The sequence below is a fragment of the Vanellus vanellus genome (genome assembly GCF_965231255.1).
Source record: "Vanellus vanellus genome assembly, chromosome: 8".
Classification (NCBI taxonomy): Eukaryota; Metazoa; Chordata; class Aves; order Charadriiformes; family Charadriidae; genus Vanellus; species Vanellus vanellus.
This window is the reverse complement of record NC_138913.1, coordinates 15,181,841-15,253,774: the sequence shown is the minus strand read 5'-3', so window position 1 is coordinate 15,253,774 and position 71,934 is coordinate 15,181,841. Positions and strand designations below refer to the sequence as shown.

General features: G+C 39.5%; 2 protein-coding genes across 2 annotated transcripts in view; both read left to right on the top strand.

The window, feature by feature from the left end:
• Positions 1 to 22,740: 22,740 nt before the first annotated feature.
• On the top strand, positions 22,741 to 62,121 carry ATP13A3 (ATPase 13A3; the record flags this gene model as incomplete). Its single annotated transcript, XM_082486825.1, has 33 exons — positions 22,741 to 22,787; positions 27,359 to 27,452; positions 29,404 to 29,577; positions 30,368 to 30,538; positions 30,864 to 30,934; positions 34,559 to 34,639; positions 36,470 to 36,539; positions 37,371 to 37,505; positions 38,292 to 38,364; positions 39,023 to 39,154; positions 40,170 to 40,349; positions 43,305 to 43,462; positions 44,116 to 44,304; positions 45,090 to 45,151; positions 45,736 to 45,886; positions 46,336 to 46,452; positions 47,469 to 47,486; positions 47,578 to 47,731; positions 47,818 to 47,938; positions 48,535 to 48,659; positions 49,596 to 49,774; positions 50,246 to 50,368; positions 50,452 to 50,531; positions 51,201 to 51,243; positions 51,340 to 51,449; positions 52,290 to 52,386; positions 53,275 to 53,347; positions 54,182 to 54,359; positions 55,034 to 55,230; positions 55,683 to 55,771; positions 55,970 to 56,050; positions 59,931 to 60,020; positions 61,514 to 62,121. The coding sequence occupies 33 exons, from the start codon at positions 22,741 to 22,743 to the stop codon at positions 61,709 to 61,711; spliced, it is 3,861 nt and encodes a 1,286-aa protein (XP_082342951.1). The 3' UTR covers positions 61,712 to 62,121.
• A 7,726-nt stretch (positions 62,122 to 69,847) lies between these two features.
• Positions 69,848 to 71,934, top strand: part of LOC309674960 (uncharacterized protein) — a 2,363-nt gene continuing 276 nt past the window's right edge. Inside the window, exon 1 of the mRNA XM_082487158.1 lies at positions 69,848 to 71,934. This exon is cut by the window's right edge and continues 276 nt beyond it. Coding sequence (XP_082343284.1) covers positions 69,863 to 71,788 — 1,926 coding nt within the window. The 5' untranslated portion in view covers positions 69,848 to 69,862 and the 3' untranslated portion in view covers positions 71,789 to 71,934.

Here is a 71,934-nt window from a genome sequence, read left to right as displayed (position 1 = left end):
TGGTCCCTGTCAGCCGGGTAATATACAACAGGTAACAAAGCCGGTCTATGCCCTGAAGGATTTACAGTTTATGATGAGAGATAACAGTGGATACAGTCAGTCTGGGAAAACACATAAAATATGATTAGTCAGCCCGAGACTCACTAAATGCCATACACCTAATGAGCATCGTTCAGCACATCTGTGCCTCCGCCTGGGAGAGTGCAGGGTTTGCTGGGGCAAAGCTGGACACGGAAAACGGTGTACACCCTCGACACTGGGGAAAAGGTGGTGGGAGCGAGCAATTGAGAAATGTCATGTGTAAACAATGTTCTAGTCACAGAAAGTTGTAAAGGAACCGGTACGTTTTTTTGTGGGACCTGTACCCAGTTCAGGTTCAGGAGGAATATATGTAACTATGAAATCGAAATAGTCATGGGGAGCCTGTTAAGAAAGGCTGCAGGGCCTAATTCTGTCCTCAAGCCCCAGGCTGTTACCTGCTCCCACGTTACTGAGCAAAGCCTGGAGGAATTACGCTGGCTGTGAATGGCCGTTGCGTTTCCAGAAGCGGTGGCAGTGCTGGATTGTGTGCTCTGGCTCATTTCCTCCCGCTCACCAGTCTCACTAAGGTGAACAGAGGAAAACTGTTCTGTCTCTTGTAATTTTTTTTTTTCCTTGTTTCTATCAATCAGGTTGAACACTTGATGCTTTAACAGGACTGAATGCCATTCCGTCTCGGTGTATACCTAGAAAGAACTCGTGATGCCCTGGGACCCGACCCTTCCCTAGAGAGGCCGCAGCCAGCCATGCTGTGGGAGAGCCGAGCTTGCCAGACCCCTCCAGCGGTACGAACCGGAGGGATGCCAAGAGCGCTGGAAAGCAGCTGAGAAACAGCTTAAGGAGATGGGTGGAGGGAACGTGCCAACCAGAAAATTAATCTCTGAATTAATAAAAGCCTGCATGGTTTGAGGTTTGTGAAGCAATAAACGAGTTCAAGTTTGCCAGTGACTGAAAAAGAAAAGCAATTAGGTGTTAAGAGAAACCTTCTAATAGGGATAAAGATAATACATTAGAATATGCGATGAGTTGAAAAACGTGACGACAAATTAATCTTTAATTGAAAATTACTAAAGGAATTTTGATGAAGAACATAGAAATGTATGTATCAAAGCAAATCGTTTTACTCTTATTACTAATAGGGAATGACAGAATAAGAGCTGCTGTTTAATAGCACTAATAACCTCATAACATTTCTGCTTTGAGTCATACGGTAGGCTCTTCTTACCAGTCAATGCATAGTTCGAAAAAAAAATCTCATCTTTGGCTTCTCCTCATCATAGTCGTGTTTCCGGGTCTGCATGGATGTTTGCTACTTCTGCGTTTTGCCTTTTTTTCTCTTTCTATCAGTATCCAGGCGGAACAGCACCCATTTCAATCTCCCTGCCTTCATATGACTCTATTGAGGACACTGCTGCCAAGTTTGCAAGGCTAAAAGCGGTTATGAGCAAAAGTGAGCCTGAGGAAATCCTTCAGCATGATCTGAATGGAAATCGGGAGAGTTCTTCATCAGTGTGTTATTAGGTGACTAAAATGTTCACAATTTCGATGCCACCAAAGGAAACTTTTCTGGTTTTAAAATGAAACAAAACATCCTGCTCAAAAGGGGATGTATAGGCAACAGTAAAGAATTATAGATAGTTGGAAATTTGGCAAGCTGATAGCAATGGGTAAATCAACAGTTTGGAAACGGCGGTAATGAATTGGGAAAATTCAGTGAAAATAGATGTGACGGATCCCCACCCTTTTCTTGAGGTACAGAGAAAACCCTAGCAGTGATTTAGGTTGGATATTAGACAAAGACAATAGCACTTCAGTGAAAAAAAAAAGCTGAAATTATTCAGTAAGTGTTTCTGTTCTTCATCTGGAAAATGGACAGAATGATGTCCTCGGATTTAACGGAGGTATTTTTTATCTTCCACATGTAACCAGAGTGAATGAAAACCCCTGGTTAATACCCATCTTTAATACTAGGGCCGGAAATCTTGCATGCAAAAATATCTTTAAAATTGCCTGAGAAGCTCATCAAACCCTTAGTACTTATTTCTCAGCAAATACTACATCACCAAATTCCCAGAGAAAATATAGGTTGAGTCACTATATAAAAAAAAAACAGTAACTGATGTGTCCCAGGTAAGCAGGAACCGAAGCTTGACTGGGCTGTCGCCAGCCTTTGGGAGAAGCAGTAAGGAAGTCGATGAAGGATGCAGTCAACACAGTATTAACCTGTAACAGTACTAGAGTTAACACATTAACTGAAAATAGATGGTTTACTTTTTTTTTTTTTTTTTTTTTTGAGTAGCAGAAGGCAACCGTTCTGATTTCAGTCAGAGCAGCTCAGTATTATGCTCGATCCATGGGCGGCTGCCCAAAGGGGCAGTTTTGTTTCTCCTTTTCTTTTCCTCTTGTTCCCTTAAATAGTGGTCACGTGCCTGCCCGGTGAATCAGGTCAACTCACTGGGTCAACAGAAAACTATGCCTTTTCTTTTCTTTTTATTACTGGCAGAGTTTCCTGCTGGTTCCCCGTGCCGGGCTGACTCACCCAGGTCACTGGAACGGGCGTGGGATGCCGAGAGCACTGCTGGGACGATGGGATGCTCTGCCAGACGAGTGTACCCCCTGTTCTGTCACCGCTGGGGTTGCGTGCAATGAGGTGCAACAGTCAATGGCTCCCTTAATCCGCAATGGAGGAGAACTATTGGAAAAAAATGGTACTAAGTGAAAATAAATATAGACCCTGTTGTGGTTTACAGACCCGCGAATGGTTTCAGAGGTTTCAAAATCTTTAACTGATGCATCTGAAAACTTAACCTGTCACCCACCTGAGGGTATGTTTTGTGCATTCATACAAGTGCTCTTTTTTGGCCTTACAATATTGATTATCTTTATATGTTACCTGGAAGAGATGATTTCTGACACAGTGATACAGTGAAAAGATTTCTGACACAGTGTCCGGAGAAATGCGCAAGTTGGTGGGACAGCAATTGGGTGGGCCACCGGGCATGCCATCCCAGCCGGCTTTCTCGGCTGGGCGCATCCGAGCAATGCAAATTTTAGGGAATGACATACCGGGTTGCGGGCACTGCGAGCGCAGCACACACCGATCCCAGCTGAGCAGGCGGTGGCGAGCGGTGACAGGGAGAGGGCCACCAGTGGGGCAAACAACAGGCAGCTGAGCACTGGGCACCTTCCTTGGGCACCACTACGCTTCCAGACGAGCGCGTCATCAGTGGGTGGCACAGGCAGTGGACAGAGGCAGAGATGGGCTGTTCGAAGCAGGTGAGCACCGGGCAGCGGTGGGGGTGTGCAAACACCCTTTGGCTCTCCTGCCGGGTGGAGGGCATGGGGGATGAGCGACCCACCGGCATTTTTAAATGGGAGGGACGGGGTTGTGTCTGTTGGGTCTGGGGGGAGCCCCTTGGTGGGTGGGGTTCTCCAGGGCGCGCAGGGAGACGCTCATCTCTCACTGGGGTATTCCATGAGCCCTTCTCCACCCTCTCCACCACTATGTATCATACGGAGTGGTCACATATAGCGATATCGCAGCCGGCTCCCCTGGGTGCCGCAGTTGACTGTCAAGCCCACCACGGTGTGAATGCCTGTGCTGGATGGAGTCAGTTCCTCCATCAGAGGCTTCAAGGGTCTGGGCGTGGTACCCCCTGCCGTGCTGCTCCCCATCCCACGGCAACTGAGGATGGGGGTGACTTGAGGAGCTGGCACCCAACCCCACAGGGACCCCTGCCCTGTGGCTTTTAGGGCAATGTCCAGCCCCCAGCGCCTGCAGGACACCGCACAGCCAGCACACGCGGCTGGGGGAACCCCCCCGAGCCTCTGCTCCCACCCTGGAGTGAGGCCCTGCACCCCAACGCCCACCAGACCCCCCACACCTGTGGCGCCCCAGGGAGCCCCAACGCTGCTCCCACTGGGTCCCGACCCCAGAGACCCCCTTTCCTGCCCCATAGAGCCTCCAGCAGCCATGTCCCCCCAAGCCATGTCCACCCATGGACATGTCCCCTTCAGCCATGTGCCCCCATAGCCATGTCCACTCCCGCTATATCCCCCCACCCCACCCGTAGCTCTCCCCTGCCCCACAGCTGCCCCCGCCCCCTGCCCAAACCCCGCCCCCTCCCCGGGCGAGGCCCCGCCCCTCCGCCGGCTCCACCCAACCCCGGGGCCGCGCGTCTTCCGGCGCATGACGAACGGGGCGGGTGGGAGGGAGAGGCGTGTGGCGACGACGTCACTTCCGCGCCCCTCCCTGCCCCCGCCCAGCGCGGCCGGCGCGTGGAGCCGGTTGGCGGCGGATCCGGTCGCGCCTCACGAGGCAGCCGCGGGCGCGCCGCCGGGCGGGCGGGGTGGGGCGGGGGAGAGCCGGTCCCGCTCCGGTCCCGCGCCCGCCCCGCCGGCATGGGGCTCAGCTGAGGGCGCCGCCGGTGAGTGGGGCAGCGGGCCCGGCCCGGCCCGGCCCGGCAGGTGAGGGAGGGGCCGTGGGCTGCGGGCCGCGCAGGGCCGGACCGGACCCGACCAGGCCGGGCCTCCAGCGGCGCCCGCAGCCCCCGCCGCCTCGGGCTAAGTGCGGCCGCCCGCAGCGCCCTTCAGCCGCGCCGGCCTCTCCTGTGCCCGTGGGCGGCCCGGCACGGGCGCGGAGGTCGTGGCGAGGCCGCTGCCGTGAGTAGCGGCCCCCCCTTCCCACTCCCCCCGCCGCCCTCCTCGGAGCGGGTCCGGCGGCCGGGGCAGCCCCCGCCGCCCAGGGAAGGGGCGGGCGTGCGGCCCTAAGGGTGTGCGCAGCCCGCGCGGCTCCCGGGGTCCGCCGGTCTCCGGACACGTGCGGCGCCGTCCCAGAGGCCCGGGGGTTCCCGCTGCCCGGCTGGGCGCCAGCAGCGCCCGTCCGCTGCCGCGGCTGCCCTGGGGTCTCGGTGGCACCTTCAGCGGCTCGGGCTGAAGTGCCGTTGCGCTTCTTCCGCCTTCTCCGCCCGGCTTTCGGTTCTGGTTACCGAACACTGGTGCATAAAGCGTTGGGCTGCTCGGGCACATGTCACTTCATTTTGTAGTGGCGGGGTCGGTGGGAAATGGTAGTGCTGGTGTGATGGAGAGAAACTTTCCCAGCAGAGTCCAAGAGCAGGACTCGATGCGTCTCATCCATTTTTCAGCAGATGAGTCAGTGTGTTATACTGCTGTTGACATAGATATAGAGTCCTCTTCTATCAGCTGAGCTGTGGAGATGGTGATCTCACGCTGCATGCACCTCTGACAACTGCTGCCTCATCCCAAAGAGGGGCCTTGTTGGCGCTTGTTCAGGGGTAAACAACTACTAGGTGAATTAAACACTGAGAATTGTTGCAGAATTGTTTTATTAATTGATTTATTAAAAACTGCATTGATACTTAAGATGAACAGGAAGAACTTGAGTACCTGCAGCATTGGCTCTAAAACCTTGCAGCTACCACTAGCGCTCCGGCTCGCCTGCCGGGATCTGTGTATCCCTGCAGGTGCTGTGGTTGGAGGAGGCTTTTGGAGCCCTGCAAGAAGCTATTGTCTCCCTCAGCTGAGATAGCATAGCCTCCAGCAATGGGAGATGGCTAACTCTAAACACGAGCACTGATGGTTGTCTGGCCATGCCAACTGACTCCTTCCTCTTCATCTGAGCTTGCTGAGAATTTTGTTCCAGTTTTAGAATTCATTAATGTGTTTTCTTTGCTGTATGCGCTCGCTAGAACTGTACGGTATTTTCTTAGCTAGGGCAATTAAGTTTCATTGAGCCTATTCATTCCTCTGACTGTAATTTTTGTTTTATTGTAGGTGACTCAGCCGTTGTACGTATGAGATTTGTCCACACACTGGCTCTTCAGACAGGTTAGCTATGTTTTTCTGCCATCAGTTCCATTATATCTGAAAGAGTTGCTTCTTTTACCTTTTATTAAGGTAAAACTGACTTTTGTACAACACAGTGTTATCTCCTGTAGAATGTTGTTTTTCTTGAACCTGTGGAGAAACAGCTTTTTTGGTATTATTTAAATATACTCTATGGTGTAAGTCAGGCCCTCATAAACTGTCCATGTAGCAGTGTCGCTGGTGACAGCAATAGATCTTGACTGCGTTTACACTGAGGAAATGTTTGTCTTGGTATGTAGTGTGACAGTAGGGCCACATACTGCTAGTTTTGGAAGCTGCTTTTTCATAATGACTAATTACAAATATAACTTCACAAAGTTTAAAGAACATGTTCTGTATAAAATTTGAACTGTGTAATTGACTTGGAAAATGACTTCTGACTTCTGAGAAGCGTATTGTTAAGATGGCTTGGGGAACTAAAAATGATGTGTGTTGTTGGTGTAGTCGCCTGTGAGGACGAACGCTGGCTTCTGGCAGTGTGGAGCGTTCCAGTGTGAGCGCCTAGGTCAGCCAGGAAAGACCAATATGCTCCAAAGTACTCAGCTTTTAAAGTGTTTCAAAAAATGGATAAGAGAAAGCTTCTTGTGAACTTTGGTTTTGGCCAAAGCTGATGTCCATGCCACAAGGAGGAGAAAGCGGTGAAAGGGATCTGAGTGATTCTGCAGACTCTGCCTCCAGTGGAGCCACTGGACAGCAGCTGCCGCATTCTTGAACACTTCCCAGGAGCAGTGGTGCTGTTCTAGGTGCTCCGCTTGGTCTCTTCCAGTAGTGCTGTCTAGACTTTAGGATCAGTATGCTCTCACTCCTTAATTTTTTTTGTTAGTTGTCTTCTAGAGTCAAGTGTTTGTTCCTGTATTTCTTTTTCATTCATCTCTTTTCTCCTCTAGGGAGGGCATGATGACTCAGGCAGGCACTAATTCATCCCTAACCTGAAGAGAGAGGGATGAAAGGTCCGAGCTGCCTGGTCAGGCAGTGTGCAATTCCTGGCAAGGGAGTGTGGGGGCTGCCCAGCAGTGAGGGAAGTTGCATCATGATGGCTGAGCATGATTGAGAAACTTTGTGATTCAGTCCTCTTCTGCTAGTGTGCCATGTGACAGCCATGGTGCATCAGACAAGTTGTTTTGCTGTGGTCCTCATAAATTATTTTAAAAAAGAAATAAAAAAAAAATCTATATTGACATGGAGCCCTCAGATTAATTTTTCTCATTTGCCTCGGGGTGGTAGTATCCTCGCTGTCTTCTGTGTGGAGTATAAAACAGTTGACACAGATTTTCAGTGGTATGGGGACAAATTCATTTGTTCTGTGGGAGTAAAATACCTTTTTATTGTTAAAACCAGGTTGCACAGGTCATAGAGGAAATCTGTACTAGAACTGGGAGCTGACATGGAAAGGCCAGGTTTTCATCAAGCATCTTAACCATTGCACCCTTGTTCCTTTTTCTGGAAACCTTCAGATACTGTTTGCTTTGTTTCTGTAAAGTACCAACAGTGGATTACTTTGACTTAGCTTGTCCAAGGTCTGTTGTATTACTTCTGGTGTGAAAAATATCCGAGTTGGGTGGCACGCTTAAGCACCTTTAAGAACAGGCCAGGGAGACCTGTTCTAACATTTTCTTCACTAAATGTCTGTTTGGTATGAGCCTAATGGTAGCTACCATGGAGGGAAGAGGTTGCATTCCTTTAATACCTTGTGAAATGAAGTCCTTTAGTTAATTCTTCTAAAACTGTGAGTTTTGGAAATTAGAAAATTCCTTAGATTGCATTTTCTCAATGCCCAAACAGTATCAGCGTAATGTAAAAATGTATGCTGCTCCGCTCTTTATTTTGAATGGCTTGAAGACTTGCATTGGAGAAATGAGTGTGTATATAAGCATATGCTTTTTTGGGCAGGGATTACCGGTCTTCACAGCATGGCGTCTAGTATGGCCAAGCCTGCTTTGGGTCTGTACGTGCAGTATTGTGCAAATTAGTCGTTTTTTTGTTCTTTTAGTGGTGAAAAAAAAACCCCCAACATTCTGACTGGTGCTTGGATCTGGTTATGTTTAGTGTAGGAGAATTCATGCAAAACAAATCCTTGTTCAAAAGTTCTAATTTCCCAATTAGACGTTAAAAAAAATATTTTTAAAACAGTAATGCTAAAATGTGTCCCTTTCACTGTTGCACAATGAGCTATAAATAGTTTTCATTCATAAAAAAGCTACTTCCTTTGTTAAATAATCTGCTTAGCAGAGAACAAAAGTTCAGTTTGTAGTAAACTGTAGTTGTATTGTAGCCTCGAGTCTGACACCTTTATTCCTCGTTGAAGTAAGTCTGTAAACTTTTAATATTTGGTAGCTAAAAGGCAAACTTAAATAAAAAAGGATAGCTGATTCACAGTTACTGTCCAGGAGTCATGGATGTGGTTTGCATAAAAATCTGAGTGCAGTATGTTGCTGATCCTTTTCTGAAATGTGTAACTTCAGCACCACCTGCCTGGAGCGCTCTGCACGGGCCGGGATTGGGAAGGGGTCTCCATGGCCATGGAGTCTAGTTGCTTGCTCTGAAGTGATGCAGTCAGTCGCGTTCATAATGCTATCAGTACTACCAGAAGTAGCTGCATTTTGCATTCAGTTCTGTATTTTCATTTTTTCATTGTGTATTTTTCTTTTGAAAGAATTTAGCCCCTTTTTATGGTTCTGGTTTATTAGAATTGTGGCATTGTATTGTTCATCTCAGAGCAACTCTTTGGAAGAGGACCTGGTACTGGAAATGGTAGTAAATCCATTCTTTAGTTGCATTGAGATTTTATGTGGTATTTAAGACCATCCTTCAAAATCAAATTGCCTAACTCTTTCTTATTTGACCTTTGTCAAAGTTATGTGATGGTGACATTTTCAGTTTAGAAGGTACATGCAGCAACAAAACTGGCAACTCCTTTAGATTTTATTCTAGCTAGAGGATGTCAAAGTGAAAGGTGATAAATGGCAATGGCTATGAAATCAGAGCTTGTGATCCTTATAAAGGGTAGGATACAGAACAGCAAAATGGGAAGGCTTCTGAGAAGAAGTAGTAAGTCCAACTTGTAAGTTTTTACTGACTTTGGATGCAGGAAAAAAAATATGTGGAGCACAAAAGTCACATTATGAAGAACATGTATAAAAGAGTAGTGGAGGCAGATATGAGAAAGGCCAAAGTGCAAATTGAATTGCAACCAGCAAGAGGCATAAAAGCTAGAAAGGCTCTTGTAAAACTAAGTTAATAGCAGGAGAAAGATTGGGAAATGTCTCTCTTCAAGAGATTCAGTGAAGAGTGTATGTATCTATAGAAGGTGCAGAACCTTTAAAGTGCTGGTGCCTATTTTGCTTGTCTTCTCTGACATGGTGTCATGCAGGTGCTTAATCTTATTAATACTTGTGATAAGGTAGTATTTTACACTAGAGTGTACTTCCACCAGATGTTCCTGCGTCAGCTGGCCCTGATAAGCTTCACAGTGCAATTCTCAAAACAGCTCAAAAATGAAAAATTATTATCTAGAAATACTCAGAACTACTAGAAGACTGGCAAAGGACGAGTTTTTTGAGAGTTATAATGGAAGAGAGCTGAGGAAGAGGAGTTGAAGTGTGACAGATCACTTTATCTTGGTTTTTTCCGTCAGTTGAGATTAATAAGCAAACATTCTATTTTCAAGTGCTTGGAAGGATAACTACAAGAAGAATAACAGCCTGAACTGATTTGTGGCAAAACTAATTGCGTCCAAAGTCTAATACCTTTTTACTGCAGAGCAGAAGGCTTTGTGGCTATAGCAGAAGCAGTGGAGGTCTTGTCTCCTGATTGATTGATTTATTTATTTAATAAGGTCTTCTACATTTTAATGGCCTCATAAGTAAATGGAGACATTATCTGGGGAAAGTAGTCTAGGAAACGTGCAAAACTGGGCAGATGATCCTATTCAGAGAACAGTAATTAATGATTTGGTGTTGAAATGAGAGGTTACGTTGAAGGGTTCTGCCCTGGGTATGGTTGCTTTTAATGAAAACATCAGTCAACTGGCTGATTAAATGTGCTTATTAAATTCTCAGGGACTATATGTTGGAGAACATGATGAGAGTTCAAAATGACCTGAAAAATAGGTTGACATTCAGTAGGGACAAATGCAGAGTACTGCACTTAGGCAGGAATTATCAGCTGTGCAAATGCAGGGTGAGGAATAACTGGTTAGGTACTAGAAAAAGGACCTGGGGGTGTACTGGATCACAAGTTGAACATGAGTCAGTGTCATGCTGTTTGCAGAAAAGGCAAATATCTTACTGAGATGTTTAAATGGGAGTATTGTCTGTGAGATGGAAAGTTTAAATCTGTTGGTTTTATTTGCTGTTGGTATACTGTCAATGTGCAGACAACGTGTGTTTTGGGTGCCAAAATTTGAGAAGAATTTGGACCACTTGGAAAGAGTTCAGAGGAGAGAAATGCAAATGATCAGAGTTTGAGGAAACAACTTTATAAAGATGGAAGAAAATCCCAAGTTATTTTGGCAAGAGATGAGGAGGTTAAGGGGAATGTAAGAAATTTCAAGTATTTAAAAGCTTTGTAAGAAGGAAATGCTATTTTCAATGACCACTATGGGCAGGTTGAGATGGGATTAGGTTTCATCAAGGAAAACACCAATTAAGCTTTTCACTTTCTCCCAGTAAAAATGGTACTTTAAGAAGTCTTTTATTGGTGGCCATTAAGAACGAGTTCCTGTGTTGAGAAAAACTGGTATAGTTGGTTTAGGTTGGGGAATGGGCTAAACTCTCTATTGATGTCCCTTTCATCCCATTTTACAAGATTCTTGTTTTAGTTTGTGTCAAGTTTGAGCCAAGGAGGGGGAAATACAGAGGATTCTTTTTGCCCATCACTTGGTCATATTATATGAGTTTAGACCTTGCACAGGTTCAAATCGCTGGACCGTGGTGCTTGTATTGGCTTGGAAACATACAGTGTTGTGGATGTTACTCTTTTCTCTGGGATGCTGCCTCTTGCAGATGGAGCAAGTTTTCTTATGCTGAGGGGATGTTCTAAACCTATGTGGTGGAGGTACTACAGGATGGCAAGGGGTGTGTGTGTAACTTCAGTGTAGAAGAGCATGGAGGAATTATCAATCATTTCAGTAGTCTTAGTAGCTTCAGATTACTGCTTTAGACCGGGGTGGTAATCCTAATGCTTCTGATCCATACTTAGAAAGGTCCACCTTTGGTTTTGAAAATCTTTTTGAAGGACGCATACTTCAGTATATTTATCAGTACAGCAAGCATAGGTGAGGACGGACAGATTTCAAAGTGGAAAGTCCAACTGCAAGTATTTTATGTGGTATTTTTGTGTCGTTATTTTCATGCACTCTTATAATTGCTTTTGATTGCCTGCAGTAGGTTACATGACAAAACAAAGGATCCAACTATTCTTTCTATTTCAGTGATTGATTTGTAAGATAACTGGAATGTCTGGAAACATTAAATTAATCCTATGTGTTTTGCTGTCATACCATGTCTCCAAATCAATGAAGAAAAGTACAGTAACCCTTGTGAACTCTGGCCTTTAGATCTGCCACAGCATTTAACGTCAACAATAGCAAGCACTTATCTTCAGGAGGATACCTTTAACGCAGTAGTAGATAGCAGGAGCTGAAAGTTCAGTGATGTATATAAGGGTTGGCCTCCAATATGGAGATTATATGATGTGTTGGCAGTTGTGTCGCATTACCTGCCTGACTTTACCTTCACCCTGTAGTAGTATTTATTGAACTGTGTAACTGCTGGGTAGAGATTAATTTCCTGAGAAGTCCTATTACTGTTGAATTGCTAGAGAATTTTTCCTCTGAGCAGAGGGATAGTTTTTCTTACTGCTGTTTCTCAGAGGAACTCTCTTTATTTTAGAGGAGTGGAGGAATCTTAACGTATCTGCCATTGTCACTAAATTGTGAAGGCTTGATCCAAAGCCCAGTGAATTCAAAGGGTTGTTCCATTGGCTTTGAGCAGTCTTTGGCTGAGGGTGTTGCTTTCTAAAACTGGAATATAGCAGTACTCCAGGTCTGACAAGCCAGCAAAAAGTTCTTTTCAGACCAACTGGTAATTTCAACAGGAACATAAAAGGGCTGTCAAATGTGCAGTCTTGCAGAGTGCATTCTTTGGATTAACCCTATCTTCAGATGATCCATTTGGCGAGGACCACAAAAAAGTTAAGTAGTGCTTCAAGAGAGGCTCTTGACATTACTGCATCATAGACATGCTTTATTGCTAGAGGCAACCTACTGAGCCTTAATACTGGCAGTATTGAAGACCTGTGGTGTGAAGAGGAGTAATGGTTTTGACTCCAGCTTGGACAGCCAGGCTTTAAATGCCAGCAGTGTATGGATGAAACACAGCTTCTGCCTATTTGTCGTTCTGTACAATTGTAGTGCTACGACAGTTATCTAGTGCTGGGGTCAACCCATGTTGAAGGGCATGTGTCTAGAGCAGAGGCAGATGTAATGTGTCTGAGTGAACAGAGGCACTTGGAAAAACCCTGTTGTGCAGTCTCCGTTGGTTGAAAGTGTACTCAGGCTCCTGACTTTCTAAGTTTCATTAGTTCATCTACAATTTTTTTTTTTTGTTCAAAATATAAATTGCATTTTCTTATGACTGTGTCTTTTCCAGCAGAAATGGCTGAAATAATAGTAAACACGCCAAAATGTAGGGACACGCACAATGTTTCACCACACAAATTGTATGCCTTTTGTAGGGGGAGAGCACAATGAAAAATAACTTACGGTCTTGTCAGCTTGACAGCGTCCTTACTCTATAGCATGCACACGTAGATATCCTCGTAGCGCTCTTCCCTGCGCCACTCTTTTCTTTATCTAGCAACGCCCCTTCCCCAGAGAGACAGCTTTTGACCGTAGCGAGACTGTTGGCATAATTGCATTCTGAGCATGCATTATGAAGGATTTTTCTGCCTTGAGCTGGTACTAGTATGCTGGTAGTATTTGTTACACTGGTTCTTAGCCTGTGTTCCTTTCAGTAGTGGTTATCTGGTGCCTTAAATTGCTGCTGTCTCTTTGCTGGAGATTGCCAGTCCATGTGTCTTCCATTGGCAGAACGGATCATAGGAGTGTTTTGCTCAGTGCAAGTAATTTGAGTTTGCCTAGTCTGTATCTCACATGTGGAACAAACGTAGAGTGCCTCAGTTTCTTCTACTTGCCATTATCTTCCTACAGCATAAATATCTGGGAGGCAATAGTATACTAAATACCATCATTGTCTGTCCAGCTGAAGTCGGGTAACCCTTGCTATCTGTAGCATTGATAGGTGTGGTAGGAGAACCTACATAGACTGTAGTCAGACAGTAACTGTGCTGGTTGATTAGCTGCTGTCAACAGAAGCTTTAACAAGTTGAGAATATGCTTTCTGTTGACTTACTGCTAAATTGAAGTAGTTTCACCTTTTGTAAAGCTCATTTTCCTTGGAGACTGTAATTTTTGATATGATGGATATTGAAGCAGTTGAGTTTGCTAAATTCATGGGACAGTATTTTGTGGTGAATCATCTGCTCAGTGTTCCACTGTATCCTCCCATCTTATCTTTGCTAGATTCCTGAAGTGAGCATTTTATATCTGTGCTTTCTTCCATCAGGGAACATCCTCTTTCATTGGGTGCTAATTTTGATTTTAGCTAAGTTAATATTTCTTAATTTTGAAAGTTTGTGGTAGAGTATCTATTAAATACAGCCATGAAAATGGGCTTGATACTTATCAGCTTGAAAGATGATAGTAAAAATAGAGTAACTTGTGGCTGATTCCTTTCTTAGTGTTCCATAGAAATAAGGTAATGTTCAGAGCTTCAGTCTTTTTCAAAACCTTTTTGATTGGTTTGCTTTCATTCAGATAAAGTAGTTGCTTGTGAATTTCCTTTCCTGAGTGCTGTGGCTGAGGAGAAACCAAAGTGCATGTTCATACAGTGAGTTATGGCTATTTAAGTTGAGTCTTTCCTAAGTTCTTTTGTTCTACCTTGATAAACAAAGGGATTTTTAAAAACTCTGGTGGTTTGGTATGTTTGCAGGTAGGATGGGAGTTAAGTTAATGTCTGTCAGAAAGTTGTGTGTGTGAGTTTCTAACTGTATTAATTGCACTGGTTTGGTAGATATCTTGGATAAAGCCTACTGCATCTGGAATTGGGCTACTCTGCTGTGGTTTCTGTAAGGAGCATACAAATGTGAGCACTCCGCAGAGCCTCCACAAGGGGTTCAGTTTCTGCTTAAGTATTATGATCTGGTTGAAGCTTCAGGCTTAGGTTAACTTTGACAGAGCTGCCCTGTGGTCGCTTTAATGTAAACTGTGAATGTCTGTTCCCTCTTCCTTTGTGTAGAAAGCCAGGCTAAAAGCACATTGCTTACTTCGTGTTTGAAATGTTTTCATGCTTTGCCCTTGATCCCTTTACCGTGGGGTTCAACGTGTAAGATGGGGTGGGGATTTGGATGCTGTGGTACCGTCTGGAATAGAAGCGTTAGCTTCATCCTCTAAACCAGAAATCCAGTAAGACTCATGCTCATCAGAAATGGGATGTGGGGATAGGCCTGGTGCAAGCTTCTCATGTTCTAGAGATGCTTCAGGGATCTGGGACTTGACGATGAGGAATTTAGTGCGTATGTAATTGCCAGTTTAATTCTTTGACTTTTGAAAAGTCATTAAAATGTTTGCTTTAAATCTCTCATCTTGCGAGCCACCATTGTTTGAATGTTCTTTCATGAAAATGTACTGGGTATGGTAACTGGAGTCACGGGCTCACAAGATGGTTGACGTTGGAAGGGCCCTCTGGAGGTCATCTTGTCCACCCCACCTGCTTAAGCAGGGTCACCTGGAACCAGTTGCTCAGAACCATGTCTGCATGGAATATACTTTTTTGTAATACATGTAATGGTATTTAATGCTTCTATTCCATAGGTGATGTACATTAAGTACATCAGTACTTAATGTAACCTGCAGGTTCTTCTAGGAACATGTGACTTCTCTTCCACTTGCCTGTAAAGACTGTGTATTTATGAGAGAAAACAAATGCTGCTGCTCTTGAGAAAGGGGTTTTAATTAATCTTAATTAGCTATTTGTGTAGTGTACTATGTTCTAATTTATTTGTGACATTAATGTGTTACTGGCCATGTGCAAATTCTTATGGGGGATGAGACATTGTAAGAAAGATACGTAGCAGAGCTGTGAAAAGTGCTGACAAGGATGATCAGAAGTATGGAGTGACCTCACTAAGGGAAGCTGTTAGTTGTTTCTGCACGGAGGGTAGGGGATAAAACAGTTTTATAAAAGAATCACAGGTGGCAGGGAGGGAGGAAATAAGGCATGACTTCCCTGCTCCTTCAAATACAAGAAGTAGCAGGCTTCACCTGAAACTAGTAGATGGAGGGTCAAAGTAAGGGGGGAAAAAAAATCCTTCCCTGTGAACTCAGGAATTCTTTGCAGGATGCTGGCAAGCTTAAAGTGTGCCCCAAATTAATTAAAAAAAAAAAAAAAAAAGAAAAGAAAAATCCACTGAGTATTAAATAAGGTGCTAAGATACTTGGCTCAGGAAGCTCTTGAACTGGAAGTCACTGGGATTGGAGAGAGTCTGCTGGGAATCGTGCGACTCTACCAACGATGTCTCCTTGACTGCTGCTCTTCAGGATGCTGGGCTAAGAGCACATTTGATCTGACCTTTTATTATGTATATAATAATAAAACTGTTATTTTGTAGCTCTATTAGCTCCCAGCCAGCTTTTCTATTCTTTGGTTACTTTCATTCAAAGGGTATAGAGTAAAAGCTACTTAATGCATTTAAAGCTTTCACCTAACATTTAAGAAAAAAGTAAGTCTGATGGGGAAATCTGAGCAGAGCATCTCGACCAAAGGTATCTGAGAAGAGGCTACTTCTGAATATTTGGCTAGACAGTGGTGGTATTTCAGTTAGTGAGGTCAACACTTGAGGAAAGAGTGCTCCTTGATACGTTTAATGTACTTACAACATTTCGGTCTTAGTTTTAACAAAACTAACTTTCCTCCTTACAGCAGAGAAGATGGATACAGTTACACCTCAGTGTTGCTGTAAAAAAGTTTATAGGCTAGGTAAGAAAAAAGTTCTAAAAATGGTAGCTCCAATGTGGTCGTAAATATTGTTCTAGACATGTATGTTAAAGGAGAATTTATCATTTTAGATAAGTTTGCAGGATAAATGTTAACTATAAATGGAGTGATAGCCAAAAGCTAATGCTTAGTGGAAGAAGCGAGTCTGAAGACCTTTACTTGACATCAGTGCTGAGAAGATTGGAGCAGTTGAATGGAGATCACGTGTCAGATTTTTGCAGAGTCTGTTTCCATTCTACAGAAGATGTTTCCCACTGCTGATGCTGTGGAAATCATTCCCCAGAGGTACACAAGTGCTGCAAAGTATCATTTAGATTGAGCTACTTAAGGCAATGATGAAAGGTAGTAGGCTGCTGTGAGTTCATTGAATTTCACGGATTGTAGAAGTCCTTCTTTAAGGGACAACTGTTTACTAAATTGCTAAAGCTCTTGTTGGTTGGTAGGACTGTTCTGAATGACTGGGACATGGTAGCTAGATGGACGTGGGCCAAAGTTTACATTACAGGCATGGAGGCATTGAGTTAAATGTTACAGTCCTGAACGTCTGTTCTTCTTGTCTTTGTCAAACTTCTGTTTGTGGACATGGAAAGTTGAACTTTTCCCCCCTTGGTTTTCTCATCTTACCTCATATGGTAGTTGTGAGAGTAAATGAATCATTCTCAGGAGCTAAGCTGTCAGGTTGTATAAATTCCTGTGCATAAGAAAATTGTCTTCTACAGCAGTCTGATCTCTGAATGGAACTTGTTTGCAGACTTTTCTGTTACTTATTTCAGTTATTCGAATTTGATCAAGGCAAATAAATTGTCCTGCTTGACAGCTGAAGATGTATTAAATTCTGTGATATGACCTTTTAACTTTAATTTTTAGTGTTATATGATATTTAGAGTTTTAGCCATTTCTGTCATGCACAGTATTGCTATTGATTGGTGGGTTGGTTGCACACAAGAAGAGCTCTTTCCTTGAAGTGAATGTGCCACATACTTAAGGCTTTGTATCAATTTATTATGACTGTTTGAAAAAATTCTACTTTCAGTAAACGTTCGAAAACCCAGGTTTAAGTGCTGAAACTTAACCTATTTGTCTGTATAGACCTTCTTACAGAATAAATGTTTAGAAGTGAGTGCAGTTTGCTATTTCTGTTAATCTGTTATGTGCATGCATTTAGCAATCGCATAGTTGAACTTTAAGAATCTTTAAGTCATCACAGCTTCAGGAAAGCACGAAGAAATACTGCTGCTTTGTCTCAGAATGCTTGGCTGAAAGCAACAAAAGCACTAAGGTACTAAGTCATAATTACAATGGGAAAGGAAAGAAAGACGCTAAAGCAGATTGCTTGCTGCTGATGAATATGACTGGTTCTCGGACTGTGTTGTAGTCATAGCTGTATGCCAACTATATGTGCTTTTGAGGACACAAAAATTAAATGTCTAAACTTTATGAAATTTCCTCTAAATCTCTTATGATTAATCTGGTTGTGCTTGATGATCTCCTTGTAGGCAAACAGAAATTTGATTCAAATGTTCTTATGTTAACCTCAAAAATATTTTCCAAGAATTTAGAGGAAGAGGAAAAAAAGTCATTGCCTCCTTTCACTGAGCATCCATACTACAAAAGCAAATATATCCCAGGAAGCAGATACTCTACATCACACAATAAGGCGGCAGCCACACAGGAAAGGTTGGGCTCTTGGCACAGCCCCTGAGGGGAAATGCTTCCTTGAAAGGACCCATTGTTGCTGGATCTGGGTCTTCAGACTCCCAAATCTGCTAGTGTACTTGTGGTTCTCTTGGTGCTGGGATGGGGCATCTTTGCCATCTCCATTATCTAACCATAATAGTCTTGGTTTTTTAATCAAATAGAAGGACTGAGTAAAGTTCATGCCCATGTGAGGAAGGAACATCTTTTTGGAAACAGCTTTGGTGCTCAGCTATTGAAAACACTCACGCTGGGTGTAATGGCACCATGCCTTACCCAAGGTATTTTAAACAGTTTAACTTTCTCTTCCAAGAACAAATAAAGTATTTAATTGTCTGTGTTGTCAAAGTCTGTGAATTCTAACTAAAATGTCTGGTATACTCTTCCTTCCAAGAGAAGAAAGAAACAATAAGCGTCTAAAATAAATGTATGCTTTATTGGATTCCCTTACTGTGGGACAGGTCTTCTTTCCCTTGTGGCAGCTAGGTAGGAGATCCAGAAATCCAAAAAGGAAACATGGAAAGGCTATTTCTGTGTGCCTGAGAGTGGGACCAAGCTTTGGGCAATTTTGACTTGGTGCTTGATTTATCAGTTGAAAACATTCATTAATGTAAATAGCTGCTGCTTGAAGTAACATAAATGAGGTGCCGGGAAGGTTAGGTGGTGAAGTGCTTGAGTAATTGTCCTTAATATGACCAACTGCTTTCCTAAATTCTCGTCTAACATGTCTTCAACTTGTGAATGTGCTATTACGTAATTAAATTTTTAAGTGGACTGAAAGTAACTGTCCGAAGACCAGCTAGAAAGTAAGTTTTGAGTATAGTATTGGCTATAGTACTTTTATCGTGATGAATTGCAATACTTAATTCTGCATCTAACAATAAACTATCTTTCCTTAATGTAGCATGTATTCTACTATAAACATTGCAATTGCTGTTACAGTCTGCAAAAAGTATACTTTACAAAGAATACACTCTACAAATGTAAATACAATTTTGGTTTGGTGATTGTTGGATACAATGGTCTTCCTTAAGCCTAAACACAGAAACAAAAGCTTGTATTATAACAGAAAGTCTAAGATGGGAAGTGATAAAATAGGTATTGAGTGGAGGGCTTTGTTAAAATATAGCTCGTGTACTTGTAAAATTTCCATGTATTCATTAAACTATTATGTCATTCTTATTGTTAGAGCTTGGTTAGTTGACTAAAGTGTTAAGCTTTGTTTGTAGTACAAATTATAACCTTAACTCCTTTCAAAATATAGCTGGAGGATTTTTGATCTTCCATAGTTCTTTTAGCTTATATGTCTTACCCAAACATTTATTGTACATTATGTGGATAACTTCGTATTTAAGGGTTCAGCTGCAAGCTGCTGGAGAACTGTAAATTGCATCGGATTCCATTCACGTAAGGTGTGTTTCTCAGATTGCAGGTGTCTCTCAAGGAGAGGTACCTTTTGCGTTTGTAATGTGGACTACAAACTTGTAAAAATATCAATATGTTTAATACTGAAAGCTTTACAAATTTAAATTACATGGGTAAGCTCATCATAGTGTATGTTGAAGTAAAATGTGATAACCTTTGTTTTTTATCATCAGAAAAATGTGATATCCCCAGACATTTGGCTAAGTTGTGTATCGGGTATAAACTGATCTGTTTCAGTTTTGAAGTGGTCTTTGAGTGATGTGGCTTTTATGTTTTGGGGGCAGGCAAAGACCATCTCTCGCACATGGTGTCAGGCTTGCCAGCCTGGTCTCTAGCATTCTGCTGCAGCTCAGATGTATGGATCCCTCCGGGTCCAGGGTGTAGTGTAATCCCATCTGCCACAAATGATGGCCCTGGTCCTAGATATTAAGTGGAAGTTGTCACTGAACAGTGGTCCACGTCAGAGAAACAGAAATGCCAAGTGCAAGCACAGCTGTGTACAGAAGCTCCTTGAAGACTGTGAGAATCCATAAAAAGGAACTTTGGAAACCATTTCTTTTGAGGAGGTACCGAGACTATTGAGTGAAGGATGATGAATCCTGATAACAGACTGTTTGGAGACAAGATGTCATAATGTGGATTTTAGCAGGACATTCTTTCAACCTTTCAATTAGACTCCTAGCTTTTTTAATTGCTAGTCTATTTAAAAAAGGTCCTTTTTTTCTTTTCGAGTGGCTGCAGGTTCTGCCACTCTGCTTCAAAAGCAGTCAGCGGACAAATTTGAGGAAATAGTACATTATTTTTGTAAATGCTGAAATAGTATCTCTTACATAAAGGACAAGGACTGAAAAGTAAATTTAGGACTTATGCCCAAGACACTGTGGGCAGAAGCTTTTGTTTTAGCTCTTGAAAGCTTGAAATGTTTTTTTCAAGTTTGCTTTTTTTTGGTTATTGATTTTTAATGTGTGCAGGTTGTTATGTGATATGGCTGGAGAAGAATGTGCTCCTAAATTTTTTTAATCTTTATTTTTTTCTATTCCTTACATCTGCTTAACCTTATGTCCTTGTCCATTCACTTACTGGTACAGCACGTTTTAAATGAAGTCAATGTTTTAAATTCAGCTTTTCAGGTATTGTGTGAGGAACTCATTGGCAGTTGGCATGGGCAGGAGCTGCAAGCTCAAGTAGTAATAGCTGATAAGACTTTTCCTTCTATTTTTATAGCTCCATTTAAAAGTGTGCTTTTTCTAGAGCGTGGTTGCTTAAGCTCTACCTAGCACTTCTTTCCTTGGCTGCTGGCAATTCTGACATCAGGTTAAATATTACGCACATGTTGAAAGTGATGTATTGAATACAACTTTGCATGGTCTGTGCTGCCAAGTGTTGTGTAGACCAGGAGGTCTCATTAGCAGGATGGCAAAGGAGATCTTGGGTCAAGAACAGATTTCTAATTTTTTTTTTTTTTTTTCCCCCTGCTGAGAAATGTTTCTGTGGTCCAGTGGAAAAAAGTTCTTAATCTTTCTGGAATAATTTTGAAGAAGCATTTTCATTGTTTCTTACTGCTAGTAGTTAGATAAGAGGTACTTTGTTCTGTATGCATATGGGCATATTATAACATTCACATTTTGAAATACGCTTAATATTCAGAGCCACTTTTGGCATTTGGCTTGAGGTATGAGTGTAGAACTGTCTTCCAAAGCATCACCTCCTTGGATGTTGCAAATGCCCCTGTGCAGCACCTGATACAAACCCCTTGTAGACAGATGTGGAAAGCTGACTGCTATGGCGGGGCAAAAGAATACACTTCCTCGGTCAGTTGCTTTGTAAAATTAACTGCCGTCTTCTTCTACTAATGGTCACCTGTAGCCCAGGCTGTGTTTTCATTATTTCCTAAGAAATCAGATATATTTTGAAATGGAATATATTCTCAGAAGATACGTTCGTACCTCTTCCTGGCCTGTTAGTGCTCACCTAGTTTGAGTACTTCTTCAATTTTTAATTTCATAACTGCCAGTATGGCAGAGATTGAACATGAGTTGGTGTTTGTATCTGTAAAGCTTACCTCCTGTAGGTCCATTGCATAAATGCCGAAAATCTTTACCATAATGTGTGAGGGGAAAAAAAAATAATAATGGAGTGTTTGGTAACTGCTGTCAGTGCGTGGGAATCGCGTGGTTCTGGAACAAGAACAACCCCCAGTGGTAAACATTGCCTTTGTAAGGCCTGTTACCTTGCGAGTTTGATTTCTTCTTGTAATAAAGGGTTGGAAGTATGGCTTTAAAGTGCAGAAATGTTTGATTTCTGAGTGACTGAAATAATGTTTGGCTTTCTAGTTTCAAAACAAGACAGGGTTTTTCCGTGTTTTGATAGCTAGTCAGGATACAGTTGAAGATGACATCTGTCTGCTATGCAGCAGGTACTATCTGCAGTTCAGGATGACTGGTCAAGATATTTTTTAATTCAGAAATCTGAAAGACTTGTAATGACAACAGCAAGCAACTTAGAAACTTAATTTTCAACTCCAGAGCTGTAAAGTGTCTCTTAATGGAGGATGTCTTTGTTGTAAATAAGTTCTGGAAAAGGATTTCTAATCTTTCAGTAGCCCTTAAAGATACCCAGGAGAGCCAGACGCGTCACTTAGTAAGGCACTAGATCAGATTTCAGGAATTTGATTCATGTTTGATCTATACCGTGATCTTTTTCTAGACGGGTCAGTCAGTTTTTTGGCCTTAATTCTTTTCCTGTAGAAGGTTACGGTGCTTGGTTTATTTAATGACAGGGATTACGTAAGAAGCTGAGGAAGATTGACTTGTATTAATCTTTGCACATAGGTGGTTTTTAAATTTGGCCTCTCTCATGCATGTCTCTTGCTTTTCTTGCCTGCCTTGCTAGATCTTTTCCCTTGCCCTTTGTGTTCTTACCGAAGCAGTACTGGTTGATCCTTGTCTTGGATGCAAAAGTAACTTGTTTCTGCAACGTTTGGGTAGTGACCGAGTGCCCTTTTTTCAGCTTTATAGCACTTGATCTCTAAAAGTTGTCTGATTTGCTGTGTGGGATTGCTTCATTATGCTGTGTGATAAACTGTGTAAAATGCCGAGAGTGAGAAATGTGTGTATTTCTTAACTGCCGCCTCTATCATCGATTAGCTCCTCAAAATGAACGTTGCTGTCTTCACTCCCAACAGCTGTAAGTACAGGGAAGGGTTTGGTCAGAAGCATGTATGTTTGTTAGCTGGACCGATAACATCAGGACTGGTGCACAGACCTGAAACTGTCCGCAGGCTCCGGGAGAGGCATTTGTGGTTGGAACAGAAGGAGCTGGAGCGGCGGGTGATGCCTGGAAGTGCAGCCGCCTCCGGCCAGCCCGGCACAGGCCCGCATTGTTCCGCCACACTGGAGGGAAGAAGGAAAAAAAAAAAAGGCATTCCGAGCAGTGCCAAATTTTCTTTGATATGTTAATCTTTTGATAACAGTTTGAAAAGCCCTTGGAGACTTTTTTTAGATTTTAGACAAAATAGTTCATTTGTCAGGACTTCCCTTGTAGATAGGGTCTCAGTTATTAAGAACTGCCTCGAGAACTCATGATAACAAAAGCAAGTGCAGAGGACAGCTGCTGGACTGCTTGTTGGTAAGAGAAACTCTTTTAGTTATCTTGGGATTTTTATAAATATCTGAAAAGAATAAACTAGGGAATGTTTAAGATTCAAGCTTGTAAGTTTATTTACGTGTGTATTTCAAGCAGGGAAATGATGACAGAGCATAAGCATATGTAACAACTTGAGATTTTTTTTTTTAATGCATATCCATGTGTGGATTTTACTGAAGACTTGAGCTGTCAAAATTATATTCACCTGAGAAACTTGGTATTTAAATTACCCAGTGACTGCAGGAAATCTCAGAAGTCCTAAATTTTTTTACCCTAAATCAAACTTGAAGGGTAAAGTTTGCACTGAAGTAGTTTGTTAATTATGCCAACTATTAGAAAACTGACTTCATATTAAGCTAGTAGTCCTTCAAAAGTGTGGCTTGCAGAACTCTTCAGGCTTACTGATTGAGACTTGCTGTAGTTCTTTTACATTTTCTTTAATAAGTATGCCATGATTTCACTTGCACCTTTTATACTGTTGCTACAAATGGTTATTGCCTATAAATATTTTGGTAGAACTGCTTGGTATCCTGGCTGTTTAGTCAGGATAGATCAACAAATAGATATTGCTGTAGTAATTCAGAAAAGGTGCAACATTTTTTTTCACTGGGGAGGTTGCATATAGCTTCAGGGTCTGTGCACTGCTGTAATTTCTCCAGTGATCCAATTTGTGATCTGCTTTAGCTCCAAGGTAATATCAACTTTAATCTGAAACTGCAAGTGCTGTCCTGCTCATAGTTACATATTCTTCAGGATAGAGGCAAATAGTAAATGCAGTTTGACTTAATTTTTATATACTTTTTTTTTTTTACAAAGTTGCAGATTTTCTGTTTAAGCTTGTGATTCAAAGGTATGCTCTTAGAAGTACTTACAGTTCAGACACTGTTCAGCTGAACGCTATATCATTTAAATTTATACCTATGTTCTAAAATGTTGCAAGTGATTTCATTCTCTTAGTCTCAGCATTTCTTTTACAGACCTTTTTGATATTTCCTACTTTTCTGACCCTGTAATATGCTTAACTATACAATAGTAGCTCAATGAGTAAAAATTATGTAAGTAGAGTGACAGTAACTTTCACCATTTCCATTGGTTTGGGCACCTTTCTTTAAAAGGAATAAGGATTGCTTTTTGGTTGCTATTTGCAGTTTGTTAAAGAGGAAAGGACTTTTCTAGCTGTTCACTCCAGGGAACTTGTGCCGGCGAGAGGCTGAGTGGCAGTCCTTGCATCAGAGGCACCTTACGTTTGAATATTCCTGAGTCCACATTACTTGTGAGTGGATTTCAACCTCACTTCAATTCGAATACTAGTAAAATGTCATATTCCCTTGTAGTCTGAAAAGTCCAAGTGTTATATTTAAATATTTAATTAAATATTTGAGGTATTCAAATGTTCCCACCGTGTTACGGAAAGAAGGCGGTAAAGATCAAATGCAGATTACTGAAGTCTCTTCTGTATTTGTGAGATGCTGCTACTTATTTCTTCAGTCTGCCCCAGCAGTCATCCCCAAGGAGGGTAACCACGTGGAGCTCGTGGTGGTGGTGTTCAACACCAACTTTCAGCAGGGCAGTGAGAAGCAAACCCAAAGCAGTTAAGAGTTTGGACTCTTGATGATGAGCTTGGGCTGATGATGTGCCAAAAAGGATAAGACTGGAGAAAGGGTGCTGTTCTTCATTGCTGAATAGGAATGATTTTCATAACCCATCAACCAAAGAAAAGATCTCTGATGTTTTCTAAGTTTAGAGACTTGATTTTGAGTTTAATGTGGAAAATTACAGTTACGTGAAATAATGAGAATGTGTGTGTTAGTTGAAGGTTGCTCAGTAAATGAGTCTGTATAAAATAATGCAGATGGAGCTAATGACATGAGTCAAAAATAGCCTCCTAATGCTCCTCGTGTATTCCCTGTGTGACTCTACCCAGCTGTTCAAAGAACTCACTGAATCACAGGAATTATCACTGGTGCTGAGATTTCCCTTCATGCTTCTTCAGACTGAAGACTTGATGCTTCTTCCCAGCTGTGGAACTGCCCTAAATTACCACAATTGCATTTCTCTCTCATGCTGCCGTGGTGTCCCATAAGGTGCCTGTTCTGACACGTTGGCCATATGGAAATCTCACTTGAGATTTGTTGATCTTGAAGCTCTTTGCATTTATTTTGCCACTTAGTGCTTTCCTGTATCAAGTACGGCTGTTGCTAGATGTGTTCGCCAAGGTTGGAGTTTTGCCTTCAGGCACTGGTTTTGATCTTGCAGTACACTATAGCGGGGAAACGCATGTTTGTTTTAAGAGGAGAGTAGTTGAAGTATGATAAATTAATAATTCTGTCATAGAGCTGTGAACTCTATTAGAAGTATAATTCTGTAAATACACAAAACTTTCTGACTGCATGGCTTCTTGTTTGAAAATTTGATTTGTACAGTGTACATAAACTTTTTTGATGTTATTAATTCAAATATTGTTCTCAGGAGATTTCTTAGCAGTCCCATGTGGGTTTAGGACAGATTTTAACTGGTTTCATGTATGTATTTTTTCCCAGGATAAAAAGCTGTTTAGTTAAGAAAAGTGGCAATTTAAACAAAAACGTGTTTTAGAACTTGCATGACCTGTCACACATAAGCAAGTATCAGTGGTGCACATCTTTTGGCTTAATTTCCAAATTAATCTGCAGTAAGAAAGGTATTCATAGTTCAGTCTTGGGATAGTAATAGAAAATTTTCAAGGAGCATGAGTTGGTGTTTCTATCAAAGCCGACAGTTGTTCTTTATGGAAGGAAGCTAATTTGATAACAAAGTACAAACTGTATCAAGCACTCAATTTATGAAGTGTGGAGTTGGTTTTCACCTGTGACTGAGCCCTGCCTTGTGATGCAGTTCTTTGCTTTGAGTGTGTGTTTCTTCCACTAAGACCTTATTCAGCAGTGGGAGTAGATCTCTGAGGAGATCCAGATTTGGACAGCAACAGAAACCTTCTCTGTTGTGTTCCTGTTTCATTTATTGGCTTAACTGGAAAGGAAGTGCTTGCTTGCAGAAAACACGTGAGGATGCGATGACGTTGCTAAATTGCAGGAGTTGGGAGGAAAGACCTTTTGAAGTTGGCATTGCTGCTGAATGTAAGTGCATGGATCCAGGGGCTGGCTTCCAGAGGATCTGACTTGAAGTCTGGTGATTTGATTTGTGAAAATGAGGAGTTAATGACAGCAAAGAACTTGGTAATGATTGTGCTTTTATCATAACGTTACCTAATACTAAGTATTTTGAGTAGTGGCATCCTAGTCTTCAATGGACAGCTGAGATGAAGTTATGTGGGTGGCTTTCACCTTGATTGTTTTTTTTTTTTTTCTTTGAAACAGCATTTTGTCTGAAAAATGGCAATTGCAATAACTACTTGTGCTATGACAGTGAATCCTTAATACTTGAGGACTGCTTATAGGCTGTGGTAGTAAGTGCTGCCTTCAGAGAGGTTTTTATATGTGCAGTAAATAAAATCAAAGGCTGTGCAATGTCAGTGCAGCGAATGATAGTTAATCCATGCCTTGGCAGGTGAGCACTGGCTATTCAGTGGTTTTATGATAGGTGGTCCTGTGGAAATACGATATGGGTGCATTACTTATAAATAGTATACAATTAGTATGTACAGGGGTGGCCAACTGAAGGTTGAATGCAGTTTTAATTTCAAAAATTTAGCTTTTTGACTTGGTATCTTTGGTTTTCTTTGTTTATGTGATGTTGAAACTTCTGATGGCCCTCATGCTACATTGTAGCCTTTTGTTTGTAGTTCTTCCCTATTGGAATAGGGATCTGTGTGCAATATGTTCATCTCACAGACAGCTTCATATTTTTTCATGCCTTTCGCTATTCATGGAACTTGTGATAATAATCTATCCTCAAAACACCATTCAAGATTTGCAATAAGAAATGAACCCATTGATACAAATCGAATGGTAAAAGAATTGGCAAGAAGGGAAAAGACTGACCATTAAGCATGTCTTGATTTTGAAATACTAAAGTGGGGACTAAACTTTTTTTAGCACATACTTACTTTTCTTCTCAGATGAGAAATGCACATCTCAGGGGTACAATGCCTTTCCTTGTGGAGGAAAGCCTGGCTTCTGAAATCATCTGATTGGAGCTATTACAGTACAGAATGATAGAAATGTGTAATCTTGACCTACTTTTAAGCTTTTTTTTTTTTTTTTTTACAGGTTTAATTTACATTTCCATAGTGAAGTTTGTAGAATGTACCAAAACCTGCTTGCTGCATGTAGAATGTAACCCAGTTAAATTGGTGTAAATTATTTTCCTTCTTTCAAAGCCTGCTGTTTCTGCAATATTTCACTTGTATTTGTCCAGTGTTCAATCTTAAAGCTTTACTAGAGCTCCTTGGGTCATTGCTAGTTTCTAGTAGTAACAGTGCAAATTTAAGATCTATATTTATAAGTTGTGAGTGTGTTTTATGTGTGTACACTTGCAGAAAATAACTCAAAACAACCTAATACTTAGATATAAGATCAGTAATGTTGTTTCAATTTTAAATTATTTTGTTGTTAAAGGTCTTCCATATCTCAAGTTGAGAAGTTCCATATCGTACTAAACATGGAGAAAGAAGAAAAGAAGTTTGTCAATAAAGCAGAGGAGGATGAGATGGTAATGCATTCTGTTCACCTATATTTATACAGGGAAAGAAACACACTTTCATGGTTTTCTCTCTATATGGGGCATATTTCATCAAGAAGGGGACTGTCTCACTTTAAATGAGTTTAGCAATTCTATAAGGTTATCCTTGATAGTCTTTTTTGGTCTAAAGAAGTCTAGTCTTGGGATAGGGAATGTTTTTGTTGAAAGCCTTTGCAAAGGTTCTGTGTTGGCTACATTGAGGTCAGCAGTCCCATAGGTAAAAGATTTTGGTATTTAACTTTTTCTTTGACATAAAATGGAAGCAAAGTGTTTGGTTTTGTTCTCCCACCCTGACTCTTGGAGCTTTTTTCTTGTCATTTAAAGCAGGTTAATGCTCTGTACTCTGACTGTACTCTGCATCCTCTTGCATAGTCATATTTATGCAGATAAGACCCACTCCCTAAAGCATGGCAAGTAGTTTTATGGGTATTTTGGTAGCACATAAACTTTGCTTCCTACTAGAGTAATGATATCTCTTCTTGTTTGTCCTGGAAGACATAGTTAGCTTTGACAGGCAAATAGTGGCAGCTGATCTTTAAATTTCTAGCCCATTCTAGAGACAGCAGAAAATATTTAGGGTTTGTAGGGATTTTGGTTTTAAAGAATGGTAGATTCCTGTGAATTGAAATCCTTGTTGCTTCTTTCTGCACGCTCCTAAGAAAAGCTGCTCTTCACTAGACCAGCTCTAATAAGGAGAGCAGGAAATACCCTTCCAACAAAAAATGATCACTAAACCACATGCTTTTTGAAAGAAATAATTTTGTTTTGCCCCCAAAGAAGCATTAACTTCTCCCACTATGTTTCACCCACCTGTTTTTATTGGTAAGGAGTCAATACTGACTCCAGTGCTTTGGGGCTAGCAGAGAATGGGGCTTGTTTCTGCTTTTTTGTCAACCGAGAAGGCTGCAAAATGAACTTGTTGAAAAGCCTTTTCTTAGGAAAGGAGTTTAAACAAATTCTAGTACTGTTTAATGGAAAGTACAAAAAAATTTGCAAAAAATTGGTGTCAGTATGAACAATGTAGGTGGGACTCAATGGGAAACTTCATTGCCTTTTAGCAGCAGGAAATATAATCTAATGATGTAATGTGAAACTCAGGAATGTAACACAGCATCTAGTAAGTCACTGAATTATTTTCTGTGCCTGGCTGTCATCAGGTTAAGTTAGTACTTGCCTTTGACTAAGGCAGACTTAGTACTTTGTGGGTTTTTTAATGGGCGAGGAGGATTTTTCCAGCTGGTGCAAGTTACAGAACCTTTGACAGCGCAGCTTACAGTTTCTAACGTTTCACAGTAGCATTTCTTGTTAAACGGCAGGCAAAATAAGCCAGTTTCTCTACTAAAAAGTAGTGTTTGACAAATGTATTTACATGCATGTTTAGAAAGTATAAAATTCTGCTAGCAACAGAAACTAATGCTGGTGTTCGAAGCTGTGTATGCTAGCTAATCAAACGCTAATGTGGTAAAATCAACGTTTGGCAAAACCAAATATGCTTTTACTCTTAACTGCTTAGTTGGCTTGTGCTAGGGCATGGTTGTGGTAAAAAATTTGGTGATTTACTGAGAGTTAAGGCAGGTTGAGCTGCAACCTAAGTCCTTAGGGAGCAGTGCAGAGAGGAGACGGGTACTGTAATGAAATGTTGTAAGCAATGCGTACGCTCTGCCTTTCTGAGGCTTTTACTGATGTTTCTATTTCTGACTGAGCAAAACAGTCCTCCTTTTTGTTGCCTCCCTGTCAAGTATTAAGTTGTTCAAGTCTTTCCTCCCCCCCCCCCCCCCCCCCAAAAAAAAAAAGGATAAAATGGCTTTGAAATTTGATTCGCTTTAAATACCGCACTTTAAGAAAAATCAATGTTGGTTTCCCAAGCCAGAGCAATTAAAGAGGGTCATTGTTTGTTATTTGTTTCTCTGTTTCCATGCAGGAGATCTATGGTTATGATCTGTGTCGATGGAAGTTGGTGCTAGTTGCTGTAGGAGTGATCTGTTCTGGTGGCTTTCTTCTCCTCCTCCTCTACTGGATGCCTCAGTGGCGTGTGAAAGCAACATGTAAAAGGACTACGCTTAAAGACTGTGAAGTGGTTCTGCTGAGAACAACTGTAAGTTTATAGGAAGGTGTGCTTCTCCCTGTTTGCAGTTGGTTCACATCCCTCTCACTGCTTGCTAAAATACACAAATTGTTGCCTGCAGTGTAGACAAAATCACTCGTGCAGAACTGTGGTCCTTGGTATTGTATGTAGCTGTGCTGCCCGTATGGGAAGACTGACAGCTGTTTGCAGAGGATGCAGCAAAAAAAGTCTTCACTTTTGGATTTTAAGAATTAAATATGTGAATGCGGTTGTCATCAAAAGTTACTGAACAGATACCTTGTTCATATAACCTGATAACATGGTTTTCGGGTTTTCCCTCCTTTGTTCAGGAGAGATACATTTGTTGAATTAAGATGTAACGGTGGACCCCAGTGTGATTTGATTTCAAGTGATTTTCTTCCTCCACAATTGCTGTGTACAGTCCCTGGTTATGGTCTTAAGTCCTCAGTTATTTGAAGTTGCAGGGTGGGTGCAGCTGAACGCATAGGAATCCCACAGTTTTTCCTCCTACAGAAAAAACCTATTAAATTGTGAAGGGCTGGAGATGTCAAAATTCAAGTACAACGACTCATTGTTTAAAAAAAAATAAAAATCTTTTCAGTGTGAAAAATACACTTTTAGAATTGTGGAAAGAAAATGCATTCGTAAGGTAGCTGATACTAACTTGGGGATATCTTCTGTAGTTATGTATGGGCTCTGCTAATCTGTCATCTGTCGTTGACAAATTTTAACAACTGTTGTAGTAAAATGCTGTTTAAATGGTGTTTCAACCAACTCATTTTTTCCCCCTCTTCTTAAGGATGAATTCAAGATATGGTTTTGTGCAAAGGTTCGCATTATGCCTTCTTTGGGAGCCAACCCTTTACAGAATCCTAACCCTATTGTACACAAGGTTTCAAATGGCCATGCTGTTCATTTCTGTGAATCTGCTGCAGAAGAGAATAAAAATGATTTGGAAAAATATTTGCCTGTAAGTAAACTTGCAATACAATACTACACTTGTTAATTTTCAAAGTGTCTCAAGTAGTATCTAGAGTAAACACTCACAATACAGTACATGTGAGCTGCTACTTTTGTCTAAAAAGCTAACTTACTCTTTGGGTGGAGCACCAATCTGTTTCTCAATAACTTGCTACTGGAAATTATGGAATGCTTGAAATACTATTTTGAAAGAAAATTATTCATTTTTTAGTGGCGTTTTTCTAAATTCACATTCTATTGCTGTTCAGAATAAAGTCAGTCAGGAGAGAGGTGTCAAGTGGTGCTAGTTTAATAGCTGTCTGTTGCCCTTGCAGATTCGTTATTTCACACATCACAGCGTGAAGTATTTCTGGAATGATACAGTTCAAAGTTTTGATGTTGTACGGTAAGAATACTTTTTTCTTTTGTGTTGTGCTTCAGATTACATTTTTAAAAAATACAACAGAATGCCTAAGAATGTGGTGAAAACTGATATCGTATTCTGACCAGCTGTTTTAGCTCATTGAGCCTTTGTTTGAACCATAGTGAGAGCAGGTGTGACTTTGGAAGGAAGGTATTTGTTTAATTTACCTTTCTCGAGCATGATTCGTATGGGATGACAGGCTGCGTGCCTCTGCAGGCTTTTTGCCTGTTCTTGGAGTGTTATTTGAGAATCGGAGCACCTGTTTATAGACAGTAGTTCCCCTTCTATAAACTCTTAAAAACCTTCCTTCTGATGGAATAACTTATTTTTTGCATTGCTGCTGAACTAGACCCAAAAGGAGCATCTAGGAAGAGGGAAATTAACCAAGTACCTTGTTGCTCAGGTTTCTGTAGGCTTGTGCTGCTACATTTTAGTCCCGTTGAGCTGAATTTGATCCCTCTTTTGTTACTCTTCAGTAACGAAACCAGGTCTTTGCTCTCATTGATAGAAAATCTCTTTTAGTGGGCGGTACTAGCTGTGCTCACCAAATGGGATGTGCTGTATTTTCTTTTATCCAGCATCTCTTCATCTTTGGCATTAAAGAAGAAAGTTCTTTGTTCTGATGATACTGATAAGGCCTTTTCACAGTGCTAAATGAAAACAGGTTTCTCAATTTTTGACACCTGCTTGTTAAAATAAGAAGTTCAGATCAGAAATATAACCTCTTCTAAAATTAAATCAATGTTCGCTGCATTGAACCATCATGTGGAAAAGTCCAAGCACTACATATAGAAAAAAATAACGATCAGTGACTGAAGGAAAGAAAAATAGCCAAAATTTCTGTGAGAAGAAACATACTTGGCAAATGTTTCTTATGTTTTCAAAAAACGTCTGTGCAAATAGTATGGAAATTTATCAGCAGTGACAACAATTTAAAGACATTATCATAATACAAGCAGTTACAATACGGAGCACTCCTCCTCTGGGAGGGTGGAAAAGTCTCAGTTCATGTGTAAATAATGAATAGCTTTTTATGTATTTTTTATGTTAAGCCTCCCATGAATTACAGTGGTGCAGATAGTGACACTTGTCATTTTGCATTACTGGGTCCTGTTTTCATGCCTGTAGCATTGCTAATTTAAACCGTTCAAAGGGAATATTTCCCACAGATGAGATTAAAAAAAACCCCAAAACTATACTTTTATGCTAAGAACTGGTATAGGAAAAAAATCATACGACTCCACACGTTAAGAAAGAAATGTTATTCCTTACCATTAAAGCAGTGACTTGAAACTTGGCATTTGTTGGCTGTTTCACTATGCCTTTTGATGTTCTTGTGATAACTCAGCCAATTCATAAGCCCAGGAAAAATCTCAAATATGCTTGTGAAGTTATGTGAGCATTTATTCAATCACATTCCTGCTGATATGCCAAACTTTCATTTGTTTGATGTGTTAGCAACGACTGAGCCTGACCACTTGTTTAGTCAGGTACTGTAGCCGAGCTGGCCACCGTTATTTAGCAATTGGATAGTAAAGAGGAGAAACAGCTGGATCTGAGACATTCCTGATACTGGCAGAGTACTTGGTCACTTTTGCGCTTTCTCTAAAGTGAATTTGTTACGATCACGTAGTGAAGGTACCACCTCTGAAATAACAGCTGAAGTTACGGATGGTAAATATTCTGAAAAGAAGTCTTAAACATTTGTCCTTCATAGAGATACTTTTTCTTAATCCGCTCTGCGGTTTAGGTAAAAAAACAGGAATTTGTATTACCTAATAATATGGTAGACAATCAAGTTAATATTTGTAAAGAGACAAGATATGAGACTGAGGGGTTTATAGTAAAATCATAAGGTAAGCAACACAGTTGTATTTGTGATCCAAGCCTAGTATTGCATCATGGAGAATTACTCTGTGCAGTTAATCATCCAAGTATCCAGACACAGAACAGTTTGATCACATAATTTAAGACTTCACACAATACAGAAGGGAAGTAACTTAAGATTTCTTGGGCAACTAATTCAGTTCTGAGAGCTTGGGTTTCATATCATTGTTCTTTTTGTAATAACGTAATATTAAGATCACTGTTTTAAACACAGGAAATGCAAGTGTAATTGTTCTTAAACTAAATCAGACTTGGTCACATAGCCAAAAAGGATGCAACTTTGACCTTGTATGTCTGTTTTGTTTTAGCTAGTGTCAACTGAATCTCTGTTAGTTGATGAGTGCTTTTTGTAATAAACTGTATGGACGTGGGGAGTTTTTTTTTTAATGCCCTGGGAATTCAGTACTGTAACAGTACAGTAAAAAGCAGATAACATCCTGCTAGAAGCTCTGTCTTTGCATGGACATTACACACATAGGTATGCATATTTGCATATAAAGCACTTAGTTTTAGGGGCTCTTCTTAAACCCACTGTTACGTTCCTTTTTGTGCATCCCAAATTGAATCATTTGGGATGGAATGGAGGAAAGGCGCTGTTATTAACAGAATTGTATATTTAGTCACCTAAAAATCATGATTTTAAAATCCTTGTACTTGGAAAAATTTTAGGGAAACGTTGTAAACCTGTGGCCACATTAAAACATTAACATTTTTACCTTCCGTTCTTTTATGAGAAATTGGCAGAAACCTGGTCCTAGCCTTTGCAATAGTGAGGATGTTTAAAGCTTTCCCCGTGTTCTAGCGAATGGAAATAATTGTTACTATATATGCAGAATAAAGAGGTTTTTTTTCTTCACTGGGACAACTCTGCATCTTCTTTGGTAGATAACTTAATAGATACCCAATATAAAAAAGGCTTGTGTTGAATAGTCCTGGTTTTGTCATGTGATCTGTGAAAGCCTTTTGGAAGGTAATGATATTTTTCTGTCCATCCAAAGTATATCTGCTAGAAAATGCCTGGATATTGGGCATGATATGTCCGATTTCCCAAGTTTGGTAGTTGAAATGATTCCATAGCTGTAAACATAATGAAGTTTCAGGTGTGCTTGCTTATCTGCAGATCTTATAAATTATAGCATTTTCTTTCACAGCATGTAGAAGTGTTCTGTGAAGATGAGTCTTCCGGTGATAAGGAAGTACTTAAAATGTAGACTGTATTTTACCTAGTCATGGATACATTTTTGATAGCGAGAGGCTGCAAGATAGCTTCAGTCTAAATTTATTTGATAAATTGATTAATAATTTATTCTAAAATGCTTCCATTACTACTTAGACAATTAAGATAATTTGAAGAAATACTAATCCATGTTGATTTCATATATTTTATAAAAACTTGCTCACTTTTTATTTTTAGAGGTCTTTCAGTACTAGTTATGCTAGTGTTTTACTTCATATTTTTTTTTTAGCGTATCTCCATTTTGATTGAAATAGATATGACTGTCCTACAGAGTAAGACGTGTCAACAGGAGGACTGTTTTTAACATCTTATTGATATCTGCAGTTGTCACAACATTGCTAGAAAAACATTAATCTATAGACTTTGTTTTTTTTATGGTACAGTGTAACCCTTGGTGAAGACCTAGATCTTCTGAGTTACTGAATACTTCATTTAAAATATCAGGTTTCTAAAATAACTCATTAACTTTTTCCTTTACTTAGAGGTCTAGATGAATCTACATTCTGTTCTTCAATTCATAACGAACACAGCACAGGACTGACAAAGGGAATGCACGATTACAGGTAATGTTACAGTATTTGGGGGAAGAATTGTTTTCATTCCATTACCTGTCCTCAAAGCGTTAACAAAACTAGAAGACAATTGAGCAATTAGTGTTTACAGACAGGCTCTTAACACTTCCTTCAAAGAAGGCTGTTAGATGTATGAAATTCTTGTTTTTCTTACCTATACGTTGAGTAGGAGCTAGACTCTGGTACGGTGTTGAGTTACTTTTCCCAAACTACACTGACCATGGGCATTAGAACTATTGCTTAAAGTAATTCAGAATGTATTTCTGAAACTGTATTTACTACTTAACATTTTGAAATAAAATGAGTGTATAAAAAGAATAGGAAGCAGTTATGTTTTCAACCACATTGGCAGGTATACAGTGAAATTTGCAGTTGATGTAAAACAAAGTAGTTATTTTTTTCCAAATAACTTGCCTTTAATTGACATAAACGTTACCATAACATACTGTCATTGTTGAAGGGCATGTATGGGTTCAGAGGCAAATAGCCTGATTCCTCTGGAAAAGTCCTTCAAGGGCTCTTTATCTGGAAAGATGCCCAATTGTCTCAAGCTGCAGCTTCTTGAAGGCTTGAAGGGAATGCTGAAGGAGATCGCTCTGCTGCTTCTTGTTTTCTTTCCCATCCTTGGCTAGAGGTGATTGAGAGAGGGGTTAGTGTACTAGATTGCCGATAAAGAATATTGGATGCCAGGAACCAGCAAACCTGGCCTGAACTGTAACTAATTCCTTTTTTTAGGAAGATCAGGCTGAAATTTCCAGGTCTCAGGACTTTGGCTTGAATTTTAAAAGTTAGTTAGTATCACAGGTGTGTCCCATAGCTTGCATGGATCTCTCTCTGGTTGGTTGGGGCTAAGTGCATTCCCCACTTTTTCTTTTAATTGGCAAGAAATAACTGGGGAAAAAAAATACTGATTTTTTTTTTTTAACATGCTATTTTAGACTAACTGTAAAAATGCCTGTCAAGGGACACAGCTGAAGTGCGTAGGTATAGAGGAACTTAGTGTAGGAAAAACCTTTAGAGTGTAACTGTAATGGTACATAGTTCAGGGATTTCTTGGTTCTCAAATGTGAACCGCAAGCTGGAATATCTATTGTGAAAATGTAGATATGTACTTAATCATTGGTGTTCTAATTTATTGATACTTTCCCCAAACTGGGATAGTTTGGGTCTGTTGCATCCTGGCTGTTGTTTTTGTTTTTTTTTTTTTCCTTCAAATGAGACCATCTTAGAGTTTGAAATATGGAAGTATCTCCTTGCTCATCATTCAATTTTCTGTCAATTTGTGTCTCTTACAAGAAAAGCCTCTTCCTTAAGAACATCCTTTAAAGGCCTTTTCATGTCAATGTCATTTAACCAGGTCAGATCCCATCAGAGGTTAGTTTCTTGCTTCCCCTTTCATAATTTGCCTTTCTTCATGCTAAGAATAAAACTAAGATACAGAACCATGTAAAACAGTGCCTTCCTGCAGGGAAAGATTTAGCACTTGTTTGAGCTTAAGTTAATGAGAACCCCATACTGGCTTTCAGAATGACATGTTTACTAACGTTGGACTTACCGTTTACAGGGAAATCTTATTAGAAATAACCTAAAAATTAAGTTACAGTTTAAATTGAAGTATAAAATAATTATCTTCGTATTGGAACATCTCACCGGGTAAATGTTTTCTGTTAAATGCCTTTTGAAACAATATGATAAATAAAAGGAGCCACAGATTAAATAGTATTTTTATACTTTCTCATATTAATGGAGTTACTTTGAAGTGCATAAGATTTATAATAAAAATTTTGACTATTTTTTGGTATTTTTCTTTTTTTAATGCAGAAAAGCATTCTATGGAGTAAATGAAATTGCTGTGAAAGTGCCTTCCATTTTTAAGCTTCTGATTAAAGAGGTAAGATCTTTGACAAATTAAAAAGTATCATTAAAAATTACTTTAAGTACAATGACTATTGGACTGGTCTTCAAATAATAATGTAAAACAGAAACCTTCCCCTAGAGCCCAGCACTGTAAAGCAAAAGGATATGGACCTTTATTTTTGAGCTCTCCAAACTTAAAAGGCTGTAATCTTGTCAGAATTCACAACCTGGTGCCTTAGCAAGGATGCTAGAAAACGTGTCAGAATTCTTTGAGAGGATGTGCATCTTATTTATTTTTGTTGTTAATTTCAAACATAAAATCACTGATTATGTTCTCCATTATGGGCCCAGAGATTATACATTACAACATATGTGTCAAATCAAATGTGTTCTTGTGTATACTTTTGGATTTGTTCCATTTTCCTTGTATCGCATGGATTTGAACGATTGACTTGTTATCCATGTGATTAGAAACTTTTGAACGAAGAAACTTTCCAGCCTGAAGTAATGGGGTAAGAACTTGAGGTGTCAGTGCATTTATTAATAAGAAATAGGTAGTAACATCCAAATTAAGGTAAAAATTGTATCTTAAGGTGCATCAGACGTTCCCATCATTTTGCTTTGAGGTGTAGGGGAAAATGCAGTCTTAAAAGTATGTATTCATGTATTATTTTAGTGGGAACTGTGCTTTTGAGGGGTTGAGGAAGTAGTGAAAAAGAGGGAAGTTTGGCAAAACAGGCAAAAATCATGTGTAAAGAACTGAAAGATTTATCTCCTCCATGGAGGAGGAGGATGATCCTGACTCTTCTGATGGAGACTGCATGTGACCTTTTGGTGTAACTTTAATGTTCTGTTACTCTTCTAGGTTCTCAACCCTTTTTACGTTTTTCAGTTGTTCAGTGTGATATTGTGGATCACTGATGAATATCACTACTATGCATTAGCAATTGTGATCATGTCTGTAATATCCATTGTTAGCTCACTCTACACCATTAGAAAGGTAAGTTCAAAGACAACAGATACATCTTTTCTGCTTTTTACAGATTGGTTTATTTTGATGTGAAATTGCCTACAAATCTTGAAGAATTTTTCAGAGCTATATAAGTAGAATATTGTTATGGGTTTTCCCTCTTTGACCTGAAAGAATTTGGATTTACAGTTCTCTTCGAGACCCTCCTCTGCTGACCTTCTGTGCTGTTGAATCACTAGATTGACCTCAGATAACAGAAACACTACCTCACTTAAATAAAACCCCGGCACGAGTTTGTGTACCAAGTTGGATTGATAGTAGTGATTCCATCTTGCATTGTTTCATTCTGTTTGAAAAAGTCAAACGGAATTGAGCACCGGCCAAACATTTGGATTGTTAAATTGGTGATGCATTTTCCTCTGTTGACTTAGCTGTCGAAGTACTAGTTATATTTAAATTGCAATCTCTGAATTCAGACCAGCGACAAAAAAAACCCAACTCTTACCTTAATCCAAGTTCATAAAACTACTGCAGTTCTTACTTATGTGTGTTAATGACCAAATGTTTTTATAACCTTTTGGATGGTAGTGTATATTTGCCATCAGAATGCTGTTAAAAGTAGGAACCTGTACAGGTTGATGCACTCAAACTTTATTTACCCTTAAGTTTCCTATGTTCAAAAGAAAGTTTCGAGTAACATTTTGTTACAAAAGAATGTTAGTAAAGAATCTCATCAATTCTACGTGTAGAGATAGAATGTGCATTCAGAAGACAAGCTTTGCTTTTAAATAATGAACTGTTTTCTCCCCTTTGCAGCAATATGTTATGTTACATGACATGGTAGCAGCTCACAGCATTGTCAGGGTTTCTGTCTGCAGAGGAAACCAAGGTAAATTTCACAGGTGGTCCAGAAGGTTGAATTTAAATTGTTCATTAAGTGTGAGTATAAAGTTGGCGTGCATCTGTGCTTTCTTTGAGTGGCTTGAAATGCTTGCATTTCTTAGCAAAATTGCACGGGAAAAGGAGAAGTTGCAAAGTAGAATTTAAATAGGGTAATCGCCTGTTCAGGATTGTCCTTCTAGGTGGTATTTTTAGCGAGTATCATGTTTGTTCTAGATCAGATGCTTGTCCTATTCCTGTTTCTCATTATCTACCGCTCCACACATATGTAGTTGTTGTTGTAGGTTTTTTTTTAGCTTAGATGTACATGTGTTGGGTTTCCATTACAGTTTACCCATCAGGGGCTGCAGATTGATTTCTGGACTGTTGCTCATTTGGATACCACAGTAGTTGAAGATGGTTAGGTTGCGGTGTGTGATATTGTTTTGTAGGACATGCACTTGTGTTGGACTTGTGCCTTAATACTGAAGTTATACTTTAGTTAATTGTTAATATCCTTTGTACAAGCTTGATTCCTTTCATTTTTTATGATGAACTATATCCATGTGCTCTAGAGTCACCACCTGGATCTTAGCTGTGGGGATCTTTATCAGGTTTTGTAGATGGTGGCTATTTTCAGGTAAACTTGTTTGTGTTTTAACACTCAGAAATAGAAGAAATCCTTTCCACTGACCTTGTGCCTGGAGATATCATGTTGATTCCATCTAATGGGACAATTATGCCCTGTGATGCAGTACTTCTCAGTGGTACTTGCATTGTAAATGAAAGTATGTTAACAGGTAAAGTAAACTTGGTACAGTTTTGTGTGGCTAAATGTGTTAGTTTATACCTGTGTGCATGCTTAACTTGCAGTATGCTCTAGCAGAGGTGGATATGTTTATTTTGCTTGAAATGTGCATGTTCTTGCAATTACATGTGCTCCTAAGTACTTACGTACTTGTGTTCTGCTTGTCTGCAACAGCTACTTGGTACTGCTTCACGGCTCCGAAAATGAGTGATGGTTTCTTGTTGAAAAGCTTTCTTCTTGATAGTTTGTCTTCCTGCCTCTTGACTTGGTGCAGATTGAGTTCTGCAGTATTTTTCTTAAGAAAATTTTTGCCCAAACTTTTTAGCTGCTTCCAGGAATGAAGGTAGTGAGTAGAATGTTTGTTCTGCTGTATTTAAAAACAGAAATTATCTCAAGTTGTGCCTGCGTACTGTGAAACCAGGGACCTGATGTATTTGAAGGACAGCTTCAGTAAATATGATGGACTTTTTGTTACTCCTTGGATAATCTGTCTGAACTGGCAGCGTTTAGAAAATTGTGGTTCAGAGATTGTGTGTTTTATCATGTTCAATTCTTTGAATATACTTGAGCCTCTTGCTGCTGCTAGCAACTGATAAAAATTGATTGCAGCCCTAGTTTGAGTGTACTGGCTCGCCAAAGGAGCTGAAAATAATTTTCTTCAGCTTCTAGTTTCTCCAAGTAAAGATGGGGTGATGCCTTGCAGCAGGAGAATGAAGCTTGTCCTGTTTTCTTTCGATGAACTGTATTTTACACCTATCTGATTTGAAGTAAGAGGCACAAAAGCTGTATTGGTGAATAATGAATAGAGTTAAACAGGAGAAGGAATCTGGTGAGCTGAGGCTAACAAGAGAGAGACTACCTAATAACATGCTGAAAGGAAGATGACTTTTTCCCTAAGTCTACTTCTGCGCTGATAAAGTGAGATTATATTGTTCTACTTGAAGTTTTGAAGGAAAAACATGTCCATTCTTATTTGATCTTGCTTATAGACTCTTTTTCCATTTCAGGTGAAAGTGTTCCTGTCACAAAGATTAATCTACCAAATCCTTCAGAATATCCAAAAGCAATGGGAGACGAAATATACAGTCCAGAAGCGCATAAACGGCATACTTTGTTCTGTGGAACCAACGTCATTCAAACACGTTTTTATACTGGAGAATTGGTCAAAGCTCTAGTAGTGAGAACAGGTATCGATTGTTACATTTAACATACTACTTGCTTTTGTAGGTTATGTCAACTGATAATTTGGAGTATTGTGTTGAATGTTGCTAGGCTCGGATAAATGAGTATACCCCAAATAATTTGATAAATGTCTTACAACAATAGTAGAACTAGATAATGGCCTGGAGAGTAGCAATTGGCAAGCAAGAAAGTGAATCAGTCTTGAGCATCAATTTAAAACTTACCTGAATGCATTTTCAGGTCCTTTGGATGTCTTTTACAGCATATTGGTTGAACTACACGTGCCTCTCTGAAAAGGTTTGGTGTGCCATCAGGTTGGGTGGTAGCGGGGGATGGCTTATTTTAGTGGAAGTCATTGGCAGTGTCAAATGTGTTTCTTTGCCCATAGTTTTGCCAAAGCACATAACATTTGCTTAAAAAATGTGTTTCATCTGGCCCTTTCTATAGAAGTGCTTATTCATACTAACATGTTAAAGGTTTGGTTTTAGATAATACAGGTGTTTTATTAAAAACAACTGCACAGGCTAATGTAGTTGCAGAATTCTGCTTTACAAAGATATTTTAAGGAAAAAAAAACAAACCACAAAATAGATGAACGTAAGCTATAATCCAAGCTACGATAGGATTGGATAGAATAAATTTGACTACATTGACTAGGATATTACTTAAAGCAAATTTTTCAACAAGTAATTTAATCCTAATTAGCCTTTCTCTGGTGTCTTCACTGTCTGTTAGTCTGTTTTAGCAGCCAGTGTTCTGATTTTTTAATTAAATTCATTAATGTCTTTCTAGAGGCTTTTACTAGTCTTTTTTTAAAAGAAGATTTCCCTTCCCTTGAACTCATCTCCCCTTTAATAATATCCATCTCAACTTCTTTTGTTCCTTAAATAAAAAATTTTACGTGCCCAGCCTGATGTGTATATACAGGTCTGAAAGGTCTAAAACAGGAACAGAAATGAACTGCTGAAGACATTTCTTCTACTCTGTGGGAAGGATAATGTTTTGGTTTTTTTTTTTTTTGAAGTCTGAAACCATGGTCCGGAACTCTTACAAGGAGAATTGTAATTGCTTCTAACACACTGAGTCTTACAGCTTTGACATCTGGAGTCATTTTTTTAATCTGCTCTTTGCCCATGACAGATCAGAGTTGGCTCCTGTGTTGGAAACAGGATGAATTTAGCTCTGTGGACCTTGTTCAGATTTTACGTATGGACAAGTACATTTTCCCTGCTATGACTATATATAGAGAGAAGATCAGAGAGGTGTAAAATCCTCTCTACTCTCCTTTCTGGTTTACAGGAACAGCTTTTAGGCAAATAAGGAATTTCCTACTTCACAGAACTGGATAGATGTCGCAGCGCTTGTAGCCTCTCGCTCATAAGATGTCTGATAATAACAACTAAAGTAATTCTGACGTACATAGAGAGATATAAGTGAAAATCCTGTTATCTGAAGAAGGGGGATGCCACAAAACTGAAGATACTAGAAAATTTAGTCCTTAAAAGAATTCTAGGAGAGCAGAACTCCATATGGTTGTGTGCAAGACATGTAGTCTTAATCTTGTCGTAAATCAGGATATAAGATTGACCTGCGGGGTGGTACTCACAGTACGCTTCAGAGTTAAGCCTTGAAAACGAAATGTTTGATGTTACAGCTGAAATATACATAAAATACCAATGGACTAAATGTATTCATTTTCTCCTGAAACTCAGTTCATGGATATGTTAGTGTATATACCATTGTGGCTCCTGTTGTAAAGAATTAAAAAGTGGTAATTTTTTTCAGAGAAATGTTCACTGAAGCAGTCTGTATGGCCAGTGTGTTCTCAAGACACCACACGAGGTTTTCATTTATTGTTTTACCCTGGTGTGTTCTAGCATATGTGCCTACAGAACCTTCTGCCAAACCATAAGAATAAATCAAAAGTAGTTCTGACTTTTTTTTGACTGCTGTGTCGAATTACAAAGCATTCATGACTAAATACTCAAGTACATACTGACATGCTGAACTTCTCTGAACAGGCCCATGGTTCGTGTTCTGCAGTAGCAAATGCAAAGCCTGGAGGCTTCACGCCTTGTTCCTCTTGTGATGAGCTCATCCTCTTTAAGACTGATGCAGTAGCTGCTTCGTTCTGGTCGAATCTTGTATGCCACATATCAGCATGGAGGGCTTAGCCTTTTCTGGGAGAGCTTAGCCTTTGCTGTGATAGTTTGCAGACTGAGCAGCTGTCAAGGAGCAGTCACTACCACCAGCAGGCCTGACATTGATATTGAAGGTGTAGTAACAGACTTTGAAGTCTAACCAGATACAAAATGTTTCAGGCATACAAAATTGGGCACTGGTGTTGGCCTCTTTGTGTGCTGAGGCAAAGTTTCAAGGAGGATCTCAGGGTATCTGTTGGTTGTCTAAGTCGCTGAGACGCCTAGTCTCCTCGTTCAGGCCTCAAAATGCAGTCAAGAGGTGGGTTTTCGCAAAAGATGAGTTGGTACACTGCAGGGTTTTTCTTCTGAATCTTTCTTTCTGGCTATCAAGGGAGCTTACAGAGACTTGCCATTTGAGTAGTTAAGGTTGGACTTTATGAATAACTTCATTTTCTTTTTGCAAGGACTGGCTTAATTAGACAATAATAAATATATCCACTAGCTCTGCACTGTGAGGGGCAAAATGTGATACAGCTAACTCCTCCAGGCCAAACCGTTTGAGGGTTTACTGCTGCTGTAGAAGAGGGGTTCGTTTGACTCAGCTGCATGTCCTTGCCGTGGGAGAGGAGCACTTAGTATGATGTGCACGTACGTTTTTTGAAGCACCTTAATTACAGTATTGCAAAACATCTGTTTCTGTATATTGAGAAACAGTTGTAATGAAATGAGTAGCTTAAGGGTTTCATTGAGGTTTTTAATATGTTTTAATAGCTTTGCTCTTGTTTATACTTTTAATAACTTACTCCTTTTTATTTTTAGGTTTTAGTACTGCTAAAGGACAGCTTGTTCGTTCCATACTATATCCAAAGCCAACTGATTTTAAACTCTACAGAGATGCCTATTTGTTTCTCCTGTCTCTGGTAGTGGTGGCAGGCATTGGGTTTCTTTACACAGTTGTCAATAGTATCTTAAATAAGGTATGTTTTCATTTCTGGTCCCGAACCGCCTTATTTTAGAAAACGGTTTATTGTGATTTCCAACACGTTTCAGATGATGAGAAACAACTCGATTTTAAGTGAAAATTTAGTTGCTTTATTTTGTATCAAGGGGATGAGAAAGACAAGCTCACTTGAGAACAAAATTCAGCAGAGAAGCAGAATTTGAATATATTAAAGTGAAATTTGAGTTTACCTCAATTTCTACTGACCCAATTACTAGATTTTAATCTTTATTATATGTAAGATTGCCATCTGACTGATAGCGAGTTGGAAGAAATAGGATACAGCACATCTGAAGCATACTGCAGCAAAAAAGTCCTTACCAAGAAATTGAAAACTGTTATTTTTTTTCTCAAAAAAAAAAAAGTGTTATTCAGTTACTGTTATTCAGTGATATATTTACAGGTGAAAAAGTGAAATGAGGTTATAGGTTGTGGCTAATTTAGGACTCGTTTATCATGGTTGCTGATGGTAGGTGAAGATTGTGCTAGGTTTCTGGGCAGTCCAGAACTGCTGTACTGGGGAAAGCAATGTGTGGATTTTGCTTTTGCTAACAGTAATGTAACACTTCAGTGGGATAGTGAATCTTTGGGTAATGAGTTCTTGTTCATTAACTCTGACCTTTATTGCAGGTTCCAGCTCATACTATCATCATTGAGTCTCTTGACATTATCACAATCACGGTGCCTCCAGCACTCCCTGCTGCCATGACTGCTGGCATTGTTTACGCACAAAGAAGGTTGAAAAAAATCGGCATCTTCTGCATCAGCCCACAAAGGATAAACATATGTGGCCAGCTGAATCTTGTGTGTTTTGATAAGGTTAGGTGAATTTTGAGACTTTGTGTTGCCACCCGGAGAGGCACTGTATTGTAAATGAGAATTTGTATAGACTAGCAACTACAGGAAAATTCATTACTTTCATATAAGTTAGATCATTTTTGTCCTGTTAGCTTCCATGTATTCAGTGTTTACCACCTGTTAACTAACTTAATTTAGTCTGCTCTAAAAATTTGTTATAATACAGAGGTGCTTTCTTACCTCAAGACTCCCCAGTCCTAACTTACTACTGATGCCCCAGACATGTGAGAGTTGGGGACTATTAAGAGTTTTATTTAGTGCACAGGCTTCTGGAAAATTGAAGTGTGAGGTCAGACTTGTTTCTTGTTTTCATTTATTTCAATGAAAAGCCAAACTGACGTATTTTGTTACTTCTTAACAGTTGCTGGTTTAGCTGTGTAAGAAAGTAGTACCAATGGTTTAGTACATATTTTCTGTTGTTCCAGCCCCTGAATATAGAGATGTTCAGCTATCATCTTTGGATTTTAAGAGTCTGGTTCATTTGTCCTGTCTCCAAGGAGAGACATGATTGCTTTGGATGTTTTTTTTTTTTTTAAGTTATTTAACAGAGTTGGAACTTAGTTACTGGCAAAAAGCAAGGGCGATATTATATTTCTGGTCCTGATGTCTTCACTTTTAAGTGAAAACAAAATAAAGAATATTGTTCAGGTGTAATTTGGTTAATTAGCTGTTAATTTTTGCTTTACCTGAGGATAACTTGTTTCTGAAGGCTTTCTTCTTGCCGTGCCCCTTGGTTTGTTTTGCAGACTGGCACACTTACTGAGGATGGCTTGGATCTTTGGGGAATTCAACGGGTGGAAAACGCTCGGTAAGGATGAGCTCAGAGCTGACAGCAAATGTGATAGTTGTGCTCTAACAGCTTCAGCAGAATAGAATAGAAAATTCAATGTGAGCTCATATGTTTGCGTTTCTGTAATGACCTGTAAGAATGGAACTGAAAATATGGTTTAGGTGTAATGAGAGCTATAACTCTTACGAGGCTGAGGTGGAATTTAATTTATTAAAGTCGGAGACCTCCTTAGGCTCATACTGCAGAAATGATGTGGTTAAAGAATAGCATGTTTCCTTAATCCTGTCCTCCTGAGTGATGTCTTTTTGGGCTGCTAAAATGAATTAGCTTAGCTAACTGAGTTAAGTACAAAGTGATAAGAAGCCTCTGTATGAGGAACCAAACTAAACAGTGAATTAACACAGAGTTTTTGAAGGAGACAGAAGTTGTGACTGTTTCTGAAGATTCCAGCGCAGAGTCTTAATCTGTTTTCTGTGACGTGGGAAAATACAAGTGAAGAGACTTGTGCAGTCCATTTTCTTCTGTTAATCTAAACAAACCTTTTGAATTGGCTCATAATAAATAATTACAGTGCTAAGTATATTATAACTTCATTGTTTTAGTTTCCTTTTGCCGGAAGAGAGTGCTTGCAGTGAGAGCTTGCTGAAGTCTGAGTTTGTTGCTTGCATGGCAACTTGTCATTCCCTTACAAAAATTGAAGGGGTGCTTTCTGGGGATCCGCTTGATTTGAAGATGTTTGAAGCAATAGGATGGGTAAGTTTCTGCTTGTTTCAAGAGAAGCAACGTTTTTAAGATCAGTAATATGAAATTTCCTACACTGTTATATAGAAGGCAAGCCATTATATACTGTTTCAAGCTGTAACTGTAAAACAGTGGGGTTTTGACAATGCTCATGTGTCAAAGGAAGTCTTAATATGAAAACATTTCTGAAATGTCTCCTGTGCTGAAAAAATCTGAAGAGCTAGTTTACTGCTTTCTGATATGTGTGGCAAGGTTTCAATGCATATAGTAAACACATAAATAGCTAAGTGGATCTTAAGTTAACTGCTAGATTAAGACACTTAATTCCCACAGGAAATCTTGTTTAGAAAGATCGTTGCACCTTGGGCTGACTTCCAAGGTTGTTTTTTTTTTCTGAAAATTACATTATGAGAAAATCAGAGTTAATGAATATATAAATTAGTTGATTATTTTTAATACAGATTTTAGAGGAAGCAACTGAAGAGGAAACAGCCCTTCATAATCGAATCATGCCGACAGTGGTTCGACCTTCAAAACAACTTTTCCCAGAATGCAAGCAAGCAACAAATCAAGAAATGGTATAAAAATTCAAAGCAATTCTTTGAGTTAAAGTAATCCTTCGTGTTAAACAAATTTGTTTTACCATATGCTGTGGTTCTGGCTGATATAATTCAAACAGGATCAAAACTGTGTGTTTTTTGATGGCAAAGATAAACAAGACATGTTTAATCCGTTGTTGAAGGTAGTGGTTCAGTCTATGCCTCTTTCAAGGTGAGCGGGCTGATTGCCAGCATTACTATCCTTACAGACTGGTTGTGAAGTGCTGTAATGCTCTTTGAGCCTACTCGTTCCGATACTGGTGTCATTAACAAATTCTTATTGTGCTAATGAAGTGCTTAGGTGTGCTCACCTTGTAGTTTCAGTTAAAACAATTTTTTGTTAATGTCACTGCACAGCACGAATTTTTGCCACGATTGTACCTTAAAGATGTATGTTTTAATTAAGTGCCAAGTTAAAAATAAAATGTACTTGGCAGATTTAAAATTTTTTTTCTATCAGCGTTTTGAAGTATTTTTTAATACTTCAGCAGAAGAAATTTAAGCATGTGACTGTGTATTCAGATTATCACACGGTAGGTAGCGGGAGGGTGTAGCAAGTTGATTCCTCTGTATGGGTCTTCTTCTGTAGTAGATAAAGGCATCTTTTTTTGTTCAGAAACTGCAGCAGTTGACGTGAACATTCTTGAAACTTATTACACGATCTTTTGGGGATATACTTAACAATCATGGCCTTATGCTGAAATACCATAGCACTTTAATCATTTACGTAGGCTAAACAGACAGGTTGGACTGTGAAAGGTCTTGCAAATTCTAGTCAAGAAATCAAGCTCTGAAGTTCTACTATGTCGCAATTAAAGTAAAGGATACTAAACAGATGCAGTGTGTTCATATTCAGCTTTTATGAAATGCATTACAAATACAATGTGACTTTATTGAGAGTTGTGTATAAATGCATTTACTGATTTATGTGGAAATAGTTTGTAGCTGAAAAAAATACTTAATATTTACAGTAAATGTATTTTTTCTCTTTTTAGGAATTGTTTGAGCTTTCGGTAAGTATGCTTTTGCAATTAAGCATATACCTCTTTTTGCAAAATGAATATGGATGTAACCCTTTTCTTCCTTCCTTCCTGTATGACACAGACCAGTTATGAGATTGGAATTGTGCGCCAGTTCCCATTTTCTTCAGTTTTGCAACGTATGTGTGTAATAGCAAGAGTTCTTGGGGAGAAGAGAATGGATGCTTACATGAAAGGTGCCCCTGAAGTGATTGCCAGCTTGTGTAAGCAGGAAACAGGTAAAAGAACAAATTATTTTTATTTCTTCTGTAGTTCAGCTGTAATATGGATAATTTTAATAACTCTAAACTTGACCTTTTTAAAGTTCCTGTTGACTTTGAGTGTGTCCTGGAAGAATACACTAAGCAGGGCTTCCGAGTTATTGCTCTTGCTCACAGAAAATTGGAGTCTAAGCTTACGTGGCACAAAGTCCAGACTATTAATAGGTAAGAGTGACTTCACTTTATTAATAAGTAACAGGCTTTAAAAGCTACATGCTTAGGATTAATTATGAAAAGTTTATTTTTGTTTAAATCAATTACTGCTCTTCTTTAGCTTTCTTCTTTCTTGACATACGTAGTTCTGTGCATTCTTTATTTGTACCCTCGACACTGCATAGAAATTTAAGGAAGTTTTCTTGCAATAATGTAAATTCTGAGGAACATCTTTAAGCTTGAAATTAACTGTAATAATAATTCTTTATGGTGTTTAATGTATGTTAACGTGGCAGAAAAACCTCATCATATTTCTTTGTTACTGTGTTACTTAAACATATAATCTATTAAAGATAATGGCATGTAGTGGAAATCCTCCTGTGCATACATGATTTTAAACTAAAACGAGGGAGATAAGTATACTTGAATGGGAATGAAGATATCTCTCGTGCCAATTTTGTAAAGCAAATTCTTTACTTTTCATAGTTAAAAATAAACATTTCCACGTACTTTGATAAACAGAAAATCAGGCTCTTTAAGCTACATCTAATAATTGTAATTCTTCTAATGTTGTTTTTTTTTTTTTTCCCTCGGCTCCTTTTCTACAGAGATGCTATTGAAAGCAACATGGATTTCATGGGGTTAATTATAATGCAAAACAAGCTAAAGCAAGAAACCCCTGCTGTACTTGAAGATTTGCATAAAGCCAACATTCGCACTGTCATGGTTACAGGTTGGCATGTAACCTTTCATACTCAAAAGATAAAAATCCTTCTCTTTTTGGTCTTGCTTTTAATTATAGTGTATGAAGTTAAATTTTAGTGTCAATAGGCTGGGATTACACTGTATTTATAGCTAGAGGGAAGTTTAGAAACTATTGTGAGAATATTCAGACACCAGTGTTTCTTTTCGAGTGAAGGTTGCTTTGCTAAGTCAGAGATCAGAAAACAGTATGGGGATTAATTCTATTTTGTAGCTTCCTCTCCCTAGCTCCACGCACAAGTTGCTTCGTACTGAATTGAAGGTTGAAAAACCTTAGAGGTCTTCCAAATCAGCTAGGTGAAAGTCCTGGTCTAATCTTATCACTGACCCTGCTGTGAGCAGGAGGTTGGACTAGAGGATCTCCTGAGGGTCTCTACCATTTTGAATTATGTCATAATAACCCACTCTGTATTGGATTTTTTTGTTTTGTAAGCATGACTTACATCCCCATAAGCAGGCTAGGTATCTGTGCTCAGTGTTTTCTATGCAATATGTGTTTGCTTTTTAAATCACTGATATGGCAGCTTTGGAATACTGTTTTGATAAGCCAGCAATGCAACTTGGTGTTTGCACGTTCTGTGCCCGTGTTTAAAAAGCAATATTTTAAATGGCCGCATGTTTTCTGCCTGACTTTCAATATATACTAAGATTTGGTCAATAAGAGATCTTTATGGCTGAAAGAAGCATACGAAGTTTCTAGTGATGTTAGAACAGGGGAGAAATTTAGTGGGCTGGGCTTTGGATTTTGTCGGTAGGCTTTGTTTGCCCTAAGGTTGTCACTGGCATGGTAGGCAGTCCTTCTCCTAGTTTAAAACTGGCTTCGCTAGCTTTTCTTTTATGTGGAATATCAGTATATGCTATTGATCCTTTTCTAACTGCAACCTTTTTAAATGCAATTGTTTAACAGGGGATAACATGTTAACTGCTATCTCTGTGGCCAGAGACTGTGGAATGATTCTACCTCAGGATAAGGTCATTATTGCTGAAGCACTACCTCCAAAGGATGGGCAGGCTGCCAGGATCAACTGGCATTATGCAGATACCCTCGCAAAATGCACTAGTTCATCACCAGCCATAAACTCAGAGGTAGTATGAGTGTTGTTATGCCCTTAGAATGTAAGCAGTTAGTTTTACTGTTGAGTTTCTTTGTTTTTTAGCTTATTCCGTTAAGTAGTGAATCTGCTGTTAAGTGTCAAATCAAAATTGATGTACTAGTTAACTTCCAGATCTTAAAATACCAGAGTAGTAAAACAGCTGGGGGGAGCTAGTTTTTCAACTGTGATGTGACATTTGACATTTTAGTTGTGCAGGAGACAGGTTTTTTCCCCACATTTCGATCTGTTAAGACTGCTCTAGCTGCTGGTAGTTGAAACACTAAACCACACTTTCTTACTTCTAAATAATTGTTTTCATTGTATGAGGTTTTCTTTCAAGTAATATTTCTAGAAACCTCCTCTACTGGGGGATCTCTGGGAACACCCCTCTGGATGTTAGCTTGAAATGACAACGTATCTGTGTAAATACACTACAGCTAGAGTATTAAACTACTTTTGATAGGATATTCCAGTTAAATTGGTCCATGAAAGCCTTGAGGATCTCCAGATGACCAAATACCATTTCGCAATGAATGGAAAGTCATTTGCAGTGATCTTGGAGCATTTTCAGGACCTGGTACCCAAGGTGAGCATGTTACTTGAATATGGGCGCTTTTGATGGTGAGCAGACTTTGCCCTGTGAGCATTAAGAAATCTTCTGTCTTCCAGCTTGTGTTACACGGCACTGTGTTTGCTCGCATGGCACCTGATCAGAAAACTCAGTTGGTGGAAGCTTTACAAAATGTAGAGTAAGTATTTGCTTAAGCATAGAAGGTGGGAGGGTTGACAGTGTTTGGTGTGATAAGAGAAAAAATTATGTATGCTGCTAGCTGTTTTGCCAAATGAAAAAGACTGGGCTAGTATAACTTCCTTGAGTTGTTAATCAGCCTATTAGCTGAGCAGGAATGAGAGCAGTACCATCTGCTGGCTGGATGTGAAAGTTTCAGACTTACCGTGGAGTTATAAATGATAAATAACTAAACTAACATATTTTATAAATCTGGTCGGTTGGCTTAATAAACAAATCCATCAAATGTCTTCTGTGTATTGAAGAAGTATTAATGGGATGACTTCTGTTCATATATGGTCAATATATTGTTTGTTGGTGTCAGGCCCTGCAGCTCTGCAAACTACTACAAAAGTCTCTTTGCCTAAAGCAATGGTGCTTTAGACCACCTTGGAACGATGGAGGGCTGATAACCGTTATTGCTTTGATTGACCTGGCTAAGTCATGTTACTTTTCTGTCTACTTCCTTATATGTATAACGGGAAAAGTAATTGCTTTCAGCGTTGGCAATCACTCGCTATTATGCAAACCCTGAATAAGTCAAATAACATAGAAGTATTTAATGAAATAAGCTAGCTGGTCTATGATTATGGAATGGTCCAGAATGCTGACATCTGTTTGGCTTTTCTAGTTACTATGTGGGCATGTGTGGAGATGGAGCAAATGACTGTGGCGTAAGTATATTTTTATTTTCTGTACAGAACTCTTCAGTTAATTTTACAGCTGAAAGCAAGATTTAATATGTTCTCTATTTCAATGTTAACTGGCAGGCGTTAAAGAGGGCACATGGTGGTATATCTTTGTCTGAACTTGAGGCTTCTGTGGCATCACCATTCACTTCCAGGACACCTAGTATTTCCTGCGTGCCAAAGCTGATCAGGTAATGCCACTTACTGTAAACTTAAATGCATCTGTGTAACTCATTTTGCATACCCTATATTAGTATATGTTTGATGCTGGAGAAGAACAGTTTGAATTAAAGAACAAGTCACCCATTTTTAGTAGTTCTGTTTTTTTTACTGAAGGTACTCTGAGCAAGGGCTTGCCATAGCACGATTTGGTATTTTACTATAACCCCCTTTTTTCCGTGTAAAATTAATTCTTGAGAGTTCGAGTGAGCTTCTACTCATTAGTATTTAATTCGATACCTTGGCGAATATGTTAGTTTCCATAAAGGCTGCGTGTAATTGCAAGCAGTAAAATTCTTCAGATAACTGCTTAGCACCATACAAAGTAAAAAAACCAAATTTCCTAAATAGGGCTTGACCAATTTTTGATTCTAGAATTGGTAGGTAGGTAATAATTTTGGATGAAGGTCAACCAGAGAAGAATGTAGTTAAGTCAGTGTGGAACTAATGAAGTAATGTGTAATCAGAAACGTTTCTGAAGTCAGCAGCTCTGTGGCTGACTGCATGTTCATTCAATCCATCTAGTAAACTAGTGCTTCATAGGTGCTTTTTCAAGGAGACCTTCATTTTAAAACCTCTGTTGGAAAACCACATAAAGTTGAAAGAACACCGAAGTAAGGTCGTGGCTCAGTTCGGAAGGCGTGTACACTTGAAAATGTACCGTTCTGACCCCTTTTTCTCCCTATGCCTTCAGCCTGATGTCTCTCAAAGGGTTTGCCGATATGTTTAATTGCAGCTAACATTTTGCCAAGCAGAATTTAATTGTGTGCACAGAAAGCTTCCTAGTTACATGATTGTACTTGTTTTGACAGGGAAGGCCGTGCTGCTTTAATGACTTCCTTCTGTGTATTTAAGTTCATGGCATTATACAGCATTATCCAGTACATCAGTGTTACTCTGCTATATTCTGTAAGTATTTAATTGTGCTTAAGCAGTGTCAACATAATTCGGAGATTTGAAAATTGATAGATATTTAATAGAAATTGTTGCAAGTCTCTTTGATTACACAACACCTGCCTTCTAAAAACTGTCTTTGGATTAAAAGTATTGTTAGTATTTTTTGGCTTTTAATATTAACTGTATGAAAAACGCGGTACTATCTATTTAAAGAAGGCAGTAACTAATGTCTGTGAATACAAAGTCTGTACAGCGGGAAGTCCAAATAAGCATATAAATTAAACAAGAATACAATTTTCCATTATTTAAAAACTGTCAGCATTTCCAAATAGCCTAACTTTATTTAAAGGGCAATGCATTCCTTTATAGAAAAGGATTGAAAGAGAGCAGCTTGCAAGTATAGAGTTAGGAGGGGGGGGAAAAGCAAAGTGCAGTATTTCCTGTTAATGTGATTGGATTCGCAACATGGCATGTGGTAGAAATCCTGTATTTTAATTTGTATTCTGAGTAAACTAAACACGCGAAGTATGCAAGGACCTTGGAGGTGGAAATTTTGACAGCTGGGTGACTACATAATAAGGTTATGGTGTTTAGAGAACTGTAGGCCTAAGCTATTATTTCATTGGTTTTAAAAGTCAGTAATATAAGTTTGATTACAAACAAATTTCAATTACAAATAGCTTATGCATCTTGAAACTGAAATTGTTTCACACCTTGATACTTCAGGAATCTGTGAATTGTAGAGTACTCAGGGCTCCTGAAGATAAAAGAAGCCAGTTTGACAAGAGACTGTCTTGTTTCTAAAGTGAAATTTAAAGAATTAATGCTGTAGGAGTGTCACTGTAAGGTGTTTCTTGGTGTGAAGAAATTACCAATGTTTCAGTTGTGATTTCTGTCTAGATCCTGAGCAATTTGGGAGATTTCCAGTTTCTCTTCATTGATTTGGCAATCATTTTGGTGGTTGTCTTCACTAGTAAGTATTGTGCTGGATTACCACTGCTGGCTTTTGTTGAAGCAGTTTTTACTTGATCAAGTTTTCTTTAATATCTAATTACATCCTGTTTGAAGTAAGTACAGTGACATACTGTTAGGATGTTACGACTACTACAATATATGCATTAAAAAACCCAAGCCACTGTGTACTGAGTTAAGATTCCTCTGAAGTTTGTGAAATGTCGTCATACCAAAAAGAGGTTGTGGGCATGATCTTAGAAAAGTAGTTCTTCACAGTACAAGAAGTCATGAATCTCTATTGATATGAGGAAGCTGGTTTTGGAATCAAAACAGGATTTGTTCCAGTATCACCTTTCTCAAATGTTTTCCTGCATTTTTTAGTTTAACTTCTCTCCACAAAGTGTTATACTCGAAAACTATTATCTAGTGAAGTATTTGATTCCACATAGGGAACCTAGCGCTGGGTTTACTGGCTAACACTAGAATTCCATTTTCAAGTTTCATAGAAACTGCTTCTTTGAAGCAGTGGCAGACCAGAACTGAGGAGACAAGCTGTAAGTCCTTGTGCCAGACAAAGGGAATTTGGCCAGACACTACTAATTCCTTAAGTCTCGTGGCTTCTATTATTGTCCCCTGCTCTCCTGCGCTGCTGGGGTAACCAGCCTGTAGAAGGCACTGTGGCATCATTCTAGTGGGGTATAATCTTTCCAAGGTGGTTTCACAGTTGCAGTTCTGGACTAATTATTAAAGTGATGTCATGAGCAAGCCATTCTAATTCCACAGAATGTGAACAGGGTAACTCTTGAAATCCGTGATGATGTAATGTGTAACTTGTTTTTTTTTCTCTTTGCAGTGAGTCTAAACCCTGCTTGGAAGGAGCTTGTTGCACGAAGACCTCCATCAGGTCTTATCTCAGGTCCACTTCTGTGTTCCGTTTTGTCTCAGATCATCATCTGCCTTGCTTTCCAAACCTGTGGGTTTTTTTGGGTCAAACAGCAGTTCTGGTATGAACCTTGGACAACAGAATCTGAGTAAGTGTTTCAGTTGCTTCATGCAGGACACAGTAACGACTGGAAAGCCATAGGCAATAACTGCTCTCTTCTTTATTGACCCCCTGTGGGGACTTTTAAAATAAAGTTTCTGTACGGCAGCTTGTTAGTCTGCTGAATTTTTTTCTGAAAAGCACACTAATATGTATGAGTTACCCAATGGCTGAAATGGCAGAACTGGGTCAGAGCCAGGCTGCAGGGTCTGAAGACTCCTTAACTTTGACAGTTGAGACTGAAATTTGAAATTAGTGGTTCAGACATATTTTAACTCTTCTATATTATAAAGTTTTGTTTTCCTGTTAGAGTTCCAATAAATCAAATTTGTACTTCTGAAAATAAAGAAATGTTTTAATCTTTTTTTTAGATTGCGGTGTTTTCTTACCTGTCTTCAGAGTGTATCTACAGTGGTAGTTTCTGAACAGTTCATGTAGTTAACTTACAAGCTGGAAGCATAAGAGAACTCGAAGCTCAGAATGCACAAAAATTGCTATCTCCCTGCCGCAGCTTTCAGTCGTTTCTTACTACCTGTAATAGCTTTTCAAAGATAAGCTTTTTTTACTACGGTAGCATTTTGTTCTGTCATTACTTTTGTCCATAAGTAGGCCTTGTTCGCATCTTATCCCTAACTCTGTGTTAATTTTTTTTTTATGTTGTAGTGCGTGTAATCTATTGGATGCCACAAACACCAGCTCTGCACACCATGGGAATGAGACTCTTCACGATGACGATGATGAACATAACATTAAAAATTATGAAAACACAACTTTGTTTTTTATATCCAGCTTCCAGTACCTCATAGTGGCAATTGTATTTTCTAAAGGAAAGCCCTTTAGACAACCGTGCTACAAAAATTGTAAGTCCTTTCTTATCATATACAGTTCCAAGAAAAACTCCAAGTGACTGTGTGCTTGTTCATCCGTGGCTCGCTTACAGTTCTGTTGTGCTACATCAGCAGTAATGACGTTGCTAGGAGAACATAGTACAATTATCCTCTGGTAATCAGAGATAGAAATAGGGAAGTATTAAACTGTATGGAGAAATTTGTGTTAATAGTTGCTTTGTTTGTAAAAGTATGTGCATGTATATGTTTCGGCTCCCCAGGTGAGCCAGTGAGAAATTGAGTCTGGCCTTCTGTCACTTTATGGCTATCAGCACAACTTGTATTGCCAAAATCTGCCTGGAAGGGGTTTAGGCGAAGAAAAGAGGTTATTTCCAAGGTGTAAGGAACCCACAGTACATGGAAAAACTATCTAAAACTCTGATTGTGAGATGGTCCAATTAAAATATTTTCTTCTTCTTTTACAGTTCTGTTTGTTATATCTGTGATAGTTCTTTATGTCTTCATATTTTTCATCATGTTGCATCCTGTTGAACCTATTGACACATTTCTTGAGGTAAGATTCAGCAAACATGCAGGTGTCTACTTCCTGGGATAACTGGTTGGCTGCCTTTTGGGCAGACTTGACCCCTTTACGGCTTTAACTTCACATCTCGGGACAGGGAGGAAGGGAGAATTTATAACTCCAAGCCTGTTTTCAATGTGTGTTTACTTCATACGTATGTTGCTAACCTCTGGCAACTTTTTCTCACAGCTCGTGTGTGTGCCATATGAGTGGCGCCTAAAAATTCTCATCATTGTTATTCTCAATGCAATTGTATCCGTGCTGACGGAGGTAAGAAATTCAAATGGAAAAAATGCTTTTCTGTTAAGTGTTTTTAAGTTTAAGTGTGCTTTTCTGTTAAGGGTATGTGTTTCTCTTTTGTTTAGAAGGTCTCTCTTCACAGCGTGCCAGTGTAAGTGGCCACTGTTTCTTGTTACATTTGTATTCCTAAAAATGCCCTTGTAGGCTAGATAGAAGGTGCCAAGGTTTCCTGAGTTAAAAGTATAATCTTTTATCATTAATACAAAAAAAGGAGGCGGGTGAAGTTGAAAGACAAATGATTTCAACTATTTCATAGGACAATGCTCTCTATATTTTTTGCTGTCTTAATTCAGTTCAGAATAACAACATAGTAAAGAACTACATAAAATCCTTAGGGCAGCCCATCTTCATTCAGTTGGCTCATACACGTAGCTTTTTGTTCAGAATAATGCAGGTCTATATAACCTGTTAATTTAATCTGATCCAAGTCCAGAGGTAGAGATGTTCATGCAGATCTGCTTTTTCCAGCCCTGAGCTTGTCCAAAGTCAGTCACTCTGGGTATCTCCTGCTGTAATTCCAAAGTTAATGTGGGCAGAAACATGCCCCACCTTTCATCCAGGTACCCCTATGTTGTTTCTGAGAATTGGAGTTTGACTGATACATCTTCCAGAAGGAGTCTAGATTCAAAGCCAGTCACTTCTTCCTGTGGTCAGTTCTTCTCCCTGTTAAATTGACTCCTTATTTCCAACCTGAGTACATTTGGGGTTTGGTTGCAGCCATTAGTCACTATTTTTTTTTTTTTTTTTTTCTGCTAGAAGAAAAAGCTTTTCAACATTATCTAGCGCTTGCACGCTACAATTATCTGTTGTTACTGTATAACATTTTCTGCAGCTTCTAGTCAGTATTTCCATTACTGCAGGAGGGATTACTATCAAGGTAACCAGCATAATGTTTGCTTGCATCATACCATTTTGGCCTTTGAAGATTACTACAGCATTAATATTCTTTCTAGTTGACTAGTTTTTCCCCTCTTATTCATGACTTAGTAAAGCTAAAATCAACCAAAGTTTTTTTTATATATAGTTTAATAAAAATTATCAAGGCTTTGTGTTCAAAATGTTGTTCCCAATAGAGTTTGCAATATATGCTATTATGTTGCTGCCTATTGGAACATGTATTTCAGTTGTTTTCACATGATAGGTGATAACATATCTTTTCCAAAACATGGCAGCAGGTATTAATTTTTTGGCCTTTGCCCTGTCATTAACAAGTTTATCCTCTCCTAAAGATCTTGTGCCTTTCTTACATTGTCCTATATTTATTCTAACCCTGCTTATGATTGAGGTTTCTGTCATGCCCTTTAATTCCTTCTCTTTTTTTGTACTACTAAACTCTTAATAGTTTTCTTTTTCTGTCTCCTCTTTTATTTGTTAAATTGAAATTCACTGTATACTGCAGTCTTTGCTACTGAAACAAAATGGTCATTCTGAAGGTGTGGAATTGTGGCTTTTTTGTCTTCTGATAAATTTTAAACAAACTTCATAGAAATATTTTTTTTCTGTTTCCTTTTTCTACTCCGTTTTGATGTTTTTACTACCATCTCTGGGAAATCAGCTTTTTTGAAGAACTAAGATTATTCCTTGGGATTGAACTTTGTTGATACCTGGAGTGGTGGTTACAATTTTCATTCCTGTCATAAACTTTACTGAGAGAAATAAATTAAACTTAGCTTCTGCTGAGAAACTACTTTGTTCTGCAGATGATCTTTCTAACTTTCATACAATCTCGTGATGTTTCTGTTGTGGAAGCGTAAGGGGCTCTGGTAGAAAGTCAGTCCGTGTATCAGCATGTGTGTCTCAAGGGCAAATGGTTCTCCTCTGGCTTAAATGTTCATAAGGTTCCACTGCTGGGCCTCGTTGGTTGCCACATCAAACTGTAAACTTCAGAGTTTCTAGTAAGCATAACCTAAGCAATATAATTACTGTAGAGCGTTTGCTTCCACCCAGTACTTCAAGCCCCACCCCCTTCTTTTTCCTATGCAGGTTTGAGTTAGCATCTTTCAACACTTTAGTCACTTAACTGTCATTACCCAAACTGGTAGGAAGATTTGTCACATTCCTTTTAACCAGACTTTCCTGTTTATCTTGTCCGTACCTTAGGAGTGGAATAGAAGCAATTATAGAATTTAATTTTCTTGACATTGTTGGGGAGGTTCTGCTTTGACTTAAAACCCATTTCTTCCACTTTCACTGTTAGTTGAATGCTTTCTTTAGACATAAGTAGTTTTATTGTACAGCAGGTGTCCAACAAAAGCGTTGTCTAGTGATCCTCAAATCCCAAACCTTGTTTTACGATACACGCTTCACTTTCCATAACTTCAACCTGCTTGTGTCCCACCTTTGGAACTGTGTTTGATCAACTCTAGCAGTATTACTGTAGGCTCCCTGAAGCTCTTTCATGTGGTGTCAACTCACTGGGTCCAGTGTGTTGTGTGGAAATCGCAGGCTATTTCATTCCTTCGCATCCAGGATAGCTCATTGCCCTTCTGTCTGTGTGTGCCTGGCTGGATTTTCTGCTAGCTACACTTTTTACTACAGTTACTGGGTACCACAGGTCATATTCTGAGTATCTAGGAAAAGCTGCTGGTGGCATCTCCTTATTTCTTTTAACAAGGTACTTTCTTGGTGTATCACCTAGAGTTTATTGTGCTAAGACTAATCCCTCAGTAATTACCTCTTTAAGTGTCTCATAACGATGAGATACATGGGGGATTGAATCTATCTTCTTTTGTCTCGCTGGCCAGTTTGACACTAGTGTCACACTACACTCATATGTAGTTTCATAATTGTTTCTACAACAGGAATGATTTCTGACTCTGGTTGCCCCAAACATGTTTTTTTGAAATACTATGTAAAGCTTTTGCTATTTCCATGTGGGTGCCAGACTGGGTTCACAAAGCACGCATATTCTTTCTGCCAGATGACAGAAAGTATTGCATAACAAAAGCAGATCCTAACAGATGTTCCTCCTTACCCAGTGCCTGGTATAGACATATTTAAACCAGACTGGCTGCAGAAATGAACATCTAACAAGCTGAAGATTTGCTGGCAAATGCTTTAGAAAAGCAGTATAAAATTCTAGTATATAATAAAATCATAAGCATTATAAAATCTATTAAAAAGTCTGTCTAATCGGCTCCCCTTTCTCAATGGCAGAGGTTAGTCAGATGTTAGAAATGGAATCTGTCCAGAGAACAGAGTTGTATGCTCAAGGCCATGGAAGATACAGGTTCACACCTGTGTTGCTGGATTTGTTCAAGGCTCTCGAGTCCACCCACACAGCCGTATGAGAATAACCACGTGTGCTGAACATATTGTTCAAATTCTGCCCTCGCTTCCAAAATCTGGAGCGGCTCCTACAGAATTCAGGCTTCCTGCTGGTGGCTCAGCTTTGCCGCCCCACGGAAGCTTTTCTGGGAATGTCGCTGGTTTAAAACAAACTACGAGCAAAGCATAGCTCCAGCATGAAGTACGCTGTAACGTTAAAGATGGTGTGAGGGGAAACTGCTTTAAGCACTCGTCTGCGATGCTTCGGAGGTTTTTTTAGAATATTGAAACACATTAAGAATGTGTATTTGTAATTTTTACCTGTATCGATGGATGCAGCTTTGGTCATTGTTGCTATTGGTTTAAAGTACGTGTTCATATTCTTAAATCTCATGTGAGCACTTTAAGAATGAAAATGTTTATCACTTAAGTATACTGACAAATAACGTAAACTCTCCATTTTGCCTGGCACTGAATTAGTTATGCCTAACACACTATTTTGGGTTTTATTTGTAATATGCACACTAACAACAAATGATCATTAGTTTCTTTAATTCTTCCCGCTCACTGTAATGTCTCACAGAATGTCCTCCTTGATATGATCCTTTGGAAGGTTGTGTTCAATCGAGACAAACAAGGAGAATATCGCCTCACCATACCCCAGCCGCCTCAGGTTGGAGACTAGTATTTTGCTGTCGTCATTGCATGCAGATTAACTCAGTTTTGTCTTTTTTATGATCTATAAGTGTCTGTTGCCTTATCTTACGCTTAAGACTATTTAAATTAGATTTCTGTAACTTGAATATTAAAAGGAAAGGCTTCTGATTTTATATTTTTCTCCTTGTTGACACTGAAAGGGTTTAGCTCTGTATGCAAGAACTGAGAAGCAAACCCAGAGGATTGCTTTTAAGACTTTTCTCACTTTATCTTCAGTTTTCACGTTAGCAAATTTTATTTGTTGTCACAAGTTAGCATGCTAGGACTGGAGAACGTCTCGATTTGCTCGGAAGCAGAATTGCTGATGCTGGATCTAATCCAGTTCTTTATTAAATTAATTTGGCTTAGGGTTTTAGAACACTGTCTTGAGAGTGATAATTTATAGCACGTATAAAAACAAAATGTCAAATGAAGTACGTTATTAGTACTTTGGATGGTTAAGGAGACTGAAGGATTTGGCTTCTACTTTTCAGGTGACCATGAATCTTGATCTGACCTGCCCCTCTGTCATTAATACATCAAGGAAATCTATGTGAATCCCATCAAAAAATCTAGCTTTTTCTTAAGCCTGTTGGCTTATTGCTTTTAGCTGGTTGTACATACATTCTTGTTAAAATTACAATGGTTTATTTCTCAGTACTAAATTTTATTAAATGTATTCACTTCAGAATTACATTTGTCCTGTTGAGGCTGTTCAAAAAAACATGGCTTTGTGGTCACTGAATAATGGTACTTGTCCTTAAGGCTCATGTTTGGTTCAGTTCATCAACTGATAGAAATTCTGAGCGTAAAGAGAACCATAGAATTTGTCGCTATTAAAATACCAGCCCTGCACACTTCAGGTGCTCTGAGACATGAGAGGGAAACAGCCTTGAGAATGCGGATTCTCTTCTCCAGCTAGTTAAGTTACATGCATTTAGGACAGGGAGAGGGAAAATAGGAAGGAAGGCTTAAGTTCAATGTTTTGCGTCTGTTTTAACAACTATTAATACTTGTAGGACTTGAGTTTCACAGTATCAGCAAGTTAAATACTGCCACTTGTGGATGGCTGGCGGCCTTTAGTTAAACAATTCGTTGCTTAAAAAGTGTTTTGACGCTCTGGGAATTTGACTTTTATTCTTCAATAGTAACATCATTTAATGGTGCCTGTTATACCTGTGTTTATCGAAACTAATATAAAATATGCATAAAAGCTGTTGGTGACCTTAGATGTTAAGATAATGCAGAATACTTGTTTTCTTAAATGTTTTTTAAATGTCATTGCTGCCATACGATAGAAGAGGTGACACAACCGAAGAGTTTCTGTACTACACTCTCTAGGTCCAATGTGACAATGACGTACCAAATTAGGAAATAAAATAGTAGGTTTTCTTCTAGCGATTTACTGTCTTTAGTTATATTAATTTTTTGTTATTGCAATTGAATGGTCATATCTGTTCACTTCTGCAGGAGGCTGTGGATCGCTGTGGAGTCTGTTTCCTTTCTTCCCTGTTCAGTTGTAGAGAGAAGACACCAAAAGCCAAGTATATGCATCTAGCTCAGGAACTGCTGGTTGATCCGGAATGGCCACCAAAACCCAGAACAACAACAGAAGCTAAAGTACCATCCCAAGGAAATGGGTCATATCAAATCATCACTGTAACATAACAGTGGATCTTGGTGGCACGTGTCTTTAGTAGTATTCAGAAGAATGTAATTTTAAGGCTTTATTCGAAATTGCAGTATACTAAACGTCAAATTCTAATGGAGATATTTCCAACCGTTTTGTCTCTCTGAATACAAATTTCAGAGCCAGACATCTTATGGCTATACATTTTAAAAATGTAGGTTACCTTAGGCAGAACAAACATGATTGTGTTTCCTTCCACCTTCTTTCAGATTTCATTATTCCTAAATGAGATGTATTTGAAGGTTTAAACTGCAGGGCAGTTAAAACAGGTTCACTTTACTTGCCTGGAGCATCTCAATCATTGTTCTAACCTGCTTACCTGGGCACGTGTTGGTGTAAGCCCTATGATGTGATGGTTTCATGGTAGTACTAGAGGCACATAATAACCTTGTCATGCCTTTTTTTCTTTTTGTATTCACTGTTGAAAAGTTTTGTGCCTCAGAACGGTTCTAAAATTTTGGTGTGTGTGTACCTCTAAGATTGTCCCTACTAGTAAAGAGTGTTTCCAGGGGTAAAGTTTGGATTTTAAGTTTTAATTCTTTAGTCTGCCACAGCAGGAATTGGGTATCCTATAAAAGCAGTATGCTCTGTCCTTAAGAAGAAAGCACATTGCTTTCAGTGGGTTCTTAGCTTCCTTTCTAGCTAACCCCAAGGAAGGGCTTAGGTGGCCTCCAGTGGAGGGGAGGCATTTGGCTACACTCTAAAGTTTTTGGAGAAGGAAGGCTGAAAAATCTTAACACTTTCTTCGTCTCATGTTTTACTACATTTAGCTATGCATTTCTCCACAGACCTTGCTTTTTCTGGCAGAAGGATTGGATTATTCCTTTGTGAACCGTGTTTTCTTAAGATAATTTATTTTCCTATATACCTTGAAGTAGTAAGGCCGGAGCTACTGCTGCAAGGGAAATGGGGGTAGGAGGGAGGAATATTTTTCACATGCCCACATTTGGGACTTGTGCATGTTAAGAACATACGCATTTCAGAGTCTGCCGGTGTCTTAAGCACTAGATGTAGCTGTATGAAACAAAATTAGGAGAAAATAGATGAGCTAAAATCTGTCTTGCTGCAGAACTATAAGGCTTATGTGGATTTTATTTATTAAAAAACAAAACAAAAAGCTTGCATCAACAACAATGTTACTTGAGCACTTGGGGTAGTGATACATCATTTTGCCATTAGGTGGTGTCAAAACACAAGACCAGTAGAAGACTAGAGCTGCAAAGATGTAGAGGCAGGCATTGTCTTCATGTGCAAAGCTTAAAACTTTTTTTTTTTTTAAAACCATAAATTGATTATCTCCAAACCATCTTCAACTTGCTAAACTGTCAGGAAAGTCTTCTTTAGCGTCTTTGGGGAAGATGATAAAAGTAGCGACTTTGCTCGGTCTGTTTTGACCAGATGCAACTGACTGGTTTGGACCCCTCCAAGCTTCGGGAGGGGATCTGGAGAAATCCCAATTCTTAGAGATCCTTTAGAGAAGGATGTCGCGTCCTTCCTAGATGTCTCTAAAGAGTAGTTGTGGAAGCAGCGGAAGGAGGGCCCCAAACTCCCTGGCCAGCGGGGATTAGTGTGAATTATGTGTATTCTGATGATGGAATTTGAAGGGTTTTTCTAAATTCCTGTGGAGATGATTCCATTCCAGCATTGTTTTAATAAAGGGAATTTTTCAGGTTGGGCCCAATTCCCTTGTGGTGCTCTGTAAGGCAGTATGGGCAGCGTCCCCCGCTGCTCGTGTTACGGTTTCTGCAGTGTTGAACGTACTGTGCCAATGGGGAATTTAAAAGTGGAGCTAAATGGCTTGGAAGACTTTTTTCCTAGAATTTGGGGTTTTAAGTTATTAGCACTTGCTCCTCATAAATAGTACGCACATGGTGTACTATCTCCTGTCCAGCTGTCAGCTCTTTTCCTGATTTTTTTTTTTTTTGTTGTTGATTGTTTGTTTTTGAGGGGTGGAGCACAGGAGGAAGGGGGAAGTGGTTTTCTTGGCATTCATTCAACAGAGCAATGTAAAAGTCCTATTATCCTGGCTTCTTAAGGACATAAACATCGAACATCAGTAGCTTTTTAAGGGGTCTGCAATTGTGGACTAGGATAACTTTATTAATCATGAACTTGAGTCAGTGGGCTAACTTCTGTCAATGTTGATTTTACAAAATCTTTGTAGCATGGAATAATTGATGAAGAATAATTCTTAGCTGCGTAAGTAATATTCAAATTTAAAGAAAAATAATATTTTAGTTGAAAAATGTTGTGAAGCTATGCATCTTGGACCTGGGAGCTGTGACTTATCCTGAAACGCATAAGCTTTTGTTTTCCATTTCCTTTTAGTTCCTTACCATTTTAGTTTGGTTGTTCCACCAGAAGTGAAGGAAAATACTTGTCTTTCCCTTCTATATGCTTTTGCTTAATACTTTCTCTAAACTGATAATTTCGTGCGGCTTCTTTGGTTTCTGAAGCTAGTCTTTCAGTCTTATTCTAGTTTATTAGACTTATCTAGAAAGCAAGGGGGAAACAGCTTACTAAGGTGGGCTTGTCTTTGGAGAGCATTTTGGGGAACTCTCACTAAAACCAAAATTGCCAAGTGTCTCCACTTAATATTGAGTAACTAATGGGTCGTGAGTCTATTAAACTTGAATATTTTGCAAACGGGAGCTCGTTTCTTCAAGGTATGTGTTCGGAGTCAGTAAATGTTCTTGAGGCTGCATGCTTCAGCTCTGACCTATTTGCTTCTGACGCTTAGTCAAGAATAATAAATCTGCTTTTCTGAGAATCCTTCTTGTTGTTGCAAGTTCAGCCACAAAATAAGCTTCTGCATCTTCTGCAATTATTGGGATTTATGCCTTCCTGCCCAAGAGCTGAGTTTAGCCACCTATAATTTTTCTCATTTTGAGCAGTTTAGTTTTTCTGGTTTTCAGAAATGCAGCATACTAGATCTGCGCTAGCATATTCAGTTTCTGCTTTGAAGTAAGATGACATTCAGTTTGTAGTGAAAAGAATTTCTTCTAATGTTCATCTTGGAAGTCTAAATTCAAGTGAACAGACCAATTTAGTGATCTCCACTAGATACTTGGTAGACATTTTCTTCCTGCTGTATATTTTGGCCTTATGTTGAGGAGTTTGATTTATTATTAAATTATTTGTGTATGCAGACTTTAATCTGTACGTATTTTACTTTGATGTATTAGGATTTGTAAATATTACTGATTTTTAAATATTATTTATGCACATACTTAAAGGACTGGTCTACCCCGAAAAGCAATTGCTAAATAATAAATATTACTTCTTAGAAAAAAATTGCAAGATCATTAAATTGTATATCCCTCAGGGTTATTTTTAAAGTGTTTTTTTTTCTCTTCCCTTCAAATTTAATTAGCAGTAACTCTAGTTTCATGTACTATAGAACTAAATCTACTGTAAAGAAAATGCTGCGAATAATGCTTGAGTAGAAGCGGCTGAACCACCCACAGAACTGACTGTCATATTCATCATACCTTTAAATTGGAAACTCTTACTGTTGCACTTTTAAAAAGTTGTTGGATTTGAAATTCTATTTATTTTTTTCTTTATTCATGAAGGTTGTGCTGAACAGTCATCCCAAATTGGGTAAATAATCCTCTACTGTGTATGTGTATACAGTATAATACTAAGCAGATGTGGAATCCTTTTTATGCTGCAAATTTTTAATGTTTATGTTGGTCATCACAAAATGAGAGAGCTAAAGTTCTGTAGGATTTCTCCCATGAAATTCTGAATTGTAAACTTAGGTTTTTGTATGTCTAAGGGAAAGCTGTGGGTTTTTGACAATTTTTAGAGTCTTGAATATGTTGATTTTATACAGTAAAGCTTCAGGTTTTTAAAGCTATTTTCAACAAACTGCAGCTTGTTTGATAACTATGTGAACCAGAAACTACTCAGTTTGTCATGAATTCCTCAAGCCTAACACAGATTAAAAGGTTCTTCATTACAGCGCTCTCTAGAAGCTCCGCTTCCTTTTTATTTTTAAATCTGAAACGATGCTACATATTTGTATTTAAAATATGTATTGCTGCTCTAGAATGGTACCCTGTTGTCAAGAGGCATACATAAATAACTGTACAATAGAATTGTAAATAGACTTGTAAATCATTTTTGTGACTGAAGCTCTTTGAAAATAAAATTAAAATGAACAGATATTTTAACTCTTTTCATTAGTTTCATGAAATTGTTTTTAATTATTCTTTATACAGCTAGATCCAAAGCTTGTTGAAGAATACACTGACTCCCACTGATGTCATGGGTATCTTGTTCAGTGCTCCTGTATTTTTGAAGATGGAGGTGGAGCGGTGTGCATGCCATGTGGTAGCAGCGCACATGAGAGTGCTGCTACTCTGCAGCCATTCTCCTATATTGACTGTACTTTTACCTGGTGGTTTATGAAAGCCGTTTTAAAGCCAGACCTTGTACGTGTGGTAGCAACTTGCTTCCACCTGTGGTTATCCAGATGTTCCTTCTGTTCTTTGACGCGTGGGAGGTATTATCTTGGAAGGACTCTTGGGCAAATGTTCCTGGTTGTGAGCTGGTGCTGTTGTCACACTCATCTTCAGAAAAATCACACAGAAATGTCTTCTCCGTTCTGTCTTCTTCACCTTTTGTTTAAACAGTCATTGACAGAACACATTATTTTAAACTTGAAGATGTTTTAAATACCTTGTTACTTCATTACAAAAAATGAATCTTTTAATTTCAAGCTAATATTCTGAAAACTTAAAACTTTTTCTCTCTTCGGAATCTTTCAGACTTTAGGTTTTGTTGGTCTGTAGCTACAGAAGACCTAAAGGAGAAACAAGCCCAATGGGTCAGCCCTGCCTTGCTTAGCCAAAGGGTTAAGTGGATTCATTCCTTGCTCAAATTGCTTTGACTCCAATCCTGCAAGAAGGTAAAAGTCAGAGCAGCCTTGTGAAGGTACATCTCAGTCACTTGGTTCTTTGAAGTAGATGTGTCCACTCCTTCAAAACCTAATGCACCTGTGTAGCAGACTGTGGTGAAGCTGTCTAAAAAATTTGAAATTTCTTTCTGATCATAATTCACGTTGAAATACAGATTTCTGACTCTAGCCAGATTTGCATTGGGTTGGTTGAAGCACATACTCTAATACCACTGTCAGAGAAGCTACAAGTGGGTTTTGTGCTGTTGCGTGCTTGACTTCAAACTTTCCTGTCTTGTGAGTGGTCTCAAGTTCTGCTTTTGGAGTTGCATACAACCTATGGAAGCTGGTTGCTTACACAACTAAATGTAGACCAAATCTGCTCCGCTGCTTAAAATATTCTTTGGCCTTTCACAGTACTTACACAAATATGGGTGAAAGTGTTATCTAGAGGATACGTTTTGCTGTTCTACTTCCCATTTAAAGTGCAGAATCATGGTGAAGCCTGATTGCCTGCTATGCTCCTAATAAGTTCCTCTAAAAAGCAGATAAGTTTCTAAGGTACAGTTCAAAATTCCTTTTTCACAGTCAAATGAGTTTAGAAACTTGCCCGAAAGTAAAAACAGTTAAGCACCATAGTAGATGATACGTGTACTCAGTATTCTAGGAAACGAAGTTCAAAACTGATTTGTGACTTTTAATATACTAACAGCATTAATTGTTTCTGGCATCCTTTCATAATCTGAGAACATTACAGGGGTGGTAGAAAGGGAAAGAGGCTGTAGACCAGAACATGGTAAATGACCAGCCAGGCTGGTGTCCTTTGTGGAGTGCCAGGTGTCTCACGTGAGCGTTTGAGAAAATCTTAATACATGGCAATGTGTAAGTATGACCCTTACGTGGATCTTGCTGCGTTCTCTACTATTAAAATCTTCAATTGCGGAAGTTTCAATTATTTCTTTCAAAAAATACCATTAGCAGAGATAGATGTTTGAGATCCATAGGATTATGCAGTTTCTGTTCCAGTCATAAGCTTGTGGCCTTAATCTCTTGCAAAGAATTTCTACCATTCCATTGTTTGTCAGCACTTCTGAGTGTCTAACCTTGTCTCGTTCAATACTCTTACCTTTTGTTGTCAGACCAGGAAAATGAACATCCCCAGTCTACAGCCTAGCGTTGGCCTGTTTCTTATTTTACAGACTGCGCTCGTGTCCTCGGGGGGACCTGCATTTGCAGTCTTGTAGCATGTTTGCTGGTTTTTGGGTCCTGTCCCCCCCCCCTCCCCCTCCCCCCCCATCATCTGGTTCTCTAGATCCTTATTTCTCTCGCCTCGCTGGATCCGGTAGTTCTGCTGTGGTCTTGGGTTGAGTTGGTGCAGGTTGAGATGCCAGTCGGGGCTTGAAACGGGAATGTGTGGGTGCGTTTCTGCCCTGCGTGGAGGGTTGTGCTCAGGCACCCCCCAGAAGCGGCTCCCCGGCTGCCCGCTCTGCCTGCCACGGGCTGCAGGCTGAGGCACTTGCCCTGCATGCATGGGGATGTGCTCCCCATCGGCATGCTGAGGTGGGATCAGGGACAGGCTGCCTTCCAAAGTTATTGAGGTGAAGGCATGACTGGTTTATGCGAGATGGTTGGGTTTGGGGTGGTGGTGGGGATTACTACGAGGGTGAGATTCTTTGAAAGATTCTTGTTTAACATGGAAAAGTCCTTCGGAAGGGCGAAAACTCACAGCCTCTTTTTTAATAATTTTTTACAACTCTTTGAACTGTGAGCCCAGTGAGAGCTTGCTTTGTGGCACCGTGTTGCTGGTAGTTAATACCACCAGATGCCACGTCCTTCCCTTCCCAAGGAAGGGATGCAGATTGTGCCAGTCTTCAGTACTCTGAACCTAACCAAGATTTTTGTGGGAGTTTGTTTTTAAAGAACTCCCTTTTGCGCTTTTTCTGATGCAGCAGCTGGTTTTGATCCATGGTGGTATGTTCTTGTCAGCAGTTCAGGCATGTGAGAAGCTCTGCTGTCCCACCTGACTTCTTTTTAAATGATGGGGTTTGTACCCATGTCTGTTTGTGGGGTTGGTATGGGAGAGCTTCATCCTTCCCCCTGGAAAAGGGTGTGTTGGGATGGAGCCCTCCTCTCCCCAGTGTTGTCGGGGCTGAAGGCCGACACGGTGTCGGCTATTCCAGTTACGTCTGCAGAACTTGTCCAGCTAATTCAGCGGCCCCAGCTGCTGCTGCTGCTTCAGCCAGGTGCTCGACTTCCAGGTTCCTGGTACGCTTGGACTTGTTGATTTCACTAAGGAAGTATTTCTAAACTGTGGATTTCTGTTTGACTTGTTGTTTTAAATATTATCGTTACAGCTACAACCCTTGCCTTCCTGTTCCTTTTTCTGTTTGGAAATCTATACAACTTTCCAGCTTCGTGATGCGTTTCATGCAGATCTAAGTTTATTGGTACAGCTTTCTAGCAAACCTCAGGGCGTTTCTTTCCTCTCATTTCATCGGATTTTCAACACCACTGTTAACTTCGTACTGTGTTCAGCTGTTGAAATGAGACTCGGTTATCAGAGGCTCACTACTGTCCTGTGCTACATGAGCTCTTGTGTGTTATTTCGGGCTACATCAAAAATAGCCGGTTGCTTCTTGTGTGTTCTTGGGCTGTTCCAAGAAATGATCGCTTGCAAATGCTGAGAGATGATATAACAGAACTGTGTGCTGGTTTGCTTTTGGCCACTTAAAATACAGGACACCCTTTTTACCTCCATTATCTATTTTTGCGGGCTAAACTTTATTTTTAAACCTCGGTGACCTACAATAAAAAATATTGTGGGTGCAGGATCTTTTGATATTTTTTTTTAAAGAGTTTGTGTGTGTAACTTAGTATAATGCTTTTCTGTTCAAATAAATACATGCCTTATGAATACTTAGTTTCCTGATTTTCATATGCTTTTATTATACTTGACTAGTACAAATATAAACAAGGAATACTTGATTTACCAAAGAGCTTTATCTGTACTTCTCGGTGTAAGCTGAGCACCTTAGAAATATTTGCACTCAACAGTAATAGAGATTTTGAAGTTTGCTTTCAAGCCAAGAGAAATTTTGTACACATTTGCAGGTTTTATGGTATATTCACACAATTTGTTGGCTGCTAAGTTATTACCTACTTGCGATTGAATCCTGACTCTCTCTTATCTCTTGTAACAGCTGATGTTTCCAGCACTTCAACAAGGATGTTGATGTTTCGTTTGTCTGTGATGATCAAGCTTTTCTTCCAGTTGGATGCATCTATTTGTCCCCAAAAATGCAACTGCTCTTCAAAAAATGCAATTCGTTGCTCTGGTCCCCACATAAAGGATCTGGAATCACTAAATCTGCCTTGTAACATGACAGAGATTCACATAACGGACACCAATGTAACGTACTTGCAAGATGTTTTTTCTGGGATGGTGGAACTGCAGCATCTTATCTTGTCTTCAAACAACATCTCTCTGATTTCACCAAGGGCTTTTAAAGGCTTGAGAAGGCTAAAAGTCCTCAAACTGCTAGATAATAAGCTGGTAGAACTTCCTCCAGAAGCGTTTGATGACGTGATACAGCTTCAGCAGTTGATCATTGAAAATAACAGGTTGAAATCCATTGAGGAAAATCTGTTTGACAAACTAGCTAGTTTGGAGGAGCTTTTCTTGAACAAAAACCAACTAACAGCACTTCCTAGTGGCGTGCTGAAGAAGCTTGCCAAGCTCAGAGTACTGAACTTGTCAAGAAATTGTTTGGCAGCACTTCCCAGAAATATTTTTAGTGCGTTAACCAGGCTTGAGAAGCTGATGTTGTATTTTAACAGGCTGTCTTCAATAGAGTCTGGTATGTTTGATAGCCTGAAGGAGCTGCTGGAACTCTTCCTGCATTCCAACAACATCCAGTCCATCGCCCCTGATGCATTTCATTGTCTTCAGAAGCTGAGAAGCCTAACGCTCTCCAGAAACAAACTTGAAGTTTTGCCTCCTGGACTCTTTCTGCATTTACATGACCTGTCTAAATTGACCTTGTACAGGAACCCACTGAAGTCTCTTCCAGAAGTATTGTTTGGAGAAATGAGGCACCTTGGTAGCCTGTGGCTGTATCACACAAAGCTCTCAACAATACCAGATTTTGTGTTCAGTAACTTGACAAATTTGGAGCTTCTTGTGCTAAGTTTTAATCCAGAGCTTAGTGTTCTTCCTAAGAACGTATTCAGCGGTCTGAATGAACTGCGGGGCCTTTCTCTGCATACAAATAATATTTCCAGTCTGCCAGAGGGCATCTTCCGGAGCCTTCAGAAACTGCATAACATTTCGCTGTTTGATACGAGGCTTGAGGTTCTTCCTAGAAACCTCTTTCATAATCTCAAGCACCTTCAGAAAGTTTACCTCAACAGTACTAAGCTGCAGTCTCTTCCTGGAGATTTCTTTACTGCTTTACCTGAGCTGCAAGAAGTCTTCCTTGATGACAACCCTTGGAAATGCGATTGCCAAATTCTTGGCTTCCAGGAGTGGCTCCAGAAGAGCATGGAGGTAGTTAAAAACATGCCATCTCTAATGTGTGACAGCCCAACGGCACTACAGAATATTTCTCTCGTGGCTCTAACAGATGATCACCTGAAGTGTCTGCCACCCACAGCCGTTACATACCAGATGTTGACGTCAACCTATTCCCAGACTTCGACTTCTCTTGTGACGGAGCGCTTAACATCATCTTGGGGGACTCCTATAGCAGCGGTGTCTGACATGGATTCCAGCACACCCACATCGATTCCTCTTGCGACTCCAGGTTTTACCTATTCGCATGTTGAAGATGTTGGACAGCCCAGGTTTCGTTTCTCAGATGTTCCAACCCAAACTTCTCCCAGTGTCACAGTAGAAACCAACAGTGTCAGAGGAACAGATTTAACTACTCTTGCCCGGTGGGATGAGCTGAGTGCCCGCAGGAGTGCTGAGCCCTATTTTAATCCCAGAGCTGCTTATTGCCAGCTGTTCTTGTGCCTTCACAGTTTGATTTTAGCACTCCAGACTGTAACCATTGCACTGGGTCTGTATGTCATGGGTAAAACCAGGCAGCTCTTGCACTCCAGAAGTACTCCTGCTCAGCCCGTAGTTCTGATAAATTTTTTAAGAAGATAGAGAAGACCAGCCAAAGAGAAGTGCTGTTTTGGATGTATTTCGAGCATTTGGGCAGTTGACACTTGATTCAGATACGGATTACAGATCTTTATAATAAGAACCATAAAGACCTTGTCTTTACAGTGTAATGAAAATATGCTTTTATG